The sequence below is a fragment of the Balaenoptera musculus genome, chromosome 2, assembly GCF_009873245.2.
Source record: "Balaenoptera musculus isolate JJ_BM4_2016_0621 chromosome 2, mBalMus1.pri.v3, whole genome shotgun sequence".
Taxonomy (NCBI): Eukaryota; Metazoa; Chordata; class Mammalia; order Artiodactyla; family Balaenopteridae; genus Balaenoptera; species Balaenoptera musculus.
In genome coordinates this window covers 26987699-27059787 of record NC_045786.1, presented here as the reverse complement: position 1 = coordinate 27059787, position 72089 = coordinate 26987699, and the positions used below count along the sequence as shown (strand labels likewise).

Here is a 72089-nt window from a genome sequence, read left to right as displayed (position 1 = left end):
CAGCACATATGCTAATATTTGCTGATATACATAAAGGCAAACAGGAAAAAGGTGAAGTCACTATGAGCAGGAATGATAGAGGCTTCTGATCTGAGAGAGGCAGTTATACAATTTGCCAATTCAAATCTGTTTACATAATAGTTATACTTTGGGTACGCTATCTTCCCTATGAAGGAACGTCTCTACATGAATATTGACATGACATGAAAATAAAGGAATTAAATCCCAAGTTATACTTCAGTGCATAAAGAATGTCTAGAACTTAGTAGGCACTCAATAAATATCAACTGAATCAATTAAGAACATTTCAAAGTTTTCTGAAGATTTTTAAATGATAAATAGATTTGAAGTTAAATGTATTTTCTTCATCTATGGAGATTAGCCTGAGGCTTTTGTTCCTGCAATTCTTGAAATACATTATGTGATAGATTTTCTGATATTGAAATTTTTGAAATTTTCCTGCATTCTTGACTAAATACCCTTTTGTGACAGTAATTTCCCTTTCTTACTCTGGATTTTGTTTGTATTCTCTCTCTCTCTCTCATACAAGTCTTATTGAAGATTTAATTATTAATCTTCCAAAGACTCAGCTTTTGTTGTTGTTCTCTATTTTATTAATTTCTGTCCTTATAATTCTCCTCTTTCTTTTGCGATTTTACTCTGATGCTCATTTTTCCCCTCGCTTTTTGAGTTGAAAACTCAGCTTGTTTTTCAGCCTTCTTTGTATTTCTAGTTAAATTTATAACTTTCCATCTGAGTATTGCTTTAGTGCTGCCCCTCACATTTGGTATGTAATGCTTTCTTTGTCATTCAATTTTCAGAATTGTTGCTGTGATTTCCTTTTTAATCCAAGAGTTGTTTTGGTAGCAATATTTTAGGTTTTTGCAACAGATTTTTTTAAGCTTATTTTGTTAATTAGGTCTAACTTGATTGTATTTTTAGTAAACTTAGACTGTTCAGCTATTTTTGTTCTGTAAATGTATTAAGATATGCAGAGTAGTCTGTTACATAATCTTTTTTTGTAAATATTCCATATGGGCTGCAGAAGTGGGAATTTCTATTTTTTATATGTAGATTTATATATAGAATATACATGTGTGTATGTATGCATACATATATACACTCGCACACATGAAACTGCTGTATATTAGATTAATTATCTTTTGTACATTTTTGGATACTTGAGTTGAAAATTTCCCAACAAATGTGTTAAAATCTCTGAATAAAATCTATTTTCCCTATAACTTTGTCAGTTGCTGCTTTCTGAATTTTTAGGCTATATCGTGCATAAGTATTGCATCTTCTGATTCATTTTTCCAGTAAAGTAAGTCCCCTACATACAAACATTCAAGTTGTGAACTTTCAAAGATGCAAACGTGCATTCCATCAACCTCAGGTGTGAGTGAAATTCCAGCTTGCCCTCTGTCTCCTGTTGCTGACGATCCTTCAGCTCTACCATCTCCCACCTCCTCTCCCTCCTCCAGTCAGTAACTCTTCTTGCCTGTTCACTCGATGCCAGCCCCTGTATACCAGCTGTTGTACTGTACTACTGTACTTTTCAAGGTACTGTACTATAAGATTAAAAATGTTTCCTTTACTTTTTGTGTTTGTTTGTTTTTTATGTATTATTTGTGTGAAAAGTATTATAGACTTACTACAGTGCAGTACTATATAAGCGATTGTGTTAGTTGGGTACCTAAGCTAACTTTGTTGACTTAAGACCAAAGTGGACTTACGAACACGCTCTCGGAATGGAACTCGTTCATATGTAGGGGAGTTACTGTATTTTCTTTGTCTCTTATTATTGTTTTGAATTAAATTTCACTTCCTTCTAAAACTGCTTTTTTGTTCATTTGCTTTATTTTTACCTGATGTATCTGCATCTGTTTCCATACTGTAACTTTCAACATTTCTGAACATTTTTATATGTTAATTATAGATCATATATTGCTTTTTCTCTCATCAAATCTGTAATTTGACACAAATACATGTATTATAATCATAATTATATTAAAATTTATCTTCATTTTACTCATGTTTCCTATATTCAATATTAAATTGTTTTCTCTTTTTCTTTGTAATGGGCACAGTAAATTTTCTTATGCTACTTTAAAATTGATACATTTTATTTCAATTATTCTGTGATTAACACCATCTCATGCTTAACATTTTGCAACTGACAGTTTCCTCATGCAGCTGCACCATTTTTCATTCCCACCAGGAGTGCTTGAGAGTTCCAATTTCTCCACATATAGATGGACATTTGACCTTTAAGAAACTGCCAAACAATTTTCCAAAGTGACTGCACCATTGTACATTTGCACCAGGAGGGGGTGAACTCCAATTCCTCCACTACCTGGCCAACATTTGGTATGGGGTCAGTGTTCTAAATTTTACCCATTCTAATGAGTGTGTGGTGGTGTCCAATAGTGCTTTGCATCCAAATTTCTCTGGTGAGTAGTGATGTTCTCATATGCTCTTCTTTTCTTATCTCCTTAAGGTGGAACCATGGGATCATTACTTAGAACCTTTTTCTTTTCTTAAATAAACATTTAAAGTTGTAAACTTCCCTATCAACAGTGAATTCATCCCTCAAGTATTGATGTCTTTTATTTTTCTTATCATTCATTTCATTGTTTTCTAATTTCATTGGTGATTTTTTTCCTTGACTTATGAATTAATTAGAAGTGTGATGTTTTCCAAATATTTGGGGGTTTTCAAGATAGCTTATTATTGATTTCTATTTTAATTCTATTGTGGTGAGACCAACTGTGTATGATTCCCTTTCAAATTTATTGAGACTTGTTTTATGGCCCAATATATAGAGTTTACCTTGATAAACATACCACACGCACTTGAAAAGAATGTACACTCTGTAGTTTTGGGGCACAGCGTTCTATCATCAACTGGATCAAGATAAGCAATAGAGTTAGATCCTCTATGTCTTCATTAATTTTTGTCTAGTTGTTCTATCAGTTGCTAAAAGAAGTATTTTTAAATCTACTATGTTTGTGAAATTTCCTATTTCTCCCTTTCATACTATTGGTATTTTCCTCATGTATTTTGAGGCTCTTACTAGGTTCATACAGATTTATGTTTTTTATGACTTCCTGATGAATTGACACTTTTATCAATTTGGAATTCTCTTATCCTTGATAACAATTTTGGTCTTGAAATTGTAGATATTTGCTGTTAATCTAGTAACTCCAGTTCTCTAATGCTTACTGTTTAAATAGCATATTTATTCCATCCATTTACTTTCAACTGTTGCATATATTTAAATTTAAAGCAAATCATCTTTCTATAGACAGCAAATAGTTGGTTCTCCCTTTAGCATCCATCCTGATATTCTCTGCCTTTTAAGTGGAGTGTTTAGTCCATTAACATTTAATGTAATCATTGATATGTTCAGATTAAGTCTATCATTTTATTATTTGTTTCTTTGCTGTTCCCTCTGTTTCTTGTTTGTTTCTCTCTTCCCTCTTTCCCACCTTCTTTTAGATTATACAAATATTTTTACATTCTATTTTGAAAAAAATTTGGCTTTTTTAACTGTACAGATTTGCATTTGTTCATGGTTGCTCTAGGGATTACAATATACATCCTTAACTTTTCAGTCTACTTAGAGTTAATATTACACCACTTCATTGAAAATACAGATCTGCAATCATATTAATCCATTTATCCACTCTTGCTATTTTTATACTGTAAGTTATCATATATGTTACATACATACCTTACAAATTCCACAAGACAGTGTTATAATATTTAAACACTCATATGTTTTTAAAGAAATTGAGAAATATGCCTTTTATGGTTGCCCATAAATTTCCCATTTCTAACGCTTTTCATCCATTCCTGAAGACCCAAGTTTCCTTCTAGTATCATTTTCCTTCAGTTTGAACAACTTTGTTTAGCATTTCTTGTAGTACAGGTCTCATGGCAATGATTTCCTTTAGTTTATATTTTTCTGAAAAAAAAAAAGTCTTCACTTGTACTTTGTTTTAAAAGGATATTTTTACCGGACATTGAATTCTGGGTTAAGACATGTTTTGTGGAAGGGAGATGCAAGAGGGAGGGGATATGGGGATATATGTATATGTATAGCTGATTCACTTTGTGGTACAGCAGAAACTAACACACCACTGTAAAGCAATTATACTCCAATAAAGATGTTAAAATAAAAAAGATGTTTTGTTTCTTCTTTTTGCAATTTAGAAGGTTTTTTTCAGCTTTTTGTAGCCTCCACAACTTCTGATGAGCAATCTGTGATGATTAGAATCATCATTCCCCTGTATATGATTTGTCATTTTTCTCTGGTGATCTCAAGGTTTTCTCCTTATCTCTGATTTTCAGCAGTTTGTCCATGATGGGACTAGTCATGATTCTTTTTGATTGTATCCTATTTGAGGTCCACTGCAATTCTTGAATCTGTCAATTTACATCTTTCACCAAATTTGGGAAGGCTCTGACCATTATTTCCTCAAATTTGTTTTGTCTCATTCTCTCTCCTTTTGTTCTAAGATTCCTTTTGTTCTCTGTCTCCTTTCCTTCTAGAACTTCTATTACACATAGGCTAGACTTGTGAAATTGTCTCACACTTCCCTAAGACTCCATCTACTTTTTTTCTCACTTCTTCAGATTTTATACTTTTTATTGCTCTATCTTCAAATTTACAGACCCTTTTTTTCTATCAACTCTAATCTGCAATTGAGCTCTTCCAGTGAACTTCTTATTTTGCCTATTTTATTTAGCAGTTCTAGATTTTCCATTCAGTCATTTTTATATTTTCTATTTCTCTATTGGCATTTTCTGTGTTTCTGTTTGCTGTATGTTATCCTTTAACAGATCAAGCATAGTTTCAATACTACTTTAAAGGTCTTGTCTGATAATCCTTACCTGGGTTGTCTCAGGGCTGGCATCAACTGATTATCTATTCCCTTGAGTTGGGAGAGGAGGGTTGTCACATTTTCCTGGCTCTCTGCAGGTCAAGTAATCTTGGATTATATCTACTCTGCTGTGTAGATTCTGGATTTTCTTCCACTGCTCAGAAGAGTGTGAATGTTCTTATTTTAGCAAGCATATAATTTGACTAGATTCAGTGTAAAGAGCATCATACCACTGTTGCACAAGATAGGCAGATTTTATTTCAGCTCTTTAAGTCTTTGTTGCAGCTGCTATCAGTTTGCTCCAAACATGTGAGATCCAATGTTCAGCCTTGGGCTGTGTTTATACTCAGAATCAGATGTCTCTCTCTTTTTGTCCCCCTCCTCCCTGGGGTTCTCCTCCATTCTCTAGCCATTCTGGCTGCTCTAGGCTTCTCTCCCTAGTTCCTCCAGCCCAGGAGATGGTGGTTTTTTTGTTGTTTTTCTTTTTTTTGTCAGAGTCTTACTCATCCAGGGCACATACTGCCTCAACAGGAGCGTCCCTAAACATAAAAACTAGAAGAAAAATGGAAATGTGTTCAGAGCCCATCACTTGCCTCACATTCAACTCCCCTCCAGTTCCCAGAATGCCAAGACAGTTTCTGTATCTCTTTTGGCATTTATAGCTATTATTCATGAGCATGAGGTCCATAGAAGGCCCTAATGAATTCTTCTATGCAATGCCTCTTTGTGTCTTTTATGCACTTTCCTCTCTGTCATTTTCTTACACACACACACATATATGAAAATATATATGTATACATACGTACATATATGTTCTGGATTCTAAACACTTGATTTCTTCTTGTGTTTCAAATATGTTCTTCTAATTCATGGCTTGTCTTTTAATTTTTTATGATAAATAGAATTTTCTAAGTGTAGTCAAGTGTATCAATCTTTTACCTAATGGTGTGCATTTTTTCATCTCGTTTAAAAATACTTCCTAAATCTCATGATCATGTTGATATTCTCCTTACTTTCTTCTAAAATTTTATGTTTTTGTTTTTTCACATTTAAAATTTTAATCAATCTGTAATTGACTTTTATATGTGATGTGATGTGAGAACTAATTTCTTGAGTTTTGATTTTGGTTTTCTGAATGGATAACCAAAAGTCAAATGCTATCATTTGCTAAAAAGTCAGTCTTTCCCCCACTGACCTGCTGTATCAACTCTCTACTGAGTGTCTATAAACAAACAGGTCACTTTACAATAGCCTATCTGTCTATCCCTTGTCAATACCACAATCTTACACCTGAGCGCAACACTAACAGATGTGGAGGCCCACTGACAACCAAATGGTTGCAAAATAAACTTTACCAACTTCAGGACTTTGCCTAGAGTTGGTTGTTTCTGCATGGCATTATTCAGTCAAGGACCTCAAAGTGCCTTTTAGCCTGATTAGGAGACAAAAGGTGAAAACTTTCCTTCTTCTTTTACAAATAAACAGAATTAGGTAGCTGGCATAGTCAGCATGGACCCTGAAATAAAACTGCCTGAGTTCAAAATCTGATTTTATCACTAACTTAAATGATTAACCCTTGGAATATTATTTGACCTCTTTCAGCTCCAATTTCTTATTTTTAAATCGCTAACAATAATGCATTCACTCGTGAAGAGTTGCTATAAAATTTTACTGAAAAAAACAGGTGAAATGCACCTGGCAGGACAACCAGCAGAGTGTCATACAGAGAAAGACTTAACTAACCAGATAAAATAGAGTCCTGTAGGGAAGACACTACAAATTAGTCCATTCATTCCTATGCTGAACCCCTTCTGTCTTAACTATCAGTCCTAAGAGTGGAGATTCCAAAACCACTTTCACAGGTTTCTGTGCCACTAGGATCATTCTGGCCACCTGGCCTCTGCCAAACAGGCAAAATCCAGGGAGAAGTGAGTGAATAATAGGAGGTGAGAGCCAAGAGTCTTCTTACAAGCATGGTGGTGAAGGTGTCGTCTCAGTGGGGCCAGTAAGGATGCAGTTCTTAGTCCAAGTGATAGTAACCATGGCAGCATTGCTGTGACAACAGTGGGTATGGGGATTTCCCCATTTAGTCCAAACTGAACAGCTTTCAAACCATGTTTTCTACCTCTTCGGAAGACTGCCTGACCTATCTAATATTTTTGTTCATTCATTCAACAAATATTTTCAGTACACCTACTGTGAGCTCCATACTGCTTATGTGTTTTGGAATACACCAGCACATAAAATAGTCAGGTGCTAACATTGTAACAGGTGAAAACAAATATAAATGTGCAACAGGATGAATAAATAATTTTAACAGTAAGGGAAAAAGTGGAAAATGCTCTGGGAAAACAAAAGGTAGAGTCACAAAGAGGGATCTGGTGTGTTAGGAAAGGAGAGAGGGCTAAGCAAGGGGTTGGTGAGTCCTCATGGAGCAGGTGAGATTTGAAAAGATGCCTGAAGGAGGGAGAGAGATCCCCACGTGGATGTCTTAGGGAAGCTCACAGTGAGAGGAAAGAGCCACTGCAAGGCTGGAGGGCAAGATTCGTCTGCCCTGCTCAGGGAATTGTGGGAGGCCAGTGCAGCTGCAGCAGTGTGAGCCTGGGATGGACAGGAGAGTGAAGAGCTGGGTTATGTGCAGCCTCTCAGATCAGGCACCTGAGGTACAGCCACACAAAATGGCCAAGTTCCTTGCTAGGATGCCATCCCCCACCCTCCTCCCTGGACCACTTGACTTTCCTGACAGCCATCCAGCATCAGCTCTGTGTTCTCTCTGCAAGCCTCTCCAGCTCCTGCCTCCATGCTCTCAGCCACTCTCTGGGTGTCCCAGCTCCGTGCTCTGCCCTGTGATCAGTCCTTACTGGACTACTGCAAGGGCCACCAGGAAAGGGAGTGAGTCTTATTCACCTCTGTATCTTCAGCTCCTAGCTGGAAAAGATTCAACTTTTAGAACTGGTTGGTGGATAGGAGAATGGATCATTGAAAAAAATTATAATCTCTATTTTCCCCCTTTAGATCAATTAATAGTTACAGCATTACCCAACAGCATACATATCACATGTGAAATTGTTCTATGATTTATAAGTCCCAACTACAATATTCTTAATGCAGTATTGCTACAGCATAAGTTCCCCTCAATAATAAAACAAATTTGACTCAAATGGTTTCAGCTAGGAACTACCCGTAATGAGCCAGATCTTTCTTGCCTTAAACCCCAGCCTGGGAGTACATTAAGCACTTTTGGGTGTGCTTTCAGGCTGCCAGGGTAGCCAATTAGTGAATCATTACCTCAGCACCTATGCCCTTTTAGTGTCTTCTTCAGCCCAAAGGAGTCTTGTGTAATATTAAAATACAGTTCAATACATTGAATACACACTCAACTTACCTTGGGTTTTCATGTTAGAGGTTTTGGTCAAGAAATCTGTATCAAACACTTCATGTATCAAAATAAAGAAATGCATGACTATAGATAAATAACTGTATAGCATGTACACATTATCATTTCATTGCATACGTATACACAAGCAATTCTGAGGAAACCAGAAGCTTAAAGGCCAGAGTGATTACACAGAGTCCTCCTGAACTTGCTGTACATTACAAAGTTGGTAACCCAGTTTACCAAACTTGGCAGGGCTCAGAAGTTTACTCACTGACTCAGTATATTTGGGGAAGATTTAGTGTAATTTTAAATACTTTGCTGCTAAGCTCACATCCTCCTGAGTGTGTTTATACAATGCTAATTACTCATACAACTGAAAAACGTACCTTGTTTTACACAAAATACCCCGTATGATTGGATTTAAATGTATTAGCATTAGGGTAGATTTAACCAAAGATTAAGCCTATTTATAGAAAATGCAGATTTGGACTTGTTATTTTTAAAAATTTTAAAGCAAGAAGATAGTTTTTAACACGTATGAGAGTTGATTTGGGGTTATGCATCATATTAAAACATATTATGATAATTATTTGCATTATATTACATTTTTGTTTAAACAGTCTTAGGAAAGAACACTTGTGTGTGTGTGTGTCCTGGTAGGTTAAATTCCCTTCATTACTCTTTTTTTCCAGAAATCACAGATTCATTTAGCTATTCTTACCCAGTTACTTTTAAGGTGTATTTTAAATTAAATTTATGAAATTCCAAAAGAAATTCATTTAGATTTTGCTTGGAATTACATCATATTTTTACATTAATATGGAAGGAAATTACATTTTTGTAATATCCAGCATCCATCCTGGAATTTGTCTTATCTGTCATTTACTTAATAAAAATTCTTCTGTAAAATTTGAATTCTCTTCGTCTAGTTTATTTATACTTACTAAGTTATGCACAATGATAGGAAAGCTGTGAGCTCAGAAAGGATGAAACAAGTGTTTTGTATTCTGTTATCACTTCTATATCACTATGTAAGGGGATGTGATTGGTCAGTATAGTTTTTCCAAATGTCAGAACGGTCATTTATAAAGAAGCCTTCTATGTGTGCAGCACCACCTCATTATCCAGCAGATGGTATAGCAGAAGGTCTCATAAATTTCACAGACTACATATTATCACAATACAATCAATAAAAACAGCATGATCATTACTAGATAACTACTGTGTAGTAAAAATTTTATTTGAACCTAAAATTCAGTAATAAAATGAATGAGGATTTTCTATGAATACTTCGTATCTTGTATTTCTTATGAGTAAAGAGAAAAGTGACAAGCAAGCATCGCATTTTTTAGAAAATAAAACACAGAGAAGGATCATTGCCCTAGCACAATACAGCGTTGTTTCTTTAACTTTTCATGAATTAAAAAATCACTGTCATTCTTCTCTTACCATGCACCAATGTTAAATGTGGAGATTAACCTTTTAGAAAATAACCATCTAGAAGTTAACTTGATGTTTCCAGTGACTATATAGAATTTTATTGAAATAATCTTTTAAATTACAAGGATTTTCATTGTCACCCTTCTGGAATCTGTAGCATCACAGTCTTCACTAGCTCTACCAGGACCAGGTCACAGTGAGGCACCTTGCTATCCACTAAATCTCGCCATCCATTTGCCTTCCAGAAAAATGTACACTTAAAATGACAGGTTTGGGGGGATGGGTGGTTCTTTACTACTTTTTAAACTAGAAATACAATTTTTCCCTAGATTGTGCTACTAAAAGGTTCAGATAAGAGAATGTGTAAAACATAAAGCAATTTTATGTTCTGTGAAGTGAAAAATTATCTATCATTTTTCAGCTTCACGTGCAAAGAATTATCCCAGCCAACATTCTGAGGATTTTATGACACAGTTAAAAATGTTACAGCTGGATGATATGGAATCTCAAGGTAATTCACTTCACTCTAATGCGTATTTGTCAGAGAAGCATGTGCGTCACTACCTTTTTTTACACCTAGCTTAGGAAAGAGAAATTGCACACATCAGCTTAGGAAAGAGAAATTGCACACCTAAATCCTGCTCCCAGAGCCCAATCCTGGAGCTATAGGAGTGAGAGAATGAGCACAGGGCACTAGCAGTGGTATATCATCCTTTAAACCTACCAAATTACCAGTCTCCATTTAAACATCAGAGCAGCTAAGATTTACTCAACACTCTCAATGGGCCAGGTACCACACTAAGCACATTTGTGAGATGACCTCATTCAATTCTCACAGTAACCTTATGAGTTAATGACTATTAGTATATGCATTTTTCAGAGGAGAAAACAGTTTTCCAGAAGTTAGCAGAAAGGTATCCAGGTTATGCAGCTGTCATTATAAAGCCAGTATGTGAGCCTGGGCGGAAGGACCCTGCCACATGCCAGCCCACAGTGGCAGTATAAAAAATGGCTCCAAAATTCTTTCTCACTTGGCTCATCACAAGTTGGGTCTCTCTCCTCACCTTGACTCTGTGCTCTGTGACTGACAAATAGGACACAACCGAAGTAATGCTGGGCTGGCAGAGAAGAGAGCTGGGAATACACAACTCGGAGACACCATCCTGATAAGTTATCAATGCTTTACCTTCACAGCTCCTCATGCTCCAGCCAAAGAAAGTGGCAGGTGGGGGGAGACAAACACACTGACCCTAGATACACACCTAGGACTTGCAAGACCCAGACGGTTGGTCACAGCTTGGGGATGCCAGTGAAACCCACAACTGCCCTTGATAGGGAACCACTGCCCTTCCAGGAACCATCCTGCTGTTGCGCCATACCCCAGCCCACCCTCTGCTTCACCTGCCTCTTCTGATCCCTGTTCCTACCTTGTCCTTTCAAAGATGTTACTTTCGACAATCTTCACTCACTAGTTAGGGGAGCTGTCTCAGGCTGTCTGTTCTAGCAAAGGAGTTCCTACCCACCTTTCTGTCCCCTCCCACCTTATCTAGTGATCTACCCTGACACCTGAACCCCCCATCATCTTTTTAGTTTCAACAGCTCTAGGAGTACCTACTGTATGGACTAGTAGACCAAATTTAAATGCCATGACAGACCAACTAAGTAACATTCAGGGGAGAAATAACTGGGTACCAGACAATAGGGAGTGGTGCGGTCTTTGGCAAGTTTATTTGTAATCTAAAATATGTAGATTCAAATGTATTAAAGTACCTTCAAAACAAAACTAGTCTAGAGAAATGATACTGGAATAAAATCCTCGTTTTGATCCATTCATAGGCCTTACAACTCTGGTTCAAATCTGTTCCTGGGACTAATCAGTGCAGCATCCTAGTTCCGAAGTTATTACGACGAGAAAAGTTCAGGGAATCTAGCCTGCGTGAACACTCACTCGCATACTGGCACAAACCAGAAGAATCCTTTCTGCCCTGATGTACCTAATGGCAGAATAATCTTTAAAATAATTTTATTCAAAATACTGATATATTGACATGGACATTATGATTAAAGTCATTCGAAGAAACAGTTCGCTACCAGGCACACACAGATAATTAGACATCCTATTATCCTGGTTTTGTGTCCTGGCCTTTCACAAACATGTGCTGACTTACACACACACACACACACACAAGTGGAGTCTGTGCTCACTGGAAACAAGGAGACTCATTGTCTGGAAAGTTTGAGATGCCCTACTGTAGATTTAACTGATTTAGGGGTGAGCCATGGAGAAAGGAGGTCATTCCACCAGCTAAAACCAAAAGTAAGGCTTCTGTTTATACAATCAGTTCAGAAATACCTCTGCCATCCCCACATCAGAGGCATTTATTTTATCTGATACTTTTTCTTTTAAGAATGTTGGAAGAGCATTTAAAAAATAAATACATAAATAAAAACTCTAACTGGGAACATACCACTTGCCAATGAGATTTTCTTTTTTTATGAAAGGTCGAAACCAACTTACCTTCCCAAGCTGATTTTGAAAGTCAACGTATCAGAAATAATAAGGTACATAATTAAAATTTCCTGTAGCCTCAAGATCTGATAAACAGTTTAAAAGTTGGAGGAAATGTTTCCCACACATATGGTTGCAAAGAGTTAATACTCTTAAAATATAAATGACAGATAAAATTTGAAAAGAGACACACACCTCCACAGACTAATGGGCAAAGGATATGAACAGGTAATTTTGAAAGAGAAAATACATGTGCTGTTTTCACTTAAGAAATTATGAAATGTTAAAAATAAGTTACAGTATCCAATGTTGTCCCAGATAGGAGGAAGTGAAGAGCCTCCTACACTATTGAGGGAAAGACAAATCGATACATACTTGCACAAACTAATTTGCTCAGTCCTATGGAAAACCTTCAAAAGACTAAATCCTTTGGTCCAATAAATCCACTTTGAAATGGAATAAAATCATTATGGATCTCCTCAAAGATTTGACTTTAAGTATGTTCATTGTTAATGTCTGATCAAATAATTGAACAATCTGTTAACAATATATATTACAGTCCCATTTTTGTGAGAAAAAATATTTATATGAATATATGGTAAAAAAAAATACATAGAAGTAGCTATAGCAAAGAAGTTATTCCAGAATGGTGCGATTTTTTTTTCTTCGATAATCTAAGAGGACTATTTTTTTTCTCAATAATCGTGTTATGCCATTAGATTTTTTTTACTAAATAAAAAAAAGTTTTCATTCCTTTGTTATTAAAAAATAAATGCCTCTAGGAGAAGTAAGTAAAAGTGATTGAATATTTTGGTATGTAAAGTTATTTGTAATATATTGACTTGTAATAAAACCATGCAGTTTAAGAACAAAAATACTCGCATATGCATAGAAAGAATGAGGAAGTATATCAACAAAGAGACAAAACCAATAGTCCTCATGTCTAAGTGATGGAATGATGAGAGATGTTTATTTTCTTCTCTGTTCTTATCCTCACTAATTTCTTTATAAGAATGTTGATTACTTTCTAGGAATACATATTTTAAACCCAGCTACTGTGCATTTTACAAATACACAGAATAGCTTCCTGCAAGTGCTAATATCGAACTATTCCATGATCATTAGACGTTAAGGGGAAAAACAAAATCATTACCCCTAAATTGCATCCAAGTATAGTAGACATATAGACATAGGAAGAAATACAACAAAATATTCATAGACGCCACCTGTGGATGGTGGGTCTTCAAATAGTTTCTGTTTTATTTTTTTCTTTTTGTACTTCCCAAATTTACTACCATGAATATATCTTATAATCAGAAAAAATATTTTATGTATCCCCAAGTGACAGAAAAATGTTTTCAACCAGTTATATAGTTGGTATGTTTCACATAAGCACTAAACAGCACTAGAATAATGTGTCTCTCAACTTTATACACACTCTGCTTTGTAATAATCCTACGGAAAACAATTAAAAACACATCACTTGACTTAAGGGTAGGTATGTCAATATATTTTTTCCCAACCAAATATCTGACAAATGCTTTTGTTTAAGGGTTCCTCCCTAGATAAACAGGAACACGCCACAATCCACAATAAAATAAAGTTGGGAGGGAATTTACCCTCCGAAAGGGGCGGGGTGCTGAGAGATAAGAGTTTTGCTCCACCCTGGCCAACCAGCCCATTTGGAAAGAAAATGCTTTTCCTGTTTCTTCAAAACAGGAACTACAGTTAAGTCTCGTAAGTTGTTTAATTCCCACCGTGCCATCTTCAAATCCTCCAGGTTTTACCTTTGAAGAGATTCAAACACACTACCGAAATGACAAGACTGAGTCAAAGGGAAGGCTCCATTATGCAAGGCTTCCAAACAGACTGAATGGACAGGATCCATAAAGACGGAATCACCCCCAGGCACGAGTAACCGCGGGAGAGGATGGCTTCCCAGCCGAAGCAGAGAACCTTCTCAATAAGGCGAGCCACTTCAGCGACAATTCGAGGGCTGCCTTTCTGTCTGGCTACCTGCGTGATCTCAGCAAACCACCGAAGGTCCCAGAATAACGTCTGTGTCCTCGTTTTTCATGCAGGACAGCATCTATTTCATAGCGCAGATCTTATGGGGGGACGTGCACTAAGCCCAGAGGCTGGTCCAGAGTAAGGACCCAAATCACTCAGTCACTGCTACACTGCGGACGGCGCTCCTGCTGCACGTGCAGCCGGTAAAGGGCCACCCACGGCCGCCGCGCACCGGCCCCTGTCACACGGCCAGCGCCCCAACACCGCGAGCATCACCGGCGTCAGAAACCCGGATATTCCCTGGATAATCTAAGGAGCGTCAGAAAAACATGCCCAGTAGGATCATTTTCTACCACAAGATACAGTTCTCACTTGATAAAACTATGACATATCCTATCACATGGTAAAACTGTGGTCTGACAGCCAACTTTTCTTCCCGGGCCTATCCTTCCTGTGCCGGCACTGGCCGCCGCGCTCTGGTCACAACAATGGGCAGCCCGGTCCCCTTTAGTATCTCAGCCCTCGGTCCAGAGCCGACAGAGAGGGAAATCCGGGCAACAGAGCGAGAGGGGCCCGAGGCCGCGTCCTGCCCGGCGCCCTGGCCCCCAACCTGGCCAGCGCCTCACGGCCGTCCCCTCCCCACCACCTGGGAGCCCCGCGCGGGGTCCCCAGGGCCGCCGGGCCCGCAGGAAGACCCGGACCCCGCGGCCCCGTGAACCAGTCCCGGGAACCGCCCGGCTCGGCCTAGGCCTCACAGACGCCCGGACGAGCTGCCCGGGGGCGAGAAGCGGTGGTGTAGCCGGGACACCCCCGACCCCAGTCCGGAGGGGCCGCACCCCGAGGAGACCCGCACCCCAGGGCCGCGCCCGCCTCGCCCAGGTCGGAGACCCGCCTGAGACGCGCACACTCACCTCGGGCGGCCGTCCTGTCACGGAGTCGCCTGAGGGCCGGGCGTCCTGTCGGGGTCTCCTCTCCTCGGGCCCCGGAGACGCCTGAGAGGCGGTCTCCTGTCAGCGGCTTCCAGGTCAGTGCAGTCGCCTGAGGCCAGGCGTCTGAGGTACGCAGGGCGCTGGGCGCTGGCCGTCTATGCTCCAGAGCGCAGAGTGGGGGGCTCCGGGTTACCTCTCCGACTCGGGTTTACGTCTTGGGGGCAAACGAGTGGAGAGTTTACCACCCGTTTGGGAACTACGACTGGACCCCCGGCTTAAGTCTGAAGGGTTTACGTCTTGGCGCGAGGGGGTTATGACTGGAGCGTTTACGACTCGCCCAGGTTTACGACTGGGGGGTTTACGTCTGGGCCCCTGGTTTACGGCTGAGGGGTTTACTCCTAGCCCCGGGTTTCTGCGTGAGGGGGAGGTTGGGGGCGGGGCAGGTTACCACAGCCCCCAGGTTTAGGTATGGATCTGGCTTTTCCTGTGGACCAGGGGTTACTTAAGGGCGAGGGGGTTATTCTGGGCCCGGGTTCTCTCTGGGGTGTTAACATCAGGCCCGAGTTTCTGGCTGGGCCCCTGGGTTTTCACTGCCCCCAGGGGCCACCTGTAGGTCATCCGGGTCTGTTGGGCTAGTGGGGCTTGTGCTCCAGGGTCCCTCAGCATTGTATGTATTTACACACTTTGAAAGCTCTTCCTGAGGAGCCGGCTTCCAACCAGCCTGAGTCTCGGTGCTGACTGAGATCCCCTCAACCGCTGGGCACCTCCGAAGGTGAAATACACAACTTAGACAATCACAAAGTTTTGAGAGACAACCAAGAGCTAGGGCAGGTTCAACAACAGCGTTCGTCTCCTACAGGAGACCCCTCCTTCCAGGCTGGAGAAGAGCTGTTTCACCTGATGCACAGAAACCAACACAGAGTCCTGCAGAGTGCAGGAGCAGAGCTGCATTGATACTCCGGGAGTAAGGCCCAGACTAAAGTAGGTGTAACCGCTTGGCCTGCTTGCTCTTCTGGGCCCACTAGCACATCCTGACTTCAGAATCTTGCAACACCTGTGTACAGAAGTACCAAAAAACAATAAAGAAGGGAAGGTACATATCGGGTAAAGTGCTTTTTCCTTATAGGGTAAGTTATTCTTCTGCTCTCTCCCGATAAGGAGGCCTTGAACCAATTACCTGGGCTGTTTTCCGGGGAAGAGAAGGTAGGAGGAAGCGGTGCTGGGTCCCCTCCCAGATGTGAGTGTGTGCAGCCAACACGACCCTAGAATTGTTTTTTTCTTCTGTCAACCCAAAGAGCCAGGTCCACGGTCCCCCCTCACCCCCCAGAGATTCTGGTGTCCTGTCTAGGAAGGAGATTCATAGAATATCATTTAACTCCGGTTCCAGTCCAGACAAGGTAATGTAGACCCGTCCCTCCCTACTCATTCCCACCAAGGGCAACTATAAAATCTGGAGTGAGGTGTAGAATGAGAAAGGTGAGCTGCTTAGGGACCCCAGGACTCAGGGAACAACAGAGGCAGAAAAGCCAGAGAACCCCTCTCCACCTGGAAACAACGGTGTCCTGGGGCCTTGGCAAAGGGGATCCCACACAAGTGGCTGCCACCCCTTCAGGCATCCCAGGAGGGATCAGTGGGTGCTCCAGAAGCACCAGACCAACCAAGCAGACAACAATAGCTTGACAAAAGGCTCTAAGAATTAAATAGCCACAAACGTAGAACCTAAACAGGGTGACTGCATGCAAAAACGTAAGATTGAAATGGGGTCCATATTAAGCAAAATTCCAGGAAGCAATTTTAAGGAATCACCTGTCATACCAAGAATCAGGAAAATCACAACTTAAATGAGTAAAGACAATCAACTGATGCCCACATGGAAATGAATCAGACACTGGAATTGTCAACAAGAATTTGAAAGCAGGCGTCATAAAAATGCTCCAGCAATTGATTACAAATTATCTCCAAACAAATGAAAAATATAGAATATTTCAGCAAAGATATACAAGTTACAGAAAAGAACCAAACACGTTATAAAACTGAAAAATACACTAACTGAAATAAAAAATTCACTGGATGGGCTTAATTAGTAGAGTGTCCTTTTATGCTCAGCCCAAAGCCTTTGGCATACTCCACCCCATTGGCAAACCAGGTCCGCACTCGGTGCCAAGTCAAAGTTCAGCCCTCCAGAAACTAAAAAGATCATCAAAGACCTATCAGAAAATTCCAGCCTTGCCACTAGGTATCTAATAATTACATGCTCACAAATTGCCCTCGAGCCCCAAGTGTATTTTCCCTTTTTAAAATTTCATTTATTCCACAATGATTAATGATCATCTCCTATGTGTTAAAGATTATGCTGGACACTGTAAAGACTTAAGTGAACAAAATAGTCTTTGCACTCACGGAGCTTAGAGCTATTTCCCATTCGGAAGTGTACCCAAACAGAGGGCTTGTCCCACCTTAGCATTTTTTCCAACCAAGTTTCTTAATGTTTAGAAGCACAACTCTTTGCAACCTTCCTATGGGGGTTCAGTGACCTGAGACATTATCAGAGTAGAGAAATAAATGTTTACATGGGAATAGAAACTACTCTGAACCATCTAGGAAGCAACCTCACATTAGTCAAACATGTCTCTCTCAGTGTTTTCTATCTCCCTGGAATGACCCGATTCTTAAAATTCAGATTCCAAGTGGATATGAGGAGAGGTGAAGTGTGTGGGTCCGAACGACCACAGGGAGCATGAGGGCAGTGAGGAAGGTGATGGTGAGGACGGTGAGGATGCCTGCAGCTGAGCAGGCTCCCATCCTGGGCACATGTGCAGTGTGGAAGGGGAAGCACCTCCTATGGGTGAGACTAGGCTTCGTAACCAATCCACCGTCTTTTCATATTTACCTTATATTTAACCTTACTGTGTGGAATACAGGTGCCGAGCTCCTTGGGTCAAAGATGCTTCCAGTGACATCTAAGGAGCAGATTCTCATGTCCACATCATGATGTAAAGGCTTCCTGCTTTCTGCATGGTGAGGTCTTGAGGTTCACTCTTTTAGGAATCTCTCTTTCTCCTTGATGCTGATATTATATTTTGGACTGTGAATGCCTCCCACTAGGGAGAGACTCCCTCCCTTTAGAAAACCAAACCAGTGCCGTTACCGAGAGGAAGGCAGCAGGCAGCCAGCCACTTAGGCCTGCCTGTTCTCTCCCAAAATAGTTGTTTTGTCTTACATGAGCTCAAATCCAGATCTCCAAAAGAACACATCAGATTTTTGAGGCCAGAACACTAGCTGGCAATAAAGAGTGTGTATTTCTAGGGAGTGTCCTCCAGCTTAGTCCTCCCTTTGGAACTAACAAGTGTGGCCAAGTCTGTAGTAGAAGTAATTTGGGCATTGGGAGCTCTGGACCCGGCCCAAGAATTTTCCAACTCACCACAGTGAGTAAAATTTAATACATGTTGACATAATCTAATACTTAATTGCATCGTTTATTCCGTTGTTCCAAGAACTCATTCCTAATGGAGGAAAGCCAGAGTATATAATTATATATACATAGAGAAGGAGGAAGAGAAATTTTGTACTAAATTATATAATGTTTGTTAATTATCTCACAAGTTTCAGTAGAATTGTTTGTTCCATTAAATTGAATGATAATTTCACATTTTTTATTATCATCCCTCCCCAGAGTCTATCAAAGTACAAGGCACACAGTAAGCACACAGTAAATACCTGATGGACTAAGTCCTTTTTGCAAGGTGAGGCCTGCTCCCACTGAGAGCTGCTTCCTTCTGTCTCATTCTCTTGAGCTTTTCACTGAGGAGTTTTGCAACTGGTAAAATGAGGAGAAGTAAACTAAAAAGGCAGAACAAACATGGAGATTATAGAATAAATTTAGGAGAATCTCAAAATCCACTAACTCAATGGAACTGTGAAGACTAAGATGTCAAAGGAAATGAAGATATGAAAAAAAGAAGTGACGGAGGAAAGAAGATGGAAAAAGGAAATGAAGGAAAAAAATTAAAATTCAAATAAAATTATTGTGTTTTTATTCCAGTAAGTGGCTGAGAATAGTAAATAGCACGTAGAGAACTGGAAAAGGGGAGGAAAAATAACTCAGCACAATAAAAGACTAAAAACAATGATGGCGTGTTGGACATGGGCCAAAGTAGGATCAGATGAAGTACAGACGTTACAATGTTCTGTAATATGGAAACGGTGGGGGTGGGCTATTGCAGTGACAGTCTCTGCTTCAGCATCTCTTAGGAGAGTTTTGAATACTTCTATGAGGCCAGGACAAATGACCAATTAATGGACTGTAATGACATCTCTCTCTCCCTCCCATGGGAGGGAAAATCTGGAAATGTGCAGCAGCCTCGCCCCTCACTTGTCTAGACAAGACGGTTTCAATGTCAGAATCCATCACCATATTCCAAAAGCAAAAGATAACAAAGGCTATATCCTAAAATCCTTTACAACATGTTTCAAACATAGAATTATTTATAGCTACTGTGTCTTAACCTTGCTAAAGCCATCAATAATTTCTTTGTTACGAAATACAACAAAAATATTCTGTCGTTGTTTTTACTAGTTTCCTCTGCAAGATTAGATGAATTTTATCCTTCCTGTCTGGTATTCCCGTTTCATTCATTCTCGTAATCCTTTTTCCCTGCACAGCCCTTAGGGGTTAGAGTACCCTGGGTGATCTCACACATTTTCCTTAGTGACCTTGACCATTACCTTAGTGTTGTCACCAACTGTATGCAGGTAGAACCCGATCTCCAACTCTATCCAGGTCTCTTCTTTGAGTGCCCATACATTTATCTGTTGGCATCTGTGCATTTCCCTCTGAATATCCCCCCTACCTATGCTGAGTTATATTCTTGCCCTATTCCTATCCCTAAGCCCCATATCCACCTGAGCACGAAATCTTCTCAAAATCACTGCTGCAGTATCTCTTTAATCTCTTTATTCCTCTTTCCTGATTTCATGGTTCATTCCTCATCTCTCTTGACTGCCATGGAAGCAGCCTTCTAACTGACATTCTTGCCCTCAATTTTGCCCCTGTGTTAGATAGTCACCAGAGTACCTTCCTGAGAAACCATCCATTGGATTACACCTGCCTTCCCCCCTTTAGAACATGCTCCCATGATCTTCAAGATAAGGTCCAAATTACTTCATGGGAGAGTCGAAGTATTAGCAATCTAATCCTGTTCGCTCTCTTCCCTTTCCCCATCTCTGATGGTCCTCATACTCTACAAGCCCTCCCTCCAGCATCCCCACTTTGAATAGGATGCTTCCTTTGTGTGGAAAAGCCTTTCAATTTCTTAGCCTCTTTTCAACCAGATACCTCCTTTTTTAAAATTCAGCACTATGCTACAATGTCCACACCTCCAGGAAGCTTTCTCTGCTGTCTGTTTCCAGTTTGAAATAACCAACCTATGTGCTTTTCAGCCCACTCTTCAGACTAGATCACAGCAGTTATCAACTTGGATTTTAATTACCTATTTCCTTAGCTATCTATCTACAAACTACCCCCTCCCACTAGATTATAAACTCCGTGAAGACAAAAAATGCAGTTTATTTGGTTTATACAACAGTTGCCTGTCACAATGGATGACCTGTGATACACCCTCAATAAATGCTTGTGGAATAAATGCATGAATGAGAGAGTGAAAATAGTTTAACTTGCAGAAAAGAAACCAGAAAATCTGTAAAGCTTTAAAGAAGACTGTAATTGGTTATATATGTCAACAGACAAATGGAAATTTGGCAGAGGGAAAAAAAACATCCCAGAGCGTGTGTTCTGTTTACCCAAACCAACTTCTGTTGATGTGAAGTTTTAGTAGAAAACTAACATGATCATTTGCTTAGAATTTCTCTTCTGGTAGCTCAAAATATCTGAAATGTGTTGAATAGCAATAGTGTATCTAAATGTATTGGTTAACAATTTAGAAGAATAAATGACAAATAAATATCTTCCTTAATGTAGGCACATAAGAAAAGACAGTAGCTACCTCTAACAAATAGTATTTCAAAATAATTTTGGGCCAATAATTTGACAGCTTTGCTTTATTGCATTTTTCATTCAGTACTGCTGATGTAATTTTTTTTCAGTGATTTTTTTTTTCAAGTCTTGAACTTTTTAGTAATGTCTTTTAATCTTGGTTATGTAAAAATCATAAGCACATGTCTAGATGTGGCTCTTCTTTATTTGAGTTTTTGAGTATCTTGGGGGGCCTTTTGGTCTAAAGGCTCGTGTTCTTTAGGTTTGAAAAATATTCTTGCTTTGTTTCTTTTATAATTTCTTTCTATTTTCTTAGGCTGAAATTCCTGTTTTTTTTTTTTTAATTTATTTTCCCTGAATTAGTTGTCTATATATTTTACCTTTTCCTATTTCCTATCATTTTCTGAATCTTTATATTTTTCTCAATTAAATTCGAGACTAATGTAAATAACTATTTGACATTTTGAAATTCTACTGTCAATATCAGGAGGAGAAAGAAGGTTGAAACAATGACAGTACCTCACACAATATCTTTATCGATAATGCTGATTGAATTAACTATGAGCTAAGGAGAGCCATAAAGCAGCTGTATGAATAGGGAGAAAGGACAATTATCACATTCAAGGAACATTAGGAGACATTGATTGGGCTCACCAGCTCTGTGCTAGGTGTTGCTGATTCGTGATGAATAAGGCTTTGTCCTTGACCTCCAGGGCTGAAAGTTTAACAATTCTGTTATCCTGCCACCCTTTATCATAGTGAAACAATTCCAGGCTTTGAACAAAGCTCTTCACTAGAGTATGATGTAAAAATATTATTTTACTCCTAAAAATCTTACAATCACTACCCGACTTTATAATCCATCAGAATATTACCAGCCAATCAGGGTTTGTGTTCTTTCATTTACTCCAGGTTCCCTTCACCTTCCTGGGCAGAAACATACATGCATTCATTATTTACCTGCCTGAGAGCTGGCCGCACCCCATCACTCTCTCCCTACACTTGAAGTCACCACCCTTTCTTCTATTGTCACTCATTAGAACCAATATTCTCAGTTAATTAGGATTCCATGAGCTGCAAAATTCTCAGGCTTCAAAGAAAAGTTAAATTGGTTCCAGAATTTTTTATTCCTCATGACAGTTTTGTCACTGTACAAATATTTTTTACTCTCCTTGCATTCTGGAACAGGTGATAGGGGAGAGCCAGAGAGGGGAGCATCCATCCTTCCATCTCTCGGAAGCACCGTTCCTTTTGTCAGTCATCACAAAGGAGATCAGGAACACTGGGCAAAAAGACAGGCACCTAACATACGAAAGAGTTTATGAATATCAGCATAAAGCAAGACCTTAATTCCAAACTCATAAAAATGTGCTGCACCCCTTCCAAAAGCAGTCTCTCGCTTAAAAGACTAGCCTATGAAATATTACAATGTCACTACCGCTTTCAACAGGATACCCACCATAAAAAATGTCTCAGGAAATCATCCACATTAAGAGAAACACAAATATAAAATTGAGGCAGAAAATATTTACCTTAAAAAGATGATGGCAATAGGAGACACTCTAAATGCCCATCAACAGGGAGATGATAAAATAAATGACATTATATCTATTTGGTCACAATCCCGACGTGTGTTTGGGGGTGGGCGGGTTCCACCCCTCCCCCGCAACACACACACACACACACACACACACACACCACCACCACCACCACCAATAAGCAGTTCTCTGTCACTGGCTAGAAGTCCTACAGTTCAACTCAATTCTGACACTATCTACCTGGAGATTCCACAGGTTGAGTCTCAGTACCGCAAGACTGCCCTCCCCCTTCAGATGCCAATCAAAAGTGCAGGTCATCTCCTGTGCTTCTGATCTACTGGCTATAAATCCCTGGTTTCCACAATCCCCTCCTTGGATTTGATGAATTTGCTAGCATGGCTCACAGAACTCAGAAAAACATTTTACTTACTTGATTGCTTGTTTATTATAGAAGGATATAACTCAGAAACAAGCAGATGGAAGAGATGCACAGGGCAAGAAAGGGCTCAGAGCTTCCATGCTCACCAGGTGCACAACTCTCCCCAAATCTCCATGTGTTCACCATCCCAGAAGCACTCCATACCCCCTCCTCTTGGGGTTTCACGGAGGATTCATTACAAAAGCAAGATTGATTAAATCATTGGCCATTGGTTATTGTTTCAACCACCAGCCCCCCTCCCCTCCCTGGAGGTCAGGGTGGTGGGACTGAAAGTCCTAATCCTCTAATCACATGGTTGGCTCCCCTGGCAACCAGCCTCCAGCCTTAGGTAACCTAAGGGCATGCCAAAAGTCCTCTCATTAGCATAACAGAAGACACCTTTATCGCTCTTATCACTTAGGAAATTCCAAGGGTATTAGGAGCTCTACTCCAGAAACGGGGGAGAAGACCAAAGATATATTTCTTATCATAAATCACAATTTTACAATATCCATTCAGTAGCATAACATGTCAATCTTAAAGTAGATATGTAGAGCCATATCAATTGACTTGAAAAGACGGCTGTAATATTTGATGAAAAAGAGTCGGGCTCGAAACAGTAAGTAAAATAATATTCTGTTATAAAACCATGAAGAAAGGAGAAAGAAAAGAGAGTGAGACTTCTCTAGGATCTATAAATACAGTTAATGCTGGATGATGAGTCGTTTTCTGTTTGTCCCTTTATTTTTTTCCACTGTCTAATATTTATAGTGAATATGTATTTTGAAACTAGTCAAAAATTGTTACACATGTATAATTTACGCAATGCAAAGGCATTGGGGTCTGGGTGGGGGGACAGCTCTGGGTTCTTCTAGTTCTGTGCCAAGACATTTAGGAAGGCCATTGAACCACCTGAGCCTGAGTTTCCCCACCTTAAAAAGTGAAGAGGTTTTAAAATTCAATAACAGCTACAAAATTTGGATTGATGGATTTTTTAAAACTACTATATCTCACTGTATCATCTATCCACGTAATACACACTGACTACACAGCAGAGCCTAGGGGACCACCATGTCTGCCAGGCAGTAACACTGTTGGCAGCTTCTGGCCAACACATGTACCCTCCATGTACAGAAGGGTGCAAGAGGCCACACTTCTCAGTCCAGGAGGCAGGCTGCTGACCATACGATGCTGCTCATTTAGACTCTCTCAGTCTTCACTGAGCTTGACTTAAAATAAATAGAAACATTTTTATTTGAGAGTAGATGCCCATTTTCTATTTAGGAAGGGACTTCCAATGATTCTATGAAATCCTGATGACAATTCCAGTAAAAATCCACGGCTGACTCTCTCACCGCTGGTCCAAGAACCCTAAGGTGAAGCCCTTGGGGTGGATACAGCACATGTCTACACAGGTGGGGAAATGCAGTCATGCTCACTGAGGGTCCAGGGGTGCAAGTGGCTGGATGGAACCCTTTCATGCTGAGGCAAAGACATGGAGGCCAGAGTCCACACAACCAAGGTGGGAGGCTTGGGGACCAGCTTCCCCACCAAGGAGGATGCAAGTGTGAGAATAGCGGTCAGGACTTGGGATGCCTTCAATATCCGAGAAGCCTGATGAATCTGGCAAAGGGAGCTCTTTGTTTCTCAGGCTGGAGGAGGGCAGGTGAAAGCAACATTCTGGAAGCTCAGGCTGGCTTGGGTGAGCTGTGTGAGAGGGACTGTGGAGAGTGCCCTCCCAGGACCCAGCCAAGAGTCGTGGCAGGAATCTGGGCATGGAGGACTGCGAAGAGGATAAGGCTGCAAAACTAGGCAGGATGATGCACCCCACACCCTTGGGTACAACACTTGGTTTGTGTGCATGTGGGAAGCCCAAATAGCCAGGTTCTAGAATTCCCAGAGGAGAAAAGGGTTACTGTATTTCCCATGAATTCCCCTCCTCCTGGCTGCACACATCTTTTTTCCACTGTGATCCCCACTAGGAAGGGTCTTGAATAACTCCCCAGGGTCTCAGGCAATGGAGCATTACAAAGACCCCTGTCTTTGATTGTTGACGTTGTTATTACACTATGAAAAACCATAGAAGGATAACTGAGCAAAAATGGAGGAAAGTAAGAATGTTCACCAAATAGGAATACGATTTTAATAAAGTTTGATTTTCGGGAGTGCCACTTACTTTTATTATATAAACTCAAAGTTCTTTTACATTCAATCTGGGGAAGTAATAAAAAGTATCCTATTTGACCAAGAGCCATCGAAATCCATGAAAACAAGCATTCATAACACATCTGCAAACAACTACAAGCAGCATGCACACCCAGGAGAGATGAAAACAAAGCCTTTTTCTGGGTATTGTTTCGTGGGACTGGATTACGGTTTCAAAATGTGTGTGTCCCATTACTAGCACAATGTTCTACACTTACACCCTGGTAAATATTTTTGCAAGATAATATTTAATGATAAAGGTATTTTGCTCACTACACTTTCCCTGTCAACAACTGGAAATTGACCTCTAACTTGGCCAAAGCTGAATAAACAGTGGAGGTGGATATTTGCATCTGTCACTTCTAAAACGCCTTCCTTTTAAAATCTGGTATGAAAGAATTTCCTCTACTAAAAAAAAAAAAAAAAAAAGTGTACCAAAACAAAAGCTTCTTCTTATTATTCTATTATTCTTTTTATCTTCCTTTTTTTCTCCTCTTCCATTTTTGAAATGTCCCTTAGACCAGCAGAAAGACGAGTCTTTTCTGGAAAGCAGACTAGCTGGCATTGATGAATGAAATGCCATTTGCAATAACTCCTCACCCACCTGCGCAGTTAAAGATGAGATTCATGACGTGTGGAATTATGCCATGTGATTATAGGGAATTTGAATTTTCAAGCTTTTCCTCACTATCTCATCTCCTTTCCTCCCCCCATAACATCTAGGGAAGTGATGCTATGCTAAGTGAATATTCCTGTGCTGTGCTCAACTACACAGAAAACAGCCTCCTGCCTGCTTCAGGCAGAATGTTTTATTGTCAAAACGGATTCATCTGGGAGTCTGGACCCCTCTGATGTCATCATGATTTTGCCACAGCTTTCCTAAAAGTCACTTCCCTTCTCCAGGCCTCAGTTTCCTCTCAGTAAAATAAGGAGTCTGGAAAGATACTAATTTGACGTTTGGTGATTTTATGAACCGTAAGAGAACAACTGGTGGTAGAAGTTTTACAGAAGACCTTGCTTTTGTAGATTTAGAACATTCAGGCCGGTTCTAAGAGGTAATGTCCTGTCCTCATCTGACCTTGACCTTATGGAAGAAAATATGAAGCAAAGAGTCCAACATAGAATCCAGGCTCTGCGTGCTGGCTGCCCTCTGTTGTGTGTTCGGTGCTGAATAAGGAAACTGGGAGACCGCTTGGTCCTTCCTAGCCAGAACGTTTGTTTCCTAAACACTGCGAAGCACCTCTGTGACCCACAGGGCAGTTCTACAGCTTCGACTCAACCCAGAGACATCAGCTGTGGGCAGCCTTGGTGGCTGGTTTCATTCTATTTATGGGGATTTCTCCATAGCGTATCCAAGTCCATATGCTATGAAGAAATAAATGTTCCCAAAGTGGCTTGAGGACTATTTTTAAAGTCACAGCTAATGATTTACCGTCTGACGCCCTGGGGCTTGCCTGGGTCTAAAAATAGTTGTTCCTGAGCTTTCCCTCACAGGGTCAGGGAACACGGCTGAGAACAGTGAGGAGTAAAACCTGAACCACCAGGAAATACACAACAAAATCAAATCCAGCCACCCTAGATTTGATTTTCAAAAGATGGATGTGACTGTTGATTTCCCATCAATTAAATTTGTAAAGGTATTTTAAGGATAGAAATAAAATGACAGCCAACCAGACACTTCCTTTGGACTTAAGACTGAATCCAAAATTGTATTACCTCACCTCTTTAACAGCAGTTTAGTGACATCAGAGAAACGATTGAAGCAAATGGCCCACTTAGGGCTGTCAGCTGACCCTCTGCCCAGCTGGCAGCACCTCGATGGGGTCAGGCCCCCTAGGAAGGGGGCCCAGCTCAGCCACAGCCAGTCTTCAAATTCAGGGCTTCTCAATTCCGACAGATCGAATTAACGCTGAAGGAAACAAAAAGGCTGGATTTTCTTTCTCCCCAGGGCAAATCATAGGTTATTTGGCCCTTGGCCAAGGACCAAAAACAACTCTGTGTCCAAGCACTTCTGAGAGCTCATATTTATTTAAAGGAACTAACATTGCTTTGTGTGGGTGGGCTCAGATCTTTAAGGAATATTTGATTAACGTATGTATGTGGAGACCTCCCTATGATTAGTTAAAATACCAGGAAAGGGAAATTCAAGCCAATTTTTGGTGTTACTTTTACTATTCTTTGGCTTCCTTCTGGCTACTTTCTACTTACTTTATTATGCTTCTCTATCCATTCCATCTGTCTATCCATCCGTCTATCCATCCATCTGTCTTTTGTGGGATGGAGAGATTAAAGGGGAAGTTTTCAAGTTTCAGGTGGATTGTTTCACTCGCATTCCTATTAATATATTTAAAAATTTCAGCTAAATAGAATGGAGTGTTTAGCCTAAACATACAGTGAATGTTTAATGCTTTGGGCAAGATATTGAAAGGGGGTGGGGGTGGGAGAAAAAGAGACAGAGACCGAACGTGGGTGCTTGACTGACCCAGCTAGACTCAATCTTTATCCTAAACATGGGATAGAATGCGTCCTGCGCGTCTGTTATTTCCCTGCCTCAAACTGCAGTTGAGACTGCAGATAAATATAGAAAGCACATTTGAATACAGGAAATGGTTTCTGATAAAGAAAACACATGCCTCCCCCCGCCCCACCCCCAATACACACACACACACACACACACACACACACACACACACACACACACACGGACCACCTCCCCACAGCTCAGACGTGAGTCTGTGAGCCCCATGCTGCAGGAGGCCCCCTGTCCGGGGGGAGGGACATGAGCTGGCATGCCCTGTTTTGCTCTACCAGTTGAAGTCCAATTCCTGGAGTCGGGTTTCTTTCACTCTCTGGGATCAGTCATGACAGCCAGGCTGCAGAGCTTCCAGATGGGAAATTCATGGATTCCAAGCATTTCAGTTGATTTTCATTTAAATGGAGAAAAACCGGGGAAACACATTACACTTGCATTATCACATTTTATGGGAGCAAAGAATATGATGCCCTATTGTTCAATTTTATAAGAAAACCCTGAAAGAGTCTGATGTTTAATCTAAGTGAGGTGCTAAATGCTTTATGAGGTCTGTTCTAAGGCACGAATATCATAATTTACTGTGCAAACATCATGTAGGTGACTAAGGAAAATACGCACTGTGAGTTGTATAAGATTTAAAAGAGTTTTGAGTGGTGTAACTTGAAAAGATATTACAATAATCAATTATCATTGTAGAGAAAGATGTCATGTGTAGTATTGATTCTCTTGTACAAGTGCAAGTTTTTCCACTGCAGTGTATTCCAGTGGCATTATTCCTTGCTTTTTATTAATCAATAATAAGTTTGGTACAGAATGTTAAGAGAATATTAGGAGCTATTTTAGAATATATATTTTTCCCTTTAAATTTACTCATAGTCTTTTCCATAAGAAGAAATATTTTCCTTTGTAAGATAATATGTATCTGATGATAGAAACTTTTCCTCACCTCACTTAAAAATAACAGAGTATTTATTTCAGATTAGTCCTTATTTAAAAGAGTTTAGAAATCTTAGAAATGTGTAAATCTTTTAGAAAGACGTCTTGTATACCCTTTAATTCGATCTCACACCCAAAGCGAGAATCATACCCCTAGACCAATGAGCCACCTTAATTCGATCTCATCTTTTTACCCTTAATATGAGTAGAGCCTCATTCTACATAGCCCCCTCCCAACAAACCAAAGACAAAAACAACAGAGCACTCAGGCTGAGCGTAGGGCTCAGAAATTTGAGTCAGCCAACTTTCTCAAAGATATGTCAGTGTAGACTCAAACATACACCCAATTGGAAAGAGGCAAAAGTTGTAGATGTAAGGCAGGATCCGGGAGAGAAATTCCTGTGCTATAAATCTACATCATATGGAAAGAACCACTAGAAGTGAAGGAGAAATTGTAGCAAAAGGGGAACAGGTGGTTGGAGAAATTCCTGCTCGACCCCCAGGCCTTAGAAAAGACAGGAAGGGGTCTGCTTCCCACTGGGCCAAGGCTGTCAGGTCAGTACCTATTCTGGGTGGATGCCTGCTGTCCAGAGATCTGATACAGGAGCATCTACACCAGAGACAATGGCAAGGGTCTTTTTTTTTTTTTTTTTGGCTGCACCACAGGGTTTGCAGAATCTTAGTTCCCCCAACCAGAATTGAAGCCAGAATCCCTCAGTGAAAGCACCGAGTCCTAACCACTGGACCACAGGGAATTCCCAAGGGTCGTTTTCAAAGGTGTCAGCATGTACTTTTATACTATACTTCCTTCATTCATTCAGTAGGTCTCATGACTTATTTATACAGGTGGTCTGTATGATAAAAACCATGTTGAGGACTTGAGAAAACCACATTATTTCAAAGTCAATTTCTTGTGAGGATTTTCTTCCAGATATTCTGTAGGAAGAAGCCTGCTGGTACAGCCCAGGAATGATTGGCAAACCAATAATAATGCTCTGAATTTTTTTTTTTTCCAAAGAGAAGAAAAACACCTCATCAGAGAGAAGTTTGAAGGCTTAAAACAAAGGTCATACAATATTATCAGATCCTGTGTAAGACCAGACCTTTGATGAGCAGAGTCCTGAGAAATATGCCGAAGAGGTCTAAGCGCTGAGCCTGACAGAAAGTTGAAGACTCTCTTACACAGTCTCAGGAAAGAGGAGCAAAACCTGCTGAGAAGATTACTCAGGCCAAATGGTGACGGGGAGTGAAGACAGGAGAAGACAGTCTGATTTCCTCCGGTCTAACCAGTGACTGTTGGAATATTTGCCATTAACACATTCTATGTTTCAGATTAAGAAATGGGACCTCAAGAATTAAATTGTCCTAAAGCATTTAAACTCAACTGGGGATGGTTTGGGCCCTTCCTCTCACTGCCCCTACCAGGGGCCATTGGGCAGTGTCTGGACACGTCTTGATGGTCACAGCTGGGGGTGGGGTGCTACTGGCATCTAGTGGGTTGGGTGTTAGGGATGTGGCTGATCCTCCTACAGTGCACAGGGCGGCCCCTGCCATAGAAAATATCTGGGCTGAAATGTCAATAGGGTGGAAACACAGTCTAAACTATTTGGAAGGAAATGGATTTTAAATTTATATGTAAATTATATATAATTTGTATGTATATGACAAGTATATTAGTAATTATATATGTATATATTTATGAATAAGTTTATAAATATATATACATATGTATGCATATGAAAAAGAAAGGCAATGCTAGGTTAGAAAGCTAAACTGATGACAGTAAGGGGTCAATGTGCCTGGCCCCACGTGACCTCAGACAGCCCTCTGAGCCTCAGTTTCCTCATCGGTAACAGTGTGATAAAAATAATGTCTGCTTCATGGGCTCGAGGTATTATACAACATGGGGAACATAGCCAATATTTTATAATAACGGTAAATGGTAAGTAACATTTAAAAATTGTATACAAGTTAAAAATTAAAAAAATAATGTCTACTGCAGAGTGTCCAAGAGTATTAAATAATGTAAAATGCTTATCTTGGTGTTTTGTGCATAATAAACCCTGAATAAATATTTGCTCTTATTTTGCAGTTTTTAGCATTGCACCTGAGTCATTATGTGAAATGATGAACCTAAACTTGGCGTTCAGAAAAATCATGTATTAACATGGGATCTTTGGGGTTGATTAAAATAAATATATAAAATACAATTCTCAATAAGAACTCTTGTTTTCTCTAGTCCTTGTTGCAAATTGTAAAGGGAGCAAAGGTGGTATCTGTTGGGAGAATTCCGACTGGAAGAGCAGGAGAGGTTATGAAAATCAGCTTCTCACCTTGTGGAAGGACCCACCTCCGTTGTAACAGACTCTGAGATCTCCAGGGAGGACAGCTCGTGAGCTAGCGGAATAACCACTAAACCCACATTCACCGTGAAGCAAGTCACTTCTTGAGCGCTTCCAAGGAAAAGGAACTTACCTTCGTGACAAGTCTCATCTCTCACCACTTCTCCTAGCAGAGTTTAAAAATTTTAAATGACCTTTTGGTGCTTTCTTGGCTGTGGTTTATGCAAGAATGTTCCAAGAACCTAACTAATGGTCCTGGCCAGTTGAGTCACTGGCTGTGATCAGGAGGCATCGTGCTGCCTGCAAACGAAAAGGAAGGCATGAAGCGATTGGAGCCACGCACCTTCCTGACACCCTCTGTCTGGAGTGGAACCTGACTCCGCTGAGACTTGCCCAGCAAGCGTCGTGTGAGCTCGGATACCTGGCTGCCTGTGATTCAGTGGCGCAGCTGGCAGCCGTAACTGTCTGAATTTTCACTGAAGGGGTGTCAGCGTCTGATGCATGGAGAGGCAGTGGGCTCGCTTCTCTGTAATCACTGTGTGGAAGTACTTGGGGGAGAGTTTTATGTTCCCCAGGACCCCAGACAACTCCCCAGCTGGGGATGCTCCCAAAAGAGCAGCCGTGTGGAGATGTCACTAATTTAACAGAAGTGACCCTGTCTCGCACCAAGGTCCCCCTCTGTTTCCTGACTGAGCTGAAATCACAAATCAAACAATTAAAAGTGAGCTTCAAAGCTTCTGAAGAGCTTGGGAATCTCTGCATTAGAGTCCTTCCAGGTCTGTTTGCCTGGATCACCTCTAAGTTTTGCTCTTTAGACAGACAGACAGATGGATGCTTGTGCCTATCTGTCCTGCAGTCCCAGGGTCATCCCCTGAGGCTACTGTCAACAACTCCTGGGGCATCTAGAGTGAGAGGGTCTGCAGCTCCCGGACACCCACATTTCTCTGGGTAGCAAAAGCCCCTCAGACTCCTGGAAATTTGTTCTTAAATGCTGCCTTTGGGAGAGGAGGCAATTCTGCAAAAGTAGAGAATGAAGGAAAACTATGACCTTGAGTTTTCATACACCATATACAAGGTTTTCCACTTCTATAGCGGAAGGGGGGTCCCATGGAACAGCAGAGCAGAAATCCCCTAACAAAGAATAAAAATCAAATTAGACGAGAAAGATGCACAAACGGAAAAGGCAGCAGCGTCTGTTCTAAGCGTTGCCCACTGGCTCAGCCTGTTTCCTTACCCATGGACATCATTTTCCTGAAAGGGACCTAAAACTGACAGCCGCCCTCAGTCAGGGGGTCAGTCAGGGAAAGTCCTGTTCCTTCCACACAGAATGGGGACGCATCCTTCTTTGTTTTTGTATTTTTTTTAAATTATGAGGTTGAAGTCCCAGATTGAGAGAACAAGTGTTTTTAATTTTTCCTATGAGAGAAATTTCCCCTAAAAATGAGCACAGAATTCTCTAACATCTCGCATGAATAACAACACATATTTACTAAAAAGCGTATCCAGCAGGGGCCACACACAACTTACTTGAAGGTAATTAAGCTCTCGGGACAGTCCCAGAGGTGGGAGAAGGTGCTTATGCCGGGGAGGGCTCAGTGGGCACCTGGCTCAGGCCTCTGGGTGGGATGAGCTAGGCTGGTCCCCATCCTCCCCAGCACTTTCTCCACCCGCACAGAGCTGCTTCCCACAGCCAAGCACACTCAGGAACTACCGAGAGGAGATGGCTTTTCAAACCCACGAACTTGAAGATGGGAAACCTTCGGGGTTGCTTCAGGGTTGCTCAGCACTGCCTTCACTGAACTTATATGTTTTCATGATTCCAATTATTATCTAAGCAAATGGAATCATGTAGAAGATCTGATAAGTAGGTGGAAGGAGATGAAGAGCAGAGAACACCGCTTTTTTCAGGCACAAGAACAGCAGCAGTGACGTCAGAGGGAGGCTCCATCCTCTCCCGCGCTGGCTCTTACTGTGGAGGCGCTCGGCGGGTTCGCAGTGCTGGATCACCCAAGACAGGTGTCGCATCAGCACCAGTCTCGTCCTGCCCATCGATTTCTCTAGGGAGTTAAATGTCTCCCTGGGGTCACTCTTCTTCAGCTGCCCCAGCACCGCCAGCCTTTGCCGCCTCGCAGCCCTGTGGGCATTGCTTGGGCTACTCTCTCGGTACCTGTGCTCTCCTGGCTCCACAGGGGGACATGGAGAAGGATGCCCACAGCAAACCGACCCTACACGTGGAGGCCAATCTACATGTCTGTGTTGGGGCGACAGTAGGAAGAGTGCTATACACTGAATGCTTGTGTCTCCCCCAACCCAAATTCCTTTGTTGAATCCTAACCCCCAATGTGATGGTGTTAAGAGGTGGGGCCCTTGGGAGGTGATGAGGTCATGAGAGTGGAGCCCCCATGATTGGATCAGTGTCCTTATAAGGAGCCCCCTCGACCCTTCCTCCAGGTGAGGACAGCGAGAAAATGCCATCTATGAACCAGGAAAAGGGTTCTCGTCAGACGTTGACTCAGCTGCCACCTTGATCTTGGATTCCCAGCCTCCAGATCTGTGGTAAGTCAATGTCTGTTGTTTAAGGCCCCCAGTCTATGGTATTCTGTTATGGCAGTCCAAACAGACTAAGGCAAAGACAAAATTCCCTGTGTGTTTTAAGGCAGGACTCGTAGGTAGGATCTTGTTTAAGGGTAGGTGGAGGTACTTGAGTGGTCCCAGGGAAGAGCCCTGTGTGTTTTGTCCAAACCCAGGTCCCAGCCTCCTCCTCCATACACGGCCTGCTTCTGGGCTCTGGAAACCACAGAAATGTGGGTCCTTCACAGGCAGGGTGGTCTCAGGTCAGTTTCTTTACTTCTCTGCAACGTGTTCTCCTTATGTGCGTAATAACACCTACGTCAGGGGGACTTGTATGTGTTTACTGAGGGAAATAAGTGTGGATTTTCTCTCCATCCCTATACTTATCTCTTGCACCACAGATAGATGTATATTTCTAAAGCACCTATTTTGTTGCGTTGCTTTCCTTCCCAAAAACATCAAGGACCACCCCCATCCCTTTGCCACCATCGTTTCCACCAGGACAGAGCTAAGATGTCATTGACTGCAGAGACCTCAAGGGGTCATCAGAAATCATCCTGTATATGAAGGAAGTAGCTCAAAATCTCCAACGAGGGGCCCACAGACCTCTGTAAGTCAGTTCTCATGTTATTTTACCCAAACTTGTCTGCCCCACTCTGTCCCAGTGAACTTTCTTCTCCAGCTAAAACTCTTTCTTGTGGCCTTAGAAATATCTGGACAGCCCCTCAAGTACAAGCCACAGGAAAACTGTTTCCCTGCTCCTCTACCCACCGAAATATCTTCAAGGAGCAAACGCCACCGACCTCTCCCATGATACCCTCATTCACACATTAAATGGGTTCCTTTTCTCGGCTTGTTCATTTACTAATATGATGCTGTGCATGTGATGTGGCTTTGCTTAATGATTCCATGTTTGCGTCTTGCAGCTCATTCACTCGATCCCAGGAAGCAAGATCAGCTCATAATTTCCACTCTGTTCACCTTGCACCTGGCAGAGGGGTACGGCCATGGCAGGAGCTGAAAAAAGAGCCAGTAGGAATAGCTAGCACTTCCTGAGTGTTCACTATGGACCCTACATCATTCCAAGTCTTTCTTATATATTAGAACAACACTGGGAGATGGGTGCAATTATGACTCCATTTCACAGTTGAAGAAAGAGAAGTATCTACCATTAAATAAATTATCCAGGCCCACACATGAGTGACAGTGCTGAGATACCAGCTCAGGTCATCGGACTTCAAAGTGCATGCTTCTAGAAGGAGGGAGGGGGTACAGAAGATAGCTTTTAGGTCTCAAGCTTGGAAGAGTAGATTGTGCCCTAAGAGCTTCTCCAATGACCCTACAACCACAGGGCAAAGGAGTATTTCTAAGAGTGGTCTAAGTTATTCAGCCTCTGTCCTAGGAAAGACTCTAGGGGTCTCTTTCTTGTGAGATTTTCAGGCTGCACGTGAAAGAATCATTAGCAGAACCCTGAGAGGAAAAGGAGGAAGGACCAAGGACAGTGAAGGACAAAAGAGAAAGCTGTAAAAGGGAGAGGTTTGTGGTTTGAGGAAAACAATCAGTGATGAAGACCTTTATCATTGTGAGGCCCCCGAGCTGATTCCTCCTGATGGAGCTTTAGTGACTTGGAGGGAAGAGGAGAGGAGATTGTCTTTGCCAGCCAGTTGTCCTTTCTGCCCCCTGCCCCTGTGCCCCAGCTCCCCCCAAGGGCTGTGGAGTTCTGTGAGTCTCATTCCCGCCCATCCAAGGAAGACTTGGGTTGCTCCGGGGTCCTCTGGGTGCCGGGGTACCACGCACCACCCCTTTTTCCTTTCCCCAGGATCAGACCCAGGACGCACTGTGTGTCCTTGAGATGGATTCGGGATGCAAACCTGAGGCTCTCTTAAAACAATAAAAGGGGCTTTTTGTTTTCTTTTTCAAATATGTTCTATGTAATTCTCAGAATGCCCCTGAGTGATAAGTGTTCTTGAAACTTGGGATGTGTTGAAGGCCAGGGGACGCGGTTAATCATGACAAGGACTGTAAGACTGTGACCAGCACAGTCGGGGGACACCTCCCAGGTCCCCATCTCTCCGCCTCTGAGCTCCCAGCACTCTTCTTGCTAAACAGTTTTATGCTTAGCCAAGGAATTTGAGCTCAATTTTTAGCATTAAGGGAATACTGAAGACTGGTAGTGATTGGTCCCTTCTTTTTCAAAGTGCACAAAAAATATGCTCATTTCTTTTTTCCTTCGTTTCTTTTCTTTCTTTTTCTGTTTCTTTTTGGTGCATGTTTAGGAGTCAGAATCTGCATAATATTTAGGATGAAGAGAAGTTGAATTTTTAATCTCTGAGCAAAAGGCCTTGGGTAACTTTCAAGTTCCCCTGAATCTTCTGATTTTCGCTCTGGTTCAAAACCATAGTTCCACTTGCAGTTGAAATGGCATCTTCTCCCATTTGCGACTTCTGCATTTGGTATCAAGTCCTTGGTTATGTGCGAGGCTGTGGGAATGAGCCCAGGCACTTTTACCAGGCATCCCAGCATCAGAGCGCTCACGTCTACGTTGGGAAGAGCACCTTGAAGTGAACGGGGTCCTCCATCCATCCAGGCAGCAAACAAGGGCACGACCCTGGTCATCTGAGTGCCCGTCGGACAATGTAGAAGTGCAGAGAAGATGTTCTCAGAGATACGCCTGATACAGGAAATGAAAGACGGAACCAATGGTTTCAACCAAGTGAGAGCAGAACTGAAAGTCTGCAAATAAAAATTACAGATCCTTAATCACAACTTTCTCTCCACACAGGCTGTATAAAAACATGCAATTCTATAAGAGACTTGTCTTTCTTTTCAAGACCTCTTGAGTCATCTTGACTTCTGTCTCTTGATTTAGATTTGGCTCCGAAAGTAGTAAAATAGTAAAAGCACCTGATTTCCCTGATCTGCACATACGGCATGCACTAGGGAGGTATTTCTCCACCAGAGATCCCCCTCTGAGGACTCTCCCTCCTACCTGGCCTAACTGTGCTCGGCTGGATCTGCTTTCCTGGCTTCCTTGAGAAAGCAGAGAAGCATCTCGAACCCTAACTTTTTGTTTCATTTCTCAGCCAAACATTTGAGGCTTTAAAAAAAAGCGTATGGAGATAAAGCCATCACTGACTCTGTGGAAAGGAGTGTTAGGCAAAAAATAAGTTGGACAAATTTATTAAAAACTGAAGAATAAATGAGCTGCAAAAAAGACTGTAAGCCAAGGTAATCTGTGCGGGATCCCAGCCCCAGCAGTGCAAGCCTTTCATCCCTTGGGTTCTTGCTTTTGACTTGCTGAATCTGCAGAGTCAGCAAACTGGACATACATGCAAACAACCTTTTGCAGTTCTTTGAGCATCTACCTTTTGATCCATACCCATCTGCAAAGCATTAGAAGACCAAATGTGTATGTTTTTCTGCGCTTCGGAAAAAGGGAAACTGACCGTTAGCAGCCTTCAGAATTCTCTTGAGTGCAAATAATGAAGCTCGGATTCCTGACGACACTGTCCTCCAGCATAGTTCTTGGGAAATCTTTGGAGAGTTTATACCTACAACTCACGCAGGACCCCTTCCCACCCATCTGTTCATTGGAAGCCACAGTTGAGTTAAAATTTGTTTATTTGTTTTCTCTGCATAAGAACACCGCAAATAGACTTCAAATGAGAAGCAACTTGCAAACCCAGGCTCTTATGTTATGAACACACCACGTCAATATATTTTAATAAGCATTCATTACTTATTGGACCTGAGAGCCCTTAGGCAACATCTAAGATTTTATTTTTTTTCAGTCTGTAGATTTTATTGTTTTAATGGGAGGTACCTGAGGGCAAGTGCATCCCTTCAAGCTTGTCCTAAGTGTCATTCTCGCCGTAGCAGAAGCACATGTGGTGGTCAGATGGATGTAAGCCTGAGAATTCTTAGGCAGGACACAAACTATTTAGAAAATAATGATAAAATAGTTTCTTCCTTGGATTAAATATGGGGATAAAATAACATTTGTAAATACTATGTAAACTAATATAAAATTACCCAAAACAACAAATTATCCTGGAAATAAATTATTCCTGGCAATAATCATCAGTAAGGTTAGTACGTCCCTCTGGCTCTTCTGAGTCTACAGTGCACTGCCCCGCCCGATTCGAAAGCATTGAGTTGAACCCAGGACCTCTCGGCCCGTGACCGTCACTGGGGTTCTGCTTAGTTATTTCCAGCAAGCTTACCCCGTCTACTCCCCAGCCTCCTAAACAGTCTTTTCCTGGACCATTCCTTTCTTTGCCCCTAGAAGAGTTAAATTCCCTACATTTGAAAGGAAAAGGAATTAATATTTGCCAAATGCCTATTTCATACGATTCCCACAGAATTTTGCAAGAAAGGTATTGTCCTTTTTTCACAGATGTTGCACTGAAGGCTCAGAGAAGTTGAGTGACTCATGCACGGCCACACAGCTCAGACGTGGATGGACTTGAACTCAGTTCTCAACCCCCCTCATTCTACTGCCCCACGCCACCTCCCAGGGCATAAGTCACCGCCCAACAAACCAGTTTTATGAGAACACGCCTTGCATTTCTTCAGGGAGTCTCACCTAGGTCCTTCCTTTTGCTAAAAGGTTAAGGGTGCGGTGCCTTTTGGACACAGGCCCAGGAGATTAAGTGCTGGTGAAATGTGTCATCAGTCTACCTTCCCAGGGCCTGTCACATTTTCCCAGAACAGGTATGAATGGGCAAGGAAAGTGCAGAGTCTTGCTCGACTGCCCCACCCCAGGTGCTCCTCTCCTGACTCACGGGCCATCTGGGGGTGCCAGCCCCGGAGACCTGAGTCACTGCAGCCTTCCTCCATGATCCTTCCCAGAGAGCCGCTCCCCATGAGCCTGACTAACACCCCAAATATTCTGCAGTGCCAAGGTGTCATGAGCTGTTTAGCCAAATAAAGATCTGGATGATGGTCTGTGGTCAGGGACACTGGCGTGCTGCAGCCTTAGGGACCGCCATTCTAAAACAGGGACAGTAATTCCTGCTCTTACAGGTTTGGGGGAGAGTAAAATGAGACAATGTTCAATATGCGTATGGATTTGGGGGGGACACAACAGTCGGTCCATAAGAGAAGTACCATCTAAAGAGCAAGGATAGGGTTCAAGCAAGCCCAGACTGCACGGGGTGAGGGTTGGTTCTGTTGCGACCTATTCTCCAACCCCCGTACACAGCCTGCCCATGGTTTCCAAGGTCACGGAAGCTGTCATGACCGTGATTCAGCAGGAAGCAAACAGAATGGGGAGCCAGAAGGCCTGGGTTCTAACGGCCTTGACATTATGGTCTTACTACCTGAGATTTAACAGCATTTGTAATTTGGACTCAGGGCTCAACCCATGGGGAATAACAGGCAGAGAAAAGAAAGCTGCAGCACTGAAACTGGTCCAGGCCAAGGCTATGTTCTGTGGGAGTTAGATACGACATGTGAAGAGCCTCAGTTCTGTATCTATATTATAGGATTGAACTGGAATCTGAGGCAGGTCTGCTACATGTTGAGCACTTGCCAACAGTAAACTCCTCCCCTCCAGGCTCTGCATCTTGTGCTCCAGGGACCCAAGAGGGAAACGTCCCCCATTTCAGAAGGCGGATACCCTGGAGTTTAAGGTCTCATGGTTAGAAACTTCCAGAGCTGGCCTTTGACTCCAGGTCTGCTGGATTCTAAAGCATGTCCATCTTCTAATCTAAGGTCTGTACAGAGACTTGTCCCCAAGGTTGTTGGACTTGGTCTCTCACTCACTTTACTGCGGTTGTAGAAACGGGACGGAGAGATGGGCTTCGGCCGTGGACAACTGAAATGGGTGGGGACTCAGAAAGGATGTTGAGAACTCCAAAGGGAAATTTCGCCAAGGTAGTGACCCACCTGTTCATTTTGTAGGTGCAAGCCTTGTCTGTGGCTCTGTGCCCATGGAAATTATTACTGTTTGTTTTGTGGCTCTTGCTGTTGTTACTTGCTGTGGGTAGTGAGTACAGGAGTCTGTCTGCTGCTCCGTTGCCCTCCTGTCCTGAGGTCCTTTTGCACCCAACATTTTCTCTAACCTTGAACCACAGCAAACACGAGCCTTCAGGATGACAATATCAAGTGTAGACAGTGCATGCTATACTCCCGGGGTTATGTAAATGAGGGCGATCTAACCATTTCATAACAAGGCGGCCACCGGTCAGTTCAACCGATGCTTAGCAACACCACTGTCTCAGGTACGCTTCCCTCTGCCAGCAATGCTTGTCCTCTTTATAAAAAAAGAACTCTCATGAGTGGGCCCATAATAAAAACTGTGACTGATCATTAAGCAAAGAGGAATATTATCTTCATGACATGCATATCCAGGAGAGGAAACTACGGCAGCTTCTCCTTGTGTGGCAGGAAGCAGATGGCTGCAATCCTAATTTCTGTCTGTCATTTTTTTAGGGTCACTTGCTGGAGCAGGGTTGGCAAAGTGCAGGCATATTCGACAAACAGTCCTAACTGCTCGTGTCATACTGAGAAAAATAGCGGTATCTGTATGTGCTGTTTTGGACTCAATGTGTTTCTATATCTGTGAATTTCAGGAGAGTATTTTACAGATATTTTTCCCTGTGTTACAAGGAAGAAATTACAGCAATCATCCGAATCTGAGTGAACTACGATGTGCATCACACACCTTGGCACCAGGCCCCAGGCTAAGCTCCTTTCGTGTGTTATTTCTAATCGTAACGACACCCCAGCACGTTGGCCATTTATTATCATCCCCAATGTTACAGATGAGAAAACCAAAGCAGAAGGAGGTAAAAAAACAGCAGCATCGTCGTATTTGAGCCCAGCCCTCCAGTTGGGGTGTTTTCCTGTGCGTTCACTCCTGATGTTTGCACATCAGCCTCAGGGATGTGGGGAGACAGGCATCTCTGTCTCAGAGAAGTGGAGCATCTTGGCCAAAACGACAGAGCCAGAGGAGGACCCCAGGAGGGGACCAGCCTTCAGGCTCTGGAGCATTTTATTTGTTGCTGAGATGTCCTGAAAGGATATTTTCCTGGGACGCGTTACAAAAATCAATTGAATGGAAAAAAGTTGCTAAAAGGAATGATGTCATGCGAGAAAAGTTTCTATCCAAGGGATTTGAGACAAAAACAACCTGCCTCTAAGAGAAAAGTGGATGAGATCTCATTTCCTACGGGTCTCCTGGCACCAGGAACTGTATCAGGAATGTTGCATGGGTCTTCTATTCAATACTTTCAGCCGCCCTGTGAGGGGATCCCCTTGCTTAAGTAAGAGCAGACTCAGAGCTTCTGAAACCCGCCCTGGTTACACAGATGCATGCGGGAGGGATTCAAACTAAATTTTTTCATCTCAAATACTCACCGAATCATGTACTTTTAACTGGAAAAAGACCACGTGCACTTGTAATGCCTGATTACAACGAACACATGATGAGCAGTGACAGCTTAATCACCCATTTGACCTTGAAGGAAAAGACGGCCACTCCGACTGAAAACAGCAAAACCGACCTCCAGTGTCAGGATGTGGAAACAGGTTGTGAGAAAGGAGGTTTCAGGTTTGCAGACATTTAAGCTAGTCACCTGGGAATACCCATTCATTCCTCCTGTGCCAAAGACTCATATCCACAATTAAAAGGCTTTGTATTTAGTTTAGAAGTAATAACACTTGATTATTTAAATTGTATTGACAAGTCCAGAAACCGGCTTTAATACAATTTTGCTTTCATTTCACTGAGTAGCTCCATTCAGAGGCACGCCGCTCTTTCTGGAGCATTCAATGCGTTTATATTAAATTAAAGAAAAAAGGTTGAAAGAACGAGCACTTGTGTAGGTGCTGCCCCAAAGGAGACAGAGCTTGCTGGTGTTGTGTCATACAGAGCTGAGCTGACAGGTGTACGGATTTCCCCGATTGTTTTCCTCTGATCTTCGACCACTTCCTCTTCTTCAATAACTTTTCCACCCAAGGTGAAAGGGGGAGAAGAGACGGACGGAACACAATGGATGCTCAGCCTTTCTTGCCACCAAGGGATAGATTTATTAGTCTAATACTGTGGATCAAGTGGGTGGTTGGATTTTATTCAGAGATTATCCTCAGAATTAAGGTGTCTGTGCTGTTGGCAACAGGAGGAATTAGTGGCACGGTCATTCTTTCATTCATTCATTGAAGAAGCATTTCTAGAACACCTGCACAAGGGGCTGGGCACTCAGACGTGTAAAATTGTGGACACACAGTCTTGGCCCAAAGGGACTCCTACTCAGGGGAAGAGAGAGGGGAAGAGAGAGGGAGAGAGAGAGAGGTATAAGGAAGCCCAGAGCAGTGGCAGGTGACGGATCCAGAGAGCAGAGAAGACCGTGGGTGGAGGGCACTTTCGTCCATTTCTGAAACGCTTTACACCTTGGGAAGGATGTGCCAGACATTCTTTCTCTACGGTTCAGCCAAAGAAGAAATGGAAACAAAGGCGTTTGTGTCCTGTTCAGGTGCACCCTGGCTGTTTGGTGGTGGCTCCAGCACTGGTGCAGAGGTCAGGGCAGCGCGAGGCGTGATTCCAGACAGCGAGGCTCGGCTGTGCGGCCAGATGGGGGCCCTGGGGACTTGTTAGTGGATCCAATGGATCCTAAGTCAGGGGGCTGTGAGGGTGATGGCGAAGGGCCGTGGGTACACAGAACATATACATAGTTCATTGTCATCGTCAAAACTAGCAAGTGCTTGACACACACAGCCAGCTTTGCTTTGAAAGGCACAGCTCTCTAGCTGAGCATCACAAATGAGAGACACAAAGGCACCTCCCACTGAGTATCAAAGGAGGCAAACAGGAAGCAAAGGACAGGAGCTAAGGGAAGGGGATCCTCTGCAGCTGGTGTGGCCTGGGAAGTTGTTGGCGGGGTCAATATATAAGCTACAGTTTGAAGTGAAGGGTCAGGACTTGGTCTTCTGCTCTGGAAGGTGGAGCTCATAGCAGGGTGCCAGGCACCTCGTTGACACTTCCCAGCTGTTGAGTGAGTCAGTGAATGAATGAATGAATGAATGAAGTATGGGCTTTGCCTCCGATGCTCCATCACTGGCTCCCATGGAGCTGAGCCATGGGTGGGCTGAGAAGGTGATGGCCTGACCACGTGATGGATGCAGACGTGGTTCGCCCCACACTTTACACAGGAGCACCTGTGACCTCCGTAGCATCTAACTGGAGACATTAACAGGTAACTAAACAAAACCTATTATGAGAGTGGAAAGAGATGGGTTGGCTTTATTTCTGGCTCTGCCGACTCCCTGCAAAATGAAATGCTAATGCCCTGCTCACCACAGGGCGTCTGAGGAGCAAATAAGGGTTGTCCCCACGTGCTGGCAGTCGGCTTTGTCACCTAGAGTGGCGGCTTGCATCTGATCGACTCAGTGCTTATTTGTCAAAAATGTCCATTGAGACTATTTACATACAGATAACAACAGTGACACCAAAACAACACAAAATCTCTGCAAATATATGGTATTTTATTTCCACTAAGGACAGTGGACGCTTGGAGTGCATGTCGATGGGAATTATGCACGTAAGAAAGAAAATGGGTGGTGAAAATTAAAAAATCAAGCAAACACCAGTTAACTAAAAACAAGACAAAATAAAGAATATAAACCAACAAGTATATCTGAAGGTAAGCATAGGAATTTTAACTGGATAGAACGTATGCCAAATTCAAGTGGCGTCCAGCATCTAGGCTGATGCTTGCTCATGGATGAGGTATTCTAGGCACAGAATCCATTTAATCAGAAAGAACGTAACAAGTTAAATAATGCACTCATTCCAGAGGGCCATGAGGAGACAGTGGTTCAATGGCCAGCTGGGCACAATCTTCCTGATTCAGAAGAACTGGACCCATCTCAGGATTTACAGCCATTCCTGAAAATGGCAGTAACAATTGGGACCTCTGGGTTCTTTGTCATTTGTCAAAAACACTGTGAATTCAACTCATTGAACCTGTTGGTCAATTCAATTCTGCCACTGGTCAGAGCGTTCACAGCTTTCGACAGGAAAGTGTTTCCCTAAAAGATTTGCAGAACTTCCTTCCTGTAAGATTGCAGCAGAACAGCAAGAATTTCGAGAGGAAACTGCTTTCTTGATCATAAAAATGCAGCATAAAGCCTAAGCTTGTCCTTCACTGAATTTACTGGAAAATTATGTTGCGGAAACTAAACATGACTGACTTTTCCTAATGCTATGTTTTAAATTCTATTTTTAAACAAATTCAATGGGAAGACAAAAATTATTTTTCTGATTGAGAAATAAATATCCACCACAGGACGATGATGATGATCTACTATTGATCCCTATATACCTTATCTCTAATCTTTCAACAGTCTTAAAAGATTCTCATTATTCACATTTTGGAGATGAGAAAAACAAAGCTGAAAGGGTTTTAAGTAACCATCTCAAAGCCAGGAGTTAGCTCTTCTTCTACTTGTGAGTTACATGTGAGAAGGTTCATTCTTCCCAGAACATGATAGGGTAAATGCCCAGTCTTTGCAAATATAATTTGTAGAATTCTCTTAAAAATATATATACGTTACTATGTATCTATATAAAATAGATGAGAACCTACTGTATAGCACAGAGAAGTCTACTCAGGGATCTGTGGTGTCCTAAATGGGAAGGAAATCTAAAAAAGAGTGGATATATGTATACATATAACTGATTCACTTTGCTGTACAGCAGAAACTAACACAACATTGTAAAGCAACTATAAAAACAATTAAATTAAAAAACAAAAACAAAATGAAACTCTTAGTTTAGGCTACTGTTAAAAATTTCCAAGGAAAGTCACAATGTAAAGAAAGGGCTCCAGCCCTTGGACGACTTTCCCATGTTCTTGTCCAGTTTCCTGATTTCCAGGTGCCACTCTGGCTGGTCACTCGAATACAAGCATCCTTAAAAGGCAACGTTCCTTGTTACCTAAGTGCAGGAAGCACAGTGGGTGGGTCACGATTGATTAAGGATGAACAAGAAGCTGCTGGTGAGTCTTCCTCTCTCAAACCCCATAGACATTTCTGGCCAAAATGGGACTGAACCTGTTCTCCTGGTTCCCTCCTCCTGATACATGCGAAGTGTGAATGCTGCATCACTGACTGGAGAAACCCAGGAGGTAGGTGGCATGTCCCCTGGGGCATCCTCACGTGCTGCTGTTCACTCAGCAAAGGCTCCCGTTCTTGGTCTTACTGGGCCTCATTCAGGTTGCAGGGCTACTGCTGGGGGCAACCTCACCAGTGCTGGACTCTTGGTGGTCTCAGCTCCTGCCGTCTCCTCCCCATCTTCTGGTGGGGCTTGACGACAGATAGATATTCAAAATCACATCGTTATGGTTCAAAATTTTCAGTCCGTAGCGAACATTGATGTTCTCTTTAACTTACTTTAACTAAATGATTTATATGTCCGAATGTTGCCCAAAGGCAATTTTACCATGAAGAGTTAAATTTTTACAGTTCAAACACACAAACACACACACACACACACACACACACACACACAGAGACATATGTCTCTTGGTGAGTCAGCACAGCTTTTGAGCTTGTGAGTAAATGACCTATTTTAGGGAAGATGGTAAATTGTGTGAGTGAACACGGGGGTGACAGCGAAGATTTTTTCGAATTCCTGTTGAAAGGGAAGACAGGGCACGCGCCATTTAGTGCCCTTTTACCTACCCCACAGTGCCACCACTCTCCCATCTCCTCAGCCACGCAAACGGAAAAATGACACCCAAGCAATGCCGCCTGCTTTTACAGTGAGTTAATTGATAAAGCCCGTGCTTGTCATCACCTATCTTGCACATCTGGAAGGAAGTCTTGCACAACCACAGTGAAATGTAGTAATGTGAAACTTAAGAAATTGAGGGGTACAGAACTCTGATTAGTCAATACATGCAAGTCACCGGTACATGTGCTTGGGAATCAAGCAAGTACACAGCTTCGGAAAATGCTAATTTCTCTGGCCTGGCGAACATTTTCCACTATCTAAGTAGCTAAGCCTTTTAAAAAGTTAATAATTATTTGTTCGTGGCAGCTTTGGATTGGGGGCTCTGAATTTAAGGAACAGTTCTAGATCATATGATACCTTTTTTTTTTCTCTTTTAGCACGATTATGTAAAGGGAAGTCAGTGCAAGGCTTAGCAACACGAGTTTGAAGAGACTCACAGTGACAAGGGGCATTCTAGTTAAATCTGTCTTTTACTGAAAATTCTGCGGTGACTGCTCGGCCCAGCATGACTCCTATCAGGACATGTGGTACCCAGATTCCTTCTTGTCTTTGTCTCTTTCCATTCACAGACGTTTAGAGAATTCTCAGTAAAATTACTTAGGGTGAAACAGAGAGACTGTGTTATAAACTAAATCTAGTTAAACACACTTTGTTGTATTGCCTCATTTGTGTGATGCATGGACCTAATTTTCCTCTCTTTGTGTCTTAACTACGTACATTAGGTGATGCTTGCCAATTAATGCAGGATGTCACATTCCCAGTTGCTTTCTCGAGCTTCTTAAACATTAGAAATAAATACATGCCACCTGTCTCATATCTTGAAAGCAATTCAAAATGGTTACTTTTGTTTGCTTAGGCTTACAGCACAGTTTATAGCTTTAGTGCTTCTGAATTATAAGAAGGTTCTGTCTCCATTTCATAAATGTAACTTCATTTCAAGGTGAATCCAACAGAAAGGGCAGAAGGCTCTCGTGAGAACTTGCGTGAGACAGAAAGCAGTGCTGGCTGGTGAGTAAAGCCTTGGTCTTTGGCATTTGAGAGACGTGGCCTCAAATATTTAGCCTGATTCTTCCTGCTGAGCCATCTAGAGAAAGCTGCTCAGTAACCCTCACCTGTGAAATGGGGATAATGCCCGCCGTGTGGAGTACACTGGGAAATATACATAAACACACACACAGACACAGACATATAACATACTGCCTCCCCGATTTGTAGTCAAGGCACAAGAAGTAGTAGATATCATCATTTTCATTATCACCCAGTTTGGGCAGGGGAATAATTCAGGTTGAGAAGGAGGGTTGTTAAAAATATAGCTCATTGGGGCTTCCCTGGTGGAGCAGTGGTTGAGAATCTGCCTGCTAATGCAAGGGACACGGGTTCGAGCCCTGGTCTGGGAAGATCCCACATGCCGTGGAGCAACTGGGCCCGTGAGCCACAACTACTGAGCCTGCGCATCTGGAGCCTGTGCTCCGCAACAAGAGAGGCCGCGATAGTGAGAGGCCCGCGCACCGCGATGAAGAGTGGGCCCCGCTTGCCACAACTAGAGAAAGCCCTCGCACAGAAACGAAGATCCAACACAGCCAAAAATAAATTTAAAAAAATTAAAAAAAAATAAAAATATAGCTCATGGTGGCGTAAGGTTAAAAACTAAGAAGGGAGTTACATATGAAAGATATGTTCTATCTTCGGAGCAATTAAAATATAAAAGTAAACAACCTCCCATCGACTCCACCGCCCTCTGAGCACACAGGTCAGCTGGGAACGTGTGCAGTATGATTGGTGAGTTGGGAGAGCTTGAGACTGGATCTGCAATGGCTACAATGGCAGTTTTCAAAGAGGTTTTTTTTTGGTTTTTTTTTTTAATTAAAAAAATGGTATGCTATGAAGCACCAAATGCTTGAAAAACTTAACTATAATTAAAGGGGCAATTTGAGAATGTCCCTCTTTCCATTCTAAGTCAGAGCAATTTTCTCAACAATGCTGTCTACTGTAGCACAAGAGAAAGCTTTCTAGATCTGAGCCGAGCATTTCGAGGAGGGTGGACATGTAATTTAAAGTCCACCCTATACTCACAGACCACAGAATTGCAGTGCTCTATAAAATGCTCGATACACATGACCTAACCCAAAATATTTTAGCAATAAGAAAACTGAGGTCCAGCGTAGCTCAGCAAATTGTCCGAAAGCACACGGCGAGCTCAACTGAGAACGTATCCTTTCGTTTAGCTAGGTTTCAAAAATTTTGTTAAGCAGACTGAAATTTTTTGTCCTTCTATAATTATCCTTGGTTTACAGCTGATTCCTTGCATGGCAGTTCTCCTAGCAGCCTTATTTGAACATAACCGAGCTGTTCGGCATAGTCTTCACATGACAAAGTGGTCAAGTCTTACTAGTAGCCGAGAATGCATTATCAAGCCTTTATTTAGTGCTACAGTCAGGGCAATCCAACTATTAGTCATCCTGACATGTGCTTTGAACACAACACACCCATGAGTCCTGGCAAAAATTGCATCTGCTTCCTGCACCCTCCCACATCACAACTCCGTTGAAATGGCTGATATTTTTACCACAGTTCTAGAGAGAAAATTACTTAACATTTCTAATCTGGGGACGCACTTCAACTTCCCCTCCCCAATTATCAAATTAAAAGCAGCTCATGTAAACTCTGCCCACGCAGCAAAATGAAGATCCGCTAAGAACAAGAGGCAGTGAGCCCTTCCAGCAACCAGAGAACTTCCTTAAACTAAGAACAAGGTTAAGAAGCTCATTGTCTCAGAAATTTCCATCATCCTATAGCCCCTTCTAGAAAGCACACACTGATTTAACCATCACTACTGAGGAGCTTAATATGAACTCAACACAACCTTGTTTGCCACTCGCCACTCAGTAGAACTAAGATCTAGTGCTGCTCACGGGAAATGTTTCTAGAGAACCGAAAGCTATTTTGTTTTCAAACAAACTCTGCGTTTCAATGCATCCCATTTACCTCAAGAAAAAAAAAAAAATCTGGTGATCACGTAAACAATCTTTTACCTTCTGCCCTATTTTGCTGGGCTGACCAGAGAAGGTGGTGGGAGGGGGTAGGTAAGAAGAGTGGACTGAAGGCCAGTGGGATGGCTTTAGGGCTTGCTGTCCCAACTGTGTCCTTTTCACCCTCTTGGGTGACATCTCAGCCAGGTGTGCGGGCCAGGTCAGAGGCGGCTGCCCAGCTCTGACCGCCTCCGTGGAACAGGGCTGCAGGAGCCTGCGGAAGTGAAAGGGAGGTGTTTGTTTCACATTCTGCGGATGCCTCTGCAATTTATTCTCCTGGCTGGAGTGACAGGAAGATAAAACACAGCAAGTGTTTCCTCCTGTGCCCCAAGGCCTGGTGGCCAGTCTCTGGAGGAGAATTCAGTGCCCATCAGGGGAGCAACCCCAGGCTCCTATTTCCACCTTTGCTGCCAGGAAGGGCAGTGAGTGGGGGGGGAGACAAGTGGTTCGCTGGGTAGCACAAGGAAGATTTCCCAAGGAGGAGCCGGGTGAGTAATCTGGCAGGAATTTGTTTCAACACTCCGCCACCCACCCCCCACACACAAAAACAACCAGACTCAAGATGCTGATAAGAATTCTTTTATGTTATTCCAATAAAAAATACATTCATACAGAAATATAACAATCTTGCAAAAAACAATTTCAAATAAAATCTTGTAAAACAAAATTTTACAAAAATCTTACAAAGATTTTTTTAGATAACAGGGTGCTTCAAAAAAAAAAAAGAAATTTCACTAATAGAAATTTTTTTTTAATGTCAAGCAAAAAGTTTCTGCTTGATTGAGGCTCAGTTATCACCTGAACAGAATGTAATTCTTTATGTACTTGCTTATTATGAAAATTACAGGCATTGACATATGTGGCACCCAGCCCCACCCAATCAAACCACTCCATGGTGTTTCATAAGTGAGACAAGCCAGTGCAAGTTTTTTTTTTGTCTTTTGTTTACCTTCTTGCTGAATGGAATTGTTATGGCTAAGCACACAGCAGGGCCAAAAAAGGAGTTTTCCAAAATCCAGCAAATCAAGTGCCTGGATTTAGAATTGCCAAAGAAAAGTGCATTTCCCCCCTCAGCAATATGAAATGAGTTCTTTAGGTAAGTGTATCCATCAGCCCAGATTAAAAAAAAACAAAAAACAAAAAAAACCAGTTATGTGAGCTTTCACCATTGCTCATCTCTAGGAAGATCCAAACAAAATACCAGCCCAGCCAGACTCATATGTGTGTATATATATATATATAAATATATATAAAGGAAAGATCCACACCCATGAGCCAGCAGCTGGATGGAGGATCAGCTGTCCATGCTGCGGTGTGCCAATTCAGGGAAATTACTCGTTGGAAAACTGGAAGAATCTATGTGCTGGAGAAAAATAGCTTCATCTGCATAAAAAGTGCTCTAAAAAAGAATCCCTGTGATTAGCTTACTCTTAGGCTCGATCTTCAATAAAGCTGACATTCAAAATCAAAACCTTAGTGTGTCTGAGACCAACGAGCGGCCTAGTATTCCGTTCATGCCAGTTTTGAATGGTGAAGGTACCCTATCCCAGACCTGCCGATTATGATGAGCGAGTTGGCAATCTGGAAGAGATTTGATGCCAAGAGCCTGTGGCAAATTGTTAAATTAAAGGGAAAGCCTTTATAAAAGTTAGAGTTCTCATGTTTACCTCCTTTGTGGCCATTTTGAAATATGTCTTCACAGGCTGTGGAATTTTCTAGCTAGACATTCTAATTTCTCCTTAAAAAAATATGTATATATTATCTATATATATGTATATATATATATACACACACATACACACATACACATACTATACACACAAATATACATACACAAGAATTTCGCCCACTTTAAAAAAAAAGGTAATATACTTTCTGTGTTACCAACAGATAGCTAGATAGATACGCGAGAAACTTGTGCCTTTTAAGCAAATACATTGTTTTTTATACTTCTGTATCTTTAATACGTGTGAAAATATTACATATTAAACACAGCCGGTGTATGATCTGTACAACTGTTGTGCAAAGTCTATACGGAAGTCTCACGGTGGCAGAAATGGTCTGATTTTCCAATTATCACATGTTTTCCACTTTAACACTGACAGTCAAGTTGTCTAAACTACTGAGTAAATACTGACTTGTTTGGGGGGTTTTCATCTATTTGACTTTGTGAAGGAGGACCTTAAAGAGATTTTTTTTCTGTATTATATATTGATACAGTACAAAGCCAGGTGAAAAAAGAGCCTTAATAAAGCATGCATCACCCATACCCCTGTACGAGACCCCTACATAAGGGGCCACTTGCGTAAGGCACCATTGTTAAGATCTACAGTGCATTAACAGCTAGAAAACCAGAAATTAGTCCTCAAGGCATAAATAAGAGAAACTTAGCTGCATGAGAAAACAGTTTCTAAGCTTTAGTGGTTTTATCCACCCAACTGAGAAAAACTTTAGGTTCTGAGTCTAATGAGACATTAGACCAGCAATTCCCAGCCCTAGTGTCCTGGACACCCAACTCGTGTCCAACATCTTTCAAGGGCATCACGAAATTCTCCAAAAAGGTAATTCAAATTCGAACCATTCACAAAATAGTCCTATGCTGCACAATGCCTCTCTGGAAGGGGAGTGTTATGAAATCGAAGGGGGGAAGGATTGTGTATTGCCAGGCCCAGATGGCTAGGGGGTCACCGAATTCAACCAATTGTATCTTAGCTGCTCAGTGAACTGGAATCAAAACTGTAGTCCTGATTTAAAAATGGAAAAGCAGATAATTCCCCAGACCATGCATTACTTTTGTCTTAGAAGGAAAAGTTATCAATGTATTATATTTGTAGATACACAGCTTATACAATGGGTAACAAATGAACTCTGTCTCAGAGAGTAGCAGAAGCTACTCACTTCACACAGCTGAACCAGACACCGAAAGTTCTCGCCACACGCTAGAGGGAAAGGGGCTCCCCTCCCTACACCCACTCGCCACTCCCGGGTCCTGACCGCCCACGCCTGCCCTCCACATTTCCCTTCTTTTTTTCTTTTCTTTTCTTTTTTTTCCACTAAGGCGCAGACTCTACCTACCCCCCCCCCCACCCCGCCCCGGGAAATGATTGGTGGCCATCTCATCTCATGGAACACGCCTCACACACAAAACATTCAAACTATGTTTTTTTCTGTCTCTTGCAGCCTCGCAAGGGAAAGGACTCTGTCTCGTCACACAGTCCGTAGGAGACCCTCCACATACAGCCCACCCACCACTAACATTCTCAGTGCACATGCTCACGGCAAAGGCTTAGGGACCACTCAGAGGATAGGTACCAGTGGCGAGGCCAGGGCCACCCAAACACCACACACCCCGGGTGCTCTGCCGCTTCGGACATGACTTTTTTCGCCCTCGAAAGACCTTCCCAGTAGGTCCTGGAGGCGACCGGGTAGGGTGCAAAATGGCTTTGGCTGGAACACGCATCCTCCTTCCACGGCCGTCTCAGCCTGGAAGCCTTTTTAGCCCGCAGGAGTCGACGCTCTGCCCCTTCAGAGGTGCCTCTTCATGTGCAGGGCCAGGTGGTCGGACCTGGAGAAACACCTGCAGAGAGAATCGGGGTCCCAGACGTTAGGTCTCCAGCCCCGTCAGTTACAGACCTCCTGCCCGTGCTCCCCCCAGCTAAATAAGCCCTCTTCATGGGGGGTGGGAGTCATCATGCTGAGTCAGCCCCATCCACATTCAGGGCAGGAGTATACATCAAGGAGGTTGCCAATCAGCTCTTGGGAATGTCACCTGACTTTACTGCCCAGCCTTCAAATTTGAAAACCGTTAAAGGGCCAATCTTCAGAAAGTATGAATGAAACCATTCTATTCTCACGCACTCAGTACACGGTGCTTCCTAACCTGGACAAGTGGCATATTAGAGCCTTTTTAAAAAGTCCTGGGCTGAAAAGAGAGATGCCAGTGCAGGCCAGGAAGACGGCTGCCTTGCTGCAGGGTGACTGCATGCCTACTTCGCTCCGGGGATGGCACCGCCGCGCCCCTGCTGTTCATGCACGTACCTGTCACAGTGAGAACATTTAAAAGGCTTGGCACCAGTGTGCTTTCTGAAGTGTCTCGTTAACTCATCGCTTCTTGCAAAACGCCACTCACAACCTTCCCATGAGCATCTGTAAGGCTTTTCTCCTGGGAAGAGAGCACACGACAGGCACGCCATGATTTCACTGAACAGTGAGGGAAGGGCCCTGCTACCCCAACACGGGGTGGGAAAGTCCACTCAGGAGCAGGCCCAGAGGCCACTGCCCTCAGGAATTCAGAATACACCTCAGTTAGCGCTGGGAGCCGGCCCTCGCAAGGTAACAGGCAGGAGCTCTTTCTTGACCTAGCCTTGAGCCTCCAATGCTGGGGAAGAGACCCAGGCTTGGCAGGGCCCACATGACTGTAATCAGAGTGAACGTGTAAGAAGGACAATTACTCAGACTGGAGAAATACTTCCGAGGTGATGTGTCAGCCCACTGGACCCGCGGCCTTGGCCAGGGCTGGGTTTTATTGCTTTCTCCATGGAAACGGTTTCTCTCAAGCACTTATTTTGTTCCTTACTCACTTCCCTGTGGAATGAAGCTTTGTAGTTTCCTCCGGGAAACTATATTTCTCCAAAACTGAGGTCATGAGTTTCTGGGAAACCCCATGCCAAGGTCTTCAAAACACTTTCTAAATGACAAGCGAAAGACCCAGTCGACTTTATCCCTTGGTCGGATTACAAATATGATTTCACTAAAAGTGCTACCTGAGAAAATAAAAAACAACTGCCACAGTCGGTCCTGAGTGTGCTATTGGGACAGCCAGGAGCCTGGTTCCAGGGTACCCGGGTCCTGATCCTGGCTCTGCCCTGAGCTGTTTCAGGATCCTGATCTCCTCTCATTATTGGTAACACGAGAGTTTGCATGACTTGATCTCTAAGACCCCTTCCAGCTCCAAAATTTCTGTGATGCTTCACCAGTTATCCTAGATGGTCACGGTAACTATAAAAGGAACTATTCTCTAGACTGTGATATTTCATTAAGAAGTTATTATTATTTTTTAAAGTTGGCATCAGAAAACAAAGGCAGCATGATACACAGAGAAATTCTCACTAAGTACCTGCTGATGATACTGCTTCGTACAGAGTCGATGGGTCTAGCTCAGACCCCACATGGTGTCCGGCACCCACCTGCGCCACACCGCCCGGCCACCCTCTCCCAACCCTCGAGCTTCATTTCCAAAAATCAGAGGCAACTCCGAGTAACACTGTACATGGACACTGCAGACTGCACAGTGGGCCTTGATAACCCAGGTGGCTAGAGTGGATGGGGTACTCGGTGTAGACAGAGAATGTGATTTACCTCGTTTGTTTAATCTGAAAGCGATAACCATTCATCGGGCACACATGTCCAGTCTTTCAGCGCCTACTCTGTCCTCCCCAGAGACCCAACTCTTTTGAGGGAAGGAAGGAGGTGAGGACGTGTCTGCTCTGACAGCCTCCTGCGGAGCCCCGGCCCCCTCCCAGGGCTGGTGCAATTAATTCAGCGGCGCCCGGGTCGCAGGAGGGACTGACCTGTGTGGGTGCGCTGATGTGCTTTCAAGTGGGAGCTTTTGGTGTAAACTTTTCTGCAGCCGTTAAAGTGGCACCGATGCACCCTCCTGCGGCCGTCTGGGGAGGCGTCTCCGCTGCCCTTGTCGCCGGGCTTCCCCGCAGTCCCACTGCGCGCCTTCCCGGGAGGGTGCAGCTCACCCGGCATGCAGCCCCACAGGTGGGACGGCTCCCTGCTCAGTTCTGGGGAGGAAGGGGGTGTGGAGGTGACGGAGGAGCTCAGGTTCCCCGAATTGACTAAAACTTCGCCGATGGGGTCAGAGGTAAACTTGGTGGTGGGAGAGAGCTCCTCGGAGCTGTCGGAGGATTCGCTGCTCACGTCCGAGTTCAGGCTGTTGGTCTCCAGGTTGTAGCCAAAGCCGGGGCTGTTGAGTGCATCCTCAGGGGGACTGGAGGACATCTTCAGGTCCGAGTCCTCCTTTTTCTCCCGAGCCAGGATGATTTTGGTCCACAGATCTTCCTGGCTGTCAAATTTGATTTCGGAGGCTGACACATAGCAGGGTTCGCTCTGGAGGTAACGTTCCAACTCCAGGCAGGTCTGTGCGAAAGGAACCACAAGGAGGCACGTGATTGTGACGACTACCAAAAACGGAACCGAAAGCGCATTTCCAAAAACATGCAGGAGTCAAGGGCAAATACACTGTGGCCTTGTCACTACAAGAATCCATGTCTTTAGCAGAGTGAGAGGAAAGCTGCTTCTAGGAATGGGTACACGTTCAGAAGAAAAACCAGAGGTGACACCTCTCCCCGCTTCCCCAAGTTGGACCAATGGCCACAAATGGCTGATGGTCACTGAGCCAGTTTTTGTTATAGTTACAGTGTTGACGTTTCTAATAAGTTTCTGTAAGCCACACAAAGAATACCAGCCTCAGACCTGCCCCCACCAGACAGGTTTAAGCATATTATCTGACAGCGGAGAACCCTGTGTGCATCAAGGAAACCCAGGCATCCGCCTTCCAGAGGCACAGACAGAGGGCTTGCTGCTCTCAACACAGTGTGCTCTGACATGGCATGTGTCTCCCTCTGGAGAACCGCTGACAGCACAGGCCACACTCAGTAAGCGGACGCAGCCAGCTGATGGTCTAGGGTCAGGAAGGAGCTGCAGAGAAACCACCCGTTTCCTGCAGAGCCCAGACCTAATAGGCTTTCAAAGAATGCCATTCCCAAGTACAGGGCCATGCGCACACACAACTTAAATGACTTCCACAGTGGTCAGAGGAAAACAACAACAGGAGTGGAGAAACCATTCCAGAATGGCCATCTGCTATTGTAAAGGATGCAGGAGGGGAAATTCCTCCGCAGCCCTGCTGGGAGTCCCACAATGGACAAGAACTTTATCTACTGGCCAAGAGTACAACTGTATGAGTCATCACTCTATTTCTTTCACACAATGCCAAAGGAGACTTCCTTTTGAAATTCTGACCAGCAGCCAAAAAAGGACCCGGTTCAAATATACATGCAGCGAGTCAGGGCCAGAGTGCCCCCCCCCCCCAGCCCCACAACCAACCCTTCCAGAAGCTACAACTACCGAGAGACCAGCATCCCCTCTCCCCACCATCTCAAACTTTCTAGCCACTGGAAAAGAAAAACGGTAGGAAACGTTTTAGGTTTAAATTATGCCTGCCCTTATCTTCACTAGGATCAACTGCCTGCATGTCCATATAAGGCTGTCTATACTACTGCAATTCCACAGCTTTAGATTTCTACAGCAAACTCTGCTCTTTTTAGCCAAATCATTTTCAGGACTAGCAAAGCCCACCCAAAGGGCTCCCGCTTGGTTATTTAGCAGTGTGCCTGCTATCAGAATAGACCATTCCCCCTCCCCCTCCTCACCTAGCAAGCAGGAGCAAGCAGAGGGGGAAAAAACAATCATTGTTTTCTCGTTACCCCTAAAATTAGATGTCTGGGTTACAAAGCACACTAGAGTGTTCTGTGGAGAGACAGCAAGATATTCTATGGATGTTCCAAAGAAAAAGGAAAGCACGTTTATTGAGATCTTGTTAAACTTTAATAATCTGGCTAATTTAAAATCTCCATTATGCTGACGAGCACTGGGGACCAGAAGGAAGCTCTCAGGGAGAGTTTAAAAGCCTCTGAAGGCGACCAAGAGCTCAGCCTGGCTTGTGGCCCAAATCCCAAATGCCCAAGGAAACTACTTAGATCAATTTCAATCACGTCCTAGGAAGCAGCTTCTTTAGGAGGAAAAGCCTGGAGGGGAGAGGGAGGCAGGAAAGGGCTGGGAACAATTAAGCAGGCATGTGAAGGTTGTAACACTTTGCATTTCATCTCCCCTAAAAGCCTTCTAGGCTTTGAAACCCACAATATATATTTGATCTGCTAATACACTTTGTGACAAAAAGCAAACAGCCTAGCAGGGCAGAGAAAACCCCAAACCTTCCTTCTATCTTTAAAGATAATGGGACAAGTGTCAGAATCCCTCCCTTCAGGTAATCCTAACGCATTGGAAGGGGGAAAAATTGTTTCTTAAATGTCCAATGCCAAAAATTCCAGTTCCACTAAAAATGCTGGAAACAGAGACTCTTCTTCCCAAACTCTGACTTGAAGCAATTCGGACGGGCTCATTGTCATATGACTGATAAGTCACTGGTTGTGCAAACATTGGTTTTTTTTTTTTTTTTTTTTCTGGTCAACAAAAGAAGCAGGTAAGAAAAACAAGGCAGATCGAGGCAAATCTTAAGGATTCCCAAGAAGGTAAAGAAACTGAAAATGGCCTGGTAGAGAAAAGGAGCTGGTGGATGTTTCGCTGGTGAAATCCTTAATTAAAAAAAAAAAAATCTCCACGTACAAACACCAAAAAGCAAAACAAAACCAAAATCCCTTAAAAAAAAAAACACCCTTGGCAGTCCATGCAAGTTCATATGACCAGATCCAGCTGTGGAGTCTGGAGCTGGTACAAGCACCAAACTTCTGCCAAGGGCTGGGGCCGGGATCAGGCCGCGGAGCTGGGTCTGCCCTCCGGAGAACGCAGTTCATAAGCCCCAGAAACGGCAAAAACACTCCAAGCGACGAAGCACTGCTGCGCCCCACTCAAATGACAACTCCGCTCCACGCTGTAAAAGGCCCCTTTAAAGTGCCTTCCACACCGGAGGCAGCAGAAGTACGTTTTAAGACTAATTATTTTAATTTTAAAAAAAATTTACCCGAACCATTAAAAAAAGAAGAAAAAGAAATGCACCTCCAACCACACACCGTCCTGTCGGTGAGTGCATGCACTCCCTCCTCGGCGCACCCGGGCACCTGGCCCATGAAAATTCCTATTTACCTGTTGCCAATATTCCTCCAGGGAGGGCAGCGCCGAGAAGTAACCAGTCTCGTGCACAATCTGGAGTTCCTGGAAGATGCTGCACATTGGGAGCACATCCATGTCGGGTTGGAAAAGACAGTCACTGCTGTTGTAAAAACAGGGAGGTGTGCGGTCTGGAGTCGGGAGCGCAGCAGCCGTGCCTGCAGCGCCGGGGAAGTTCATGCAAACTCAGTGGGCAGCAATTAGGCGCCGCGGGTTCGGATCCTACCGGAGCCCGGAGACTCGCTCGCGAGCCCACACAATATTTGCAAACACCGGACTGACTGCAAACGTAACCCCTGCAAAACTTCCCTATTCAAAGCTCCGCTGCCAGCCTCCCCTCCTACCCGCCCAGCCCCCCCCATCTCCCCACGTGACTCGCCCGCGCCCGCCCCGCGCACCGCCCAATCACGCCGCGCCCGGCCCGGGGGCTGCGCGACGATGATGTCAGCTCCGGCCAATCGCGGGCAGCGGCTTACAGCGGCCCCGCCTGGCGTGACCGAGCCTCTCCATCACAACCCTCGCCATTGGCTGAATTCGAACTTCGGCCAGCTCTGATTGGAAGGCGGTTTCGCAGGCTATTTTTAGCAGGGTATATAAGGCGCGGGCCGCCGCACGCCGGAGGAGTCGGTGCTGGGAGGTGTGCGGCCGAGCGCCTGAGTGCGCTGCTGCCGGGCAGAGGGAGCCGGGTGTTCCTTCCCGTCCCGTCCCCGGTCCCCGTACCCCTGTCGTCCCGGTCCCGGTCCCCGTCCTCGTCCCCACTACCCGGGCTGGTCGCCGCAAACCCCGGTCCTCGTCACTCAGGCCGGTCACGCGGGTCCAGTCCCCTGCCCCCCGGCCCAGCGGTTCAGTGTGCCGCTGCCTGGCTGAGGGGAGCCGGGCCGGGTCCCCTCTGTCCCCCCCTCCGACCCCGGGCCGGCCTGCCCTTCTCTGGTCCCATCCGTCCCTCCATTCTTCTGTGTTCCCCCTTCCGTCCCCCTGTATTCCCCGTTTTCCGTCCCCTTCTGTTCCCCCTCTGTCCCTCTCTGTTTCCCCTCCTTCCCACTCTGCTCTCCCTCCGTACCCGCTCCGTTCCCATCTGTCCCCCCTGTACCCCTCCATCCCCATCTGTCCCCCTCAATCCTCAGGTGGCACCTGTGACCCAGTGGTGGTGGACGGGTGGTGGACTGGGCAGCCCCACGGGTGTGGTGAGGAACAGGGAGGGGCCGGAGGTACTCCAGAATCACTGGGGTATGTTGTATGTGAATCTGAGGTCCCTCCTTCAGCCTCCCTCACAAGGGCAGGGCACACACCTGGGGGACACGCCTCTGCCCCGCCCCACCCCCATGCCTGCCTAACCTGCAGGAAAAGGACCAGAATGGCCTGGAAGACCCAAGTTGGATCTGCTTGCTCCTGAGGGGGTTATTTGCACTCTTGATTCTATGGGAACACAGTTTTCTTTTAAAAAAGAGGGCGCTTTGGGAGGGGGCGTTTAAAAAAAGAGGGGGCCTATAACCATTCTCAGTAGGGTCCTCCATCCATACCAGCTGCGTACATTTTAGAAGTGCAGTTTCCAGGGTCTGACCCCAAACCTACAGAATCATAAGCTAGAGGGTGGAGGCTGTCCCAGCCATTGAGTTTTGACCAAGCTCCCCAGGTTAATCTCTTGCCACTAAAGTTTGGGAACTGGGCATCTAGAAAATGTCCTTTTACTTGTCACCTACCATACATCAGCCTTCATTCCAAGAAGATGCAGAGACCCTCACGAAGATTAACAGCTAGACTTTCCCCTAGTTGAATGTGAAAACAGTTTAAATGAGGTTGAAACTGACATTCAATGCGGGTTTTTTTCATATAAATTATCTCCTGAAATATACCATAACGTTCATTTTCAAGCAAAACGCCAAGACCACAAAGAATGTGCTTTTAAAATTTGAATTGGAAAACTGAATTATAGCTACTACCTCCATTTTTATTTCAAAATAGAGTTTAATGAAACATCCTTTTAAATAAAGTTTTTAAAAACTGAAGTACGTAAAATGAAGTTTTGAGAGGATTTTGTATGTTAGATTTTAGCAGACTTGAGTATACCAGGACTATGACCCTATAACATTCTAGGCAGAGACCTTTGTCAATCAAAAGTTAGGGGAAGTTATTATCTTATTGTACCTATTGTATTAAAGAGGCTGTGAAGATGATTCATAATGAATTGATTAAAATGATCATTAGCCTGTGTTCAGTCTTATTTTACCCCAGAAACAGAGAGCGTGACTGGCCCTTCACAGGGAAGACATGGGCCTTGAGTCTAATTTCCGGGAATGGGAATGGCTTGCCTTGAACCATCTTCAGGTTGAGCCCACCCCCGGGTGACCAGCAGCTGGTTGTATTTGGGATATGGTTTGAGAGTGTGCTTATATCAGGGACAGGGTTTTCTCAGTAATTGGCAGCAGTGATCAAAGGAAGCAAGAATCCAGTGACTATGCGAGGGAAGGTCAGCATCCCGGACCATATGGAGGAGAGTTAGGTGAAGGGAAGAATATATTGCCCAAGGGAAGGCACATGATGGCTCTCTGTGCAGTGTATGTGGGCGTCATGGTTACAATATTCTTATTTACCTTTTGGACGATTAATTATTCTTTTGCTTTCCCGTTAGTAATATTTTATTTTATGTTTTATTGAAGTATAGCTGATTTATAATATTGTATAAGTTTCAGGTGTACTACGTAGTGATTCACAATTATTAAAGATTATACTCCTTTTCTAGTTATTATCAAATATTGACTATATTCCCTGTGTTGTGCACTACTATATCCTTGTAGCTTATTTTTTATACATAATAGTTTGTACTACCCCTATCTTGCCCCTCCCTCTATCCCTCTCCCCACTGGTAACCTCTAGTTTGTTCTCTTTATCTGTGAGTCTGTTTCTGTTTGTTATATTTATTTGTTTTATTTCTTTAGATTCCATATATAAGTGATAACATATAGTATTTGTTTTTCTCTGTCTGACTTATTTCACTAAGCATAATACACTCCAGGTCCATCCATGTTGTTGGCAAATTTTCATTCTTTTTTATGGCTGAGTAGTATTCCACTGTGTGTGTGTGTGTGTGTGTGTGTGTGTGTGTGTGTGTGTGTGTATATATATATATATATATATATACATATACCACATCTTCTTAATCCATTCATCTGTTGATGGACACTTAGGTTATTTCCATACCTTAGCTATTGTAAATATTGCTGCTATGAATGTTGGGGTGCATGTATCTTTTCAAATTAGTGTTTTCATTTTCTTTAGATATATACCCAGGAGTGGTATTGCTGGATCATATGGTAGTTCTATTTTTTGTTTCTTGACGAAATTCCATTTTGTTTTCCATAGTGGCTGCACCAATTTACGTTCCCACTGACAGTGTAAGAGGGTTCCCTTTTCTCCACATCCTCACCATTTATTGTTTGTGGATTTTTAAAAATTGAAGTATAGTTAATTTACAATGTTGTGTTAGTTTCAGGTGTACAGCACAGTGATTCAATTATATGTGTGTGTGTGTGTGTGTGTGTGTTTGTGTATGTGTGTGTATTCTTTTTCAGATTCTTTTTCCTTATGGGTTATTACAAAGTATTGTGTATAGTTTCGTGTGCTATACAGCAGGTCCTTGTTGGTTATCTGTTTTATATATAGTAGTGCTTGTGGACTTTTTAATGATGCCTATTCTGACCAGTGTGAGGTGATCTCTGATTGAGGTTTTGATTTTCATTTCCTGATGATTAGTGATCATCAGGTAATCTCTTCATGGTAATTCTTTATTGTTTTAATGCATTTCTTTATCTACTTTCCTATAGAATGTAAATTTGTCCTTGTCTTGTACATGTACTTCCCTGTTCTTAGAAGATTGTTTAGTTTATTTTTAAAATAGTGAACCTGATTGGACACAATACCGATACACTCAAAATGGTTACTTTCAAAAAAAATAATAAAAAAAATAGCTTCCGCACCCATTAGCCATTCAGCACATACTATTTAGGCCCTGTGACTGGTCAGGTGTTTGGGATTCACACCATTCACAAAGCAGGCCAAACTCCCTGTGACGGAGGAGGTAGGCAATACATAGGGAGGTTGATGTCTTAAAACAACCGTGTTACCACTCCCGGTGCATGTTACTATTTGGTGGGGAAATAATGTCAGCTTCTTACATGAAAAAGAGTATGCATGGGATCTAAGCAATACTAGTCACATCTGATTTTTTAAAAAATCAACAAAGAAAAATCAAAGAAAAATGACGGTAAAAGTCATTCAGAGGGTGGAAGTGTGACACGGTATGAAAGATGGACTGTAGACTCTAGTTACCCACGCTAGGTGTGTAACCTTGGTCACGTCTTTTAAATGGAGATAAAAATGTCTAAATCTTAGAATCAGTTTGGTAGAATTGAAAGAGATAATGCATTAAAATCCCTGGTTCATGGCAAAGAGTAGCGATTCAATAAATTGAAGGCAATCAACATTCAGCCGTTCATCCATTCATGAATTCAGCATTCATCCATCCCTAAGTCTGCTGTACATGGCTTCTCCTCGGAGAGTCTTGACACCCTCTGAGATTCTGTTCACATGGGGCCCCCCCGCCCTCTGCTCTTAAGTAGGCTAAAGAAAATGAGGATTTTGTAGATGGTCTGATTTTTCTTGTTATTAGGGGGGAAGGAGCAACACGGAGAACATGGATGTACAACATTTTTTTAAAGAACATAAAAAATAGGCAAAATATTTGAACAGATACTTCGCAAGAAATATATATAAATGGTTAGTAAATACATGAAAATGTGTTCAACATTATTCATCATCAGGGAAATGTGAAATACAACCCACTGAAACAGCTAAAGTTAAGAAACCCTGAAACACCAAGAGTTGGTGGAGATGTATGGTGAGCAGCCAGAACTTTGCTACAATTTGGTGAGGATGTAAAACGCTAGAACAACTTGTGAAAAAAGGTCTGACTGTTTTTAATAAAACTAAGCATACACTTTTATGACTCAGCTCTTCCATCTTCCAAGCCTTTAACCAAAAGACTGAAAGAATGTGTTCACAAAGAGATTTGTACAAGATCATTCATTGCCGTTTATCCATAATAGTCAAAAACTGGACACCACCTAGGTGTCCATCACCAGGAGATGTGGTATTCTTGTCCGTTGTGGTACTGCTCATTAACAAATAGAACAAACTACTGCACGTGTGGCAACACAAACACATCTCGGGGATGTTAGAATGAGTGAAAGACGCCTTGCACACATGAATACCTACTGCAAGTTTCAGAATACAGTATTCAAGTTCTAGAACAGGTAAAACTGATGTTTGCTTGCATCTGGTGGGCAGGGCTGGAGATTGACTGGGAAGGGGCATGAGGAAGCTCTCTTGGTGATGGTCATCGGTGATGGTGACGGGTGATGGGCGATGGGTTTGTTCTATGTCTGGATAGAGGTGTGGGTTACACGGGTGATTGCATGTGTCCGTACTGATCCATATTTAACTTTCTGTACATTTCACATGCACACACACACACACACACATGCACACAAAGAACCATAAACAAATATTGAACTCCAGTTAATGATGGGGAAGCTGCAGAGGGGAAGTGTACTAAGGTATGCAGTGTTTTAGAACAGAGAGAGAGAGAGAGAATGAGAGAGAGACAAAGAAAGAGAGAGACAGAAAGGATGTTGATTTAAAGCATCTAATGAATCAGAATATAAAATTAATATTTGTTTATCATATATTAGTTTTGTATGGATGCTGTAACAAATTGCAAACTTGGTAGCTTAAAACAACTGAAATTTATTCTCTCACTGTTCTGGAGGCCATGAGTCTCAACGAAGGTGCTGGCAGGGCCACGGTCCCTCTGGATGTTCTGGGGGAGGATCATTCTGCTCTGCCAGCTTCTGGTGGCTTCTGGTGGCTTCTGGCTTCCTTGGTTTGTGGCTGCATCCCTCGAATCTCTCCTCCCTGGTCACATGGCCTCCTCCTCTTCTGTCTCAAATCTCCATCTCTCTTCTCTCCTAAGAATATATATCATCGGATTCAGGGCCCACCTGGATAATCCAGGATGAGCTCATCTCAAGATCCTTAATTTAATTACATCTGCAAGGACCCATTTTCCAAATAAGATCATATTCATAGGTTCCAGGGTTTTAACGTGGTTATCTTTTGAGAGGTTGTTTTTTGCAGTCCATAAAAACAATATAAATTAACTTGTATTAAATAGTACTTAGTAGTAGAATAAGGGGATATGACAGACTCCACCTAGTTTCCTAGATTGTCAACAATAAACATTTTTGGATAGTAAAGGATATGTTACTTAAAATTAAAAAAATTTTTTTGATAATATGGTCACTTTTAGGGCTTAATGCTTTTGTTCTTGAAAAAACTAGCATCCATCAGGCCTTAGGGGCACAAGTCTCAGTGTTCCCATAAAAACTTGATAGATTGTTGGTACAAACCAACAGGGGGGACACCCATGTTGAGGACGGTTTGTCCAGGATACAGAACTGGTGCTGTGTTCTGGCCAGTGGATGAGGGATTAGGAATAAGACCTCCTCCTTTCAGCATACCAATATCAGGTCATCAGCCTGGAGAAGGCAGAGTAGACCTTTGGTAGAGGCGCACGGTAGAGCGGGAACGCGGAAGGGAGACGTTGACTTCAGCATAGGAATGGGGAGTGTCATGGTGGTGGTCTTGACAGGCAGTGACAGGCAGGTAGAAGGACCAAAAGCAACCCTGGCATGCTGTCCGGTGTTAGGAGCAGGTGAGCACCTGGGAGGGTGAGACCAGAGGACACGAGGGGAATTCTTCTTGGAAAGCAATTCTGGCAGGAGTGTGGACCAGCAGAAAGAATATGGCAAGATGGGCAGGCAAGAGGTAAGAGGGAGCTGGGCAGTGATGATAAACATTAAGCAACTCTCATAAGACCGCCTGAATAGAAACAAAGTTGGGTACCACATCCTTTCCTGATTGCTACGCTCAGTGCTTACTGTGGATTATCCACCTGAATCCTCATCACCACCCCACCGCTGAGAAGTTAAGTAAAGAGGAAATTGAGGCACAAGAGGTAATATAACTTGCTCAAAATCACCCACTAGGAATAAGGAGAGGTGACACTTCGTATATGTTTGGCAGCACAAGCCTCCAAGATAAAGGCTATCGTTACCCCATTTTATAGATCTGGAAACTGAAGTGAGCACAGGAGAAGTCACTTGGCTAGGGTCACTTGGCTGCGATTTGTGGCCCAGGTTGAAAGGTAGGGAGGTGTGGGGTGGGGGGATGCTCCAGAGCTCACAGTCCAAGCCCTGTAGCCTCAGAGTGACAGGGCTGGGAATTGGACCAGGGCAGTCTGAGCACCAGGCCCACGGGCAGGACCACAGTGCTGTGTGATAGTAGCAATGGCGATACAGAGAAAAGATGGCAGATTTGTTTCTGAGGACAATCACCAGGATTTGGTAATAGGGAGATAAAGCAAACTGTAATCCCATCGTGGGTCTGAAGTGATGGGCTGTGGGGCCTGCAGACCGGCCTTAATTGCTTTATCCTGCCCTCGGTCCTGGCTGCTGAAACTGCTGGGCTGTCACATCGTTGCCACTGCTTCCTCAAACCCTCTCTGATTTGGTCAGCCAGGTGGCCAGCCTTTGGATACTGTAACTGTAACTGTCCTTTGAGACTCGGCCCAAATGCACCTCTAGAGCCTTCCCCATCACCCCATCTAAGTGCCAGGCCCCTCGCCATGTCCTCTGTCACCTCTGTGCCGTGACCGTGGATTGCTATGCTTCTCTACTCCACGAGATCTGTGAGCTCCCTAATAAGAGGCACTGATTCCCATTCCCATGGCTCATCACCACAACGGGGCATTCAAAGATGGATAGAGTTTGTGGCTCGAGTCAGACATTTAACTCAATTAACTTACTGCAAAATGGTGCTTGGGAGGCAGTCTTTCCGAGTGTTTGCCTGTTTGGAGGTTGTGGTTGTCTTGTGTTACTTGTGAATCCCTATCTTCCTTATTAGACTGTCCACTTCGAGGAAGTGGTACCAGAGTCTTCTGCCACCCTTCCTCCTTCTGCAAACATCAGCAGGCACCCATCTGAAGAGAATTTTCTAAAGGCAGTAATGTCGCCGACTACTAGGTAAGGCAGCCTCTCATAATTAAGATTCAGAGCTAGAGTTTATAATAAGGCAAAGAGAAAAGGGAAGATTGCCAAAGAATAGTGATTGATGCATTTGGTATAAATCCAAAGACTGCCATTGGGCATTAAATTGTTAAAGAAAAAAAAAGAGAGAGAGAATATGAAAAAATTACAGTTGAGTAAAATAATTGAAGGTTGGCGATTGTAAGATTAAAGCCTGCCCTTGTAAATTAAATAGGTTATGATTATATTTGCTGGTGAATGCCTTTAATCTTATTTTGATCAACTATGTCCTAAATAAAAATGAACCACCAATAATGCCTTCTAAAAACTTAGAAATCACTAGAAATTTCCCAAGGAAATTAAATTTCAAAGGAGGGAAATAGTATAAATGATCTTCAGGTTTTGAGCACCTGCCCTGTTTTATATAGACGACCCAATTCATACGTCCAGGAGGTCTGTACCACCTTTGAGCAGTAAAATACTCAGGGCTTTAGATATTCGTTTCTGTCTTTGTCTTTAGTGTTTAGCACAATGCCTAGAATTTAGCAGCTACTCAGTAAACACTTTTTAAAGTATGAGTCCCTGAGTGACCGTATGCATGAACAAGGAACTTACCTATAGGTTAATGATGTCAGTATTTTCTAATATTAGGAAATAAACATAAAATTGGCTTTTTAATCCAATTCACTTATGATTTTACTTAACACTTCTGCAGCCAGTAGAACATCTCCGTTTGCTGAGCTGATCAAGAGCCTAGAACACCCCAAGGCGAACGTTCTCCAAGATTTATTTCTTGTGACACAAAAGCTGCCCAGAGTGGAGCAAACGCAGGCTTCACTTCCAGTGAAAAGTCTTTGCTTGGGTCATTTGCATGATTGGGCTGTTTGCACAAGTGCATCATTTGCACGATTGGGTCCTTGGAGGGGTTTCTTTTCCATTTTCATAAGTGGTCCTTTCCTTCTCTCAGAGTCCTGCATCTCACAGGAGCCTTGGCAGCATGGGGTCTGCGCGGCCTTCCCCAGTCTAGAGGCCGCCTTGGACTCCGAGGTTTCACCTGTTGGGAGGCGTCAGCCAGGAGTCCTGGGCACGTGTGAAGCGGTCTGGGAAGGGGTGTCTGAGGTGAGAACTTTAGATGTTAGGCCTCCAGTTGGAATTTTAACAGCAGAGGCTTGATGAATTCTGCCATTTCTTATTTGTTATTAAAGAAACCGGCAGCCAGTCTGGGTGACCCGGAGTTGATGACCTCTAGTCACCTCTCCCCTCCTGTCATCAGTGCACCTCACTTGGTGCCACGGAAGAGGGTCTGCTCTTGGGACCTCATCTCTATCAGTAACCAGCTGCTTGGCTGCGGACACAGTTCTCAACTCCTTTGAATTTCAGTTAAAAACACGCTTCCTTTACAGGATTGGTTGGGGATTAAATGAGCTCATGTACGCTGCTAATTATAAGTACGATTTTGTCTAAGGCACAGGGACAAATTCAGCTTGACTCCCGGGAAGATTCCACCAATAGAAAATGGGGACACATCAACGGTAACCAGAGAGGCCTGCTTCCTCCTGGGGTGGCCCAGCGACAGGCGGGCAGAGAAGGGCGAGATCTTGGAGGGTGAACGTTTTTCCCCCTCTGCTCGGTAATGGAGACATCAGGTCACACTCTGCCCTTTCCACAGCCTCAGACCGCAGGACCGTTCAGGAGAGTCCCCACCACTGGGGCGCCTTCTTGGTCCTTGGTGGCCAGTGTGTAGCAGGCGGGGCTGGGGGCACCTCCACACAGCCCATCGTTGTGACTCTGGTCCCAATACACTCAGTCCTCCTTGATTTCTTTGTTTGCTTGGCTTTTATTTCCCCCAGAAAAAGTCTTGGTTGGGAGTGGACACACCCAGACACTCAGATATTTACAGATGCTGACATTTGCAGACGCACATATTCACACACACAAAAACACAGACACAGACACCCACAGGCACACATATTCAAAGGCACACTCACACAGAGATACACAAATACAGACACAGATAGACACACAAACACATACACACACACACACACACACACACGACGGTCACCTGGTTATATTGTGGAGAATTCATTCACGGGATGTTAGAGCTTCCAGCTGGCATAAGGCAAATTACCACCTGAATGAGTATCTTTAGACTACTTTCAGAATATAGTATTGTTGTGATAAACAGATTCATAAAAACATGCCAGGTTTCAAGAGTATTTTAATAATTAATTTTAGGGACTGAGTCGGTAGAAAATATTTGTCTAGAATTACCTATCCTCAGACACCTTGCTATTGAAAGAAAACGCTCTGGGTAATGAGCTATTTATAGCACTACTTTAAAAGATTACCTTGTTGAAAGGCAGCATCTCTTTGGGAGTTAAATCCTGGAGCTGCCTGGCAGAAAAAATGGTACTTGGAAATCACATGTTGTCATGGTAGCGTGAAAACCTTACGGTGTGACTGTCTCTTTGTGCAGTGAGCATACAACCACAAAGCCCTGAACTTCTGTGGTGAGAAATCGTGTCGCTCTTCTGAGCCCAGAAGCCCTTACAGATGGCAGAGCAGAGAGATGTTTTCTTAATGCTTTAAGGTAAACTATTACATGACAGAGCACAAGAAAACATGGTACTCTAAAAAGCAAATTGACGGTATCTGTCACTTTAGAGAACTGAAATTATCAAGAACTCTTCATGTCTCCAGGAAAATGGAGAGGGGTGTCAGAAACTGTGGTTTTCCTGAATATGTCTCAGCTCATGCACATCACAGGCCATTTTTTAGAAAAGTCAATTTTTCACACATTTACAGGAATAATTTGTTTCAGATCTGCAATGATGGCTTGAAGCTACATGTGTTTTTGAAACTGCCAATCCAGGATAATGTCTGGGGTATCTCTTTTTTTTAATACTTAAATTAGATCTATGCAGAGTGTGGAAACAGCAGATATCTGGCAATACAGACCAGTAAAGAAAAATAAAAAAGGAACCTTCTTTGAGCAAAGTGAAGTGGAAGTCTTGGGCTGTTATCAACATAGTTGCATGCAGCGAATGCTCGAATCATTTTGGAGATAATGAGACATTAAGTTTCTTGGTTCACTATTTAAAAATATAAAACCAACAATTACAGATGGAAACTATTCATTCTGAGATTTAAGGAGGGAAAAGCAGGAAAAAAAAATTAAAGAGAGCCTACGTCCTTTGAATGCCTGAGCATCTGTAGAGAATTGGACCAGGGCCGTCCTGATTCTCCAACAAGGGGACATGGCAAGTCTTTGAGAGAAAGGGATGGGCAGGGACCATGTGTTGTGGTTCTGGTCCTGGTTGTGACCCAGGCAGGGCCTTCAGCTGGCCCTCTGTTGCCCGAGCAGGAAGAGGCCCACAGTGGGATCAATGGTCCCCAGACCGTGCCATCCACAATCTCTCCAAAGCATCCCCAGTACATTATGCATCAGATGGAGGTTTGCCTTACTAGGAAAGCCAGCGATTGACAGGAAATATCACGCATCTAACTCCATCATCAGTGAAGCTTTTCTATTTGAATCATTTAAGGGCTGGGCAGGGGACTTTGTGAACATCAAACGATCAAATTTAAAAAAATCCTTTATTATTTATTTTAAGCACATTTCAGTAGAAGAGGCACTGTTCTCAAATACCCCCGTGAACTGTCACATATTCTCAGTATTTAATAGGCAATTAGCCTCAGCTGTTTATGTGAAAATTTGTTTCAATGTCTTAAGCATTTGAAATACTTTTTTTTATATTATTAATTTGCACTGTGTAGATGCAAAGGTTTAGTGGACAAAGATAAACTTCAGCTCAGCCCAGGTCATAATGAGCAAAAATTCCAAAGTTAGTAAAATCTAAAAACATAGTACCTTTTAATGTCTTAAAAGGTCCCCCTAACCAAATGTAAGCTTCCAGTTAGTAGCAGTCATACTACTATTCTGTGTTGTGAAAGGTTTTACAACAGTATGCCAAATACTAGAATCCATGTCCTTAAAAATATTAAACATGCATTTCCTTTTATTAAAAAATACTCATTTGATTCTGTATAATACTTGTGAAACTTACTTCGCAATACTTTAATGATGATATATCAATTGAGGAAGCCTCCCCTAATTTCTTAGAAAACATTCATTAAAATCTCAAAGCGCTCATCTCTGTTACGTTTTTCTCCAAAGAAAAGGTATTATTTAGAAAACAAACGCTGTTACCTTGCAATAGTTTATTTTTTTTTCAAATGAGCCAACACAATGGAATAGAATATATGATCTGTCGTGGCTGAGTCACTTCCTGTTTCAATAACAAGAATGTCATCAGCTAAAATGTAACCAGCAGAGTTTGTCACTGTGTATGTTGCTTTATTTGTACACGTTGCCAGAAACAAGTTCTTAGGGAAAATACACTCATCATTCTAATACCAAGAAAGAAACTTTCGGTGAGCAGTTTTGGCAGCGGCTGTGGCCTTGTTTATTATTGATGCTATAACCGAAGCTTCCCTAATGGAAGGGACAGTGCTTGCCCAGCAGCATAAGTGGGGCTGCATTTTTGCCCAGGGAAGTCATAATTCACTCCTGTCACCAAAGCTGGAACACAAATGCACATTGCTTTCCCAAAGATTGAGAGGTGTGCTCCAGCCGTGTGGCAGAGAGAATGTCACGGCTGGACATCAAAAGACCTGAACTTTCACCTGGCTTGGCTACCAAGTGACCATTTGATCCTGGACTTGCATTTTCCCATCTACAAAATAATGGCATTGAATTGCATGGTCTCTAAGTCTTCTTCCAGTGAAAAACGCTCTGGTTCTTTTCCTGTAATCGTGAAACTGAGCTGGTATTCTTTGCGTGAGCGGTGTCTGACGCTCCCTCAGTTTAGAACCTGGCCCCCCAGAGACCTCACAGGGCTCACTGGAATGATTCATCTGGGTGATTCATCGCCACGCTGCCTTCAGGGCAGGACGGCTCCTGCCTCGGTGCTACCACTTGTGAAAATTGCTGTAACTCAGCAGCTGAAGGATTCCAGACACAGTCTCCAGTCAGATCAGCTGGACGACATTGTCCAGAGCTCCGAGGGCAAAGGTGGGGTCAGGAGGAGAACTGAGGCCTTTAGTCCACTCACCTCTGAAATACTATCCCGGGCTGTCTTGGAGGGAGACGTGATTCTCAGTGCAGAGACACCCTTCAAGGACCTTCCAGGCTTACCTGGAGGAAGCCACCTGGCTGACTCACTGGGTGTCCGTTCCCCTCAGAGTGACAATGAAACAGCATCTTATCAGAGGGAGGAGGACTTCCTGGCAAAAGGGATCCTCAGACAAACACCGAGTGGAGGTTGTGCCCCAATTACAAATCCTGTTGCCTACACGGGAGCATCTGGACTCTCACCATTTCTCTTCCGAAATCCCTGTAGAGAATTCCCTTCTGACTGTGGTGCTCTCTCGAGTGTAGGCTAAAAATGCATCCAGAGTTTCACTCTAAAGACACCATTAAGTTGTAATAATTAGCATCTTATTTGCATTCAGTAGAATTCTACACGGGGCGTCTAATCTGGTGGTAGGTATTCTGTAATTGCCAAGTAAATATTTGTTCTCGGTTGTAAAAATGAGTAAACGGGCAAGCCCCTGCTTTCCTGTCACTGACAGCTCAAGGTGGCCTTCCGTGTGAGTGATGCACGTGTGTGAGTGATGCACGCGTGTGGCTGAGTCACACTTGGTTGTAACTGCCTCCTGCTCGGCCCCCACGTATCTGGGATCAGTGCTGACACTTCTATTCCTTCTGTGCTTCATTTGGGACTCGGTCACGTGAACGCTGCTTAAGACGCTGCTGAAAATGTGTTAATGCTTTTTCCTGCTAAAGCCTGATGTTCCTGGGGGAGGGGATGTAGCTATTGAAAAATGTATCGTCCTCAGGAGTGTTCATGGCCACAGGCATGGCTTCTGGTCCTGATCAGGCACAGGCTGGGGAGGCTGAAGTGGGCTAATGTCAGGGTTTCAATCCATTCAGGAATGGCTTGGTCCATCCCTTGCATTTAGAAGTAATTTGGATCTCTGGGTCCCGTGCAGAACCTAAGAAATAGAAGTCTGCTCCTCAATTGCTTCTGCTTATCAAGAGCTCGTGGGCTGCAGCAACTGGGGCTATAATTTCCTGCTTCCACTCAAATTAAAGCAACAGTTGGGTCATCCATGGTCTCTGGCCTGTCCACTACGGGCAGCGTCATGGGGACATGGATCCTCCTACAGGGGAGGACAGAGGTCTACCTGGTACTCTCACTTCCCACTTCCTGGTCTCAAAATCCCTCCAGGCTTTCCCTTAGCTGGGGATCTAAGCTGCAATCTTTCCAATTCCCGAGCCCCTGCAGTTGTACTTAGGTGCTTCTCACTAGTCTACTTCCCAGCCTAGAACATGGTGAAGAGCTGTAAATCCTCATCTTCTCCTTCGGCTTATTTCCACTGTGAACTGTCTCCGCTGTGGCCCTTGCTTTGCTCAGGCTTCCCTTCCAGGGAGCATCCTGCCTCCTCCTGACAGCTTCTTCCCCCATCCATGGTTCAACGCTCTTTTCTTCCGCATGTCTTCCATGCCCTGT

General features: G+C 43.3%; 1 protein-coding gene across 3 annotated transcripts; it reads right to left on the bottom strand.

Moving 5' to 3' along the window:
• Window positions 1–49020: 49020 nt before the first annotated feature.
• KLF6 (Kruppel like factor 6) lies at window positions 49021–57678 on the bottom strand. 3 transcript variants are annotated; one of them, XM_036842937.1, is made up of 4 exons: window positions 57347–57677; window positions 54028–54601; window positions 52496–52619; window positions 49021–52034 (listed from the first exon to the last, which is right to left on the bottom strand). In XM_036842937.1, the coding sequence occupies exons 1-4, from the start codon at window positions 57548–57550 to the stop codon at window positions 51983–51985; spliced, it is 954 nt and encodes a 317-aa protein (XP_036698832.1). In that variant the 5' UTR covers window positions 57551–57677; the 3' UTR covers window positions 49021–51982. The 3 variants fall into 3 exon arrangements, with proteins under 3 accessions (XP_036698832.1, XP_036698834.1, XP_036698833.1); XM_036842939.1 differs by lacking the exon at window positions 57347–57677 and adding an exon at window positions 55571–55636; XM_036842938.1 differs by lacking the exon at window positions 52496–52619 and having other exon boundaries at window positions 57347–57678.
• Window positions 57679–72089: the final 14411 nt, after the last annotated feature.

What these genes read in the sequence shown, in the direction of transcription:
- KLF6 (XM_036842937.1), bottom strand. Translation starts at nt 57,550, where the DNA reads ATGAACTTCCCCGGCGCTGCAGGCACGGCTGCTGCGCTCCCGACTCCA. An exon ending in TGGAGGAATATTGGCAACAG is followed by an intron (nt 54,602 to 57,346) that starts GTAAATAGGAAT and finishes CCTTTCGCACAG; the next exon opens with ACCTGCCTGGAGTTGGAACG. An exon ending in ACATCAGCGCACCCACACAG is followed by an intron (nt 52,620 to 54,027) that starts GTCAGTCCCTCC and finishes CTCTCTTCCCAG; the next exon opens with GAGAAAAGCCTTACAGATGC.